This window comes from Nuphar pumila, chromosome 11, assembly GCF_984573655.1.
Source record: "Nuphar pumila chromosome 11, dmNupPumi1.hap1.1, whole genome shotgun sequence".
Lineage (NCBI taxonomy): Eukaryota > Viridiplantae > Streptophyta > Magnoliopsida > Nymphaeales > Nymphaeaceae > Nuphar > Nuphar pumila.
Genome location: NC_143259.1, coordinates 12332161 through 12404249, shown reverse-complemented (window position 1 = coordinate 12404249; position 72089 = coordinate 12332161). Strand labels below are relative to the sequence as shown.

General features: G+C 38.4%; 2 protein-coding genes and 2 pseudogenes across 4 annotated transcripts; 2 read left to right on the top strand and 2 right to left on the bottom strand.

Moving 5' to 3' along the window:
- The first annotated feature begins 3909 nt into the window (after window positions 1-3909).
- LOC149821988 (NAC domain-containing protein 71-like) lies at window positions 3910-5658 on the top strand. Its single transcript, XM_089981184.1, has 3 exons — window positions 3910-4180; window positions 5171-5448; window positions 5533-5658. The coding sequence occupies exons 1-3, from the start codon at window positions 4024-4026 to the stop codon at window positions 5587-5589; spliced, it is 492 nt and encodes a 163-aa protein (XP_089837310.1). The 5' UTR covers window positions 3910-4023; the 3' UTR covers window positions 5590-5658.
- A 33379-nt stretch (window positions 5659-39037) lies between these two features.
- LOC149821987 (DAR GTPase 2, mitochondrial-like) lies at window positions 39038-49390 on the top strand. Of its 2 annotated transcripts, XM_089981065.1 has the most exons (8): window positions 39038-39349; window positions 42465-42569; window positions 43283-43360; window positions 43632-43779; window positions 46496-46566; window positions 48289-48385; window positions 48499-48686; window positions 49102-49390. In XM_089981065.1, the coding sequence occupies exons 1-8, from the start codon at window positions 39188-39190 to the stop codon at window positions 49369-49371; spliced, it is 1119 nt and encodes a 372-aa protein (XP_089837191.1). In that variant the 5' UTR covers window positions 39038-39187; the 3' UTR covers window positions 49372-49390. The 2 variants fall into 2 exon arrangements, with proteins under 2 accessions (XP_089837191.1, XP_089837192.1); XM_089981066.1 differs by lacking the exon at window positions 42465-42569.
- A 77-nt stretch (window positions 49391-49467) lies between these two features.
- On the bottom strand, window positions 49468-58635 carry LOC149821986 (uncharacterized; annotated as a pseudogene).
- Window positions 58636-67870: 9235 nt separating this feature from the next.
- LOC149821985 (MND1-interacting protein 1 pseudogene) lies at window positions 67871-70581 on the bottom strand (annotated as a pseudogene). The gene is made up of 2 exons (XR_016425770.1): window positions 68836-70581; window positions 67871-68518 (listed from the first exon to the last, which is right to left on the bottom strand). The product of XR_016425770.1 is annotated as an MND1-interacting protein 1 pseudogene (transcript).
- Between the last annotated feature and the right edge of the window lie 1508 nt (window positions 70582-72089).

Sequence of the window (72089 nt, the reverse complement as noted above, 5' to 3'; positions counted from 1 at the left end):
CGCCGGCCACGAGGCCGAACCCTGCTGATTATATTTTATAAACATGCTTTATTTAAAGGGCCGTTTTTATATTTTCAGTTGCTTAAGTGAAGTACGAATCTAGCAGTGCCAAACTTTTATACGTAGATGGCATAAAAATACTGGACGACAGCTACGTTTTGGCATCTTGTGAATTACAAGTAAGCTTCATGAACCCCCCCCATAGTTTCAACGAGTATCATAAGGATGCGTTTGCCATCACACTGAACGTGACCAAGTTCATGAACTCAAGAGCACACTAGCACTAAATTTCACAAACTTGGTCACGGTTTTGCTCTAATGTCCAATTTAGAGGCGAGGACCTCAGCAGTATTCCATATAAGCTCTTGGAATAAGGGTCAGTAAAGCAGGGTCCATTTAGAAAAATTTAAAGGATTCTAATGGCGTGTAAAGAGTAAAGAAATATCTACAACTTATTCCTGTGTTCCTTCCAGCAAGCTGGTCATTATAAAATTATTAGGAGGGGCCCAACTTGTTTTATAATAAGAAAGTTAGTTACTTAGTCATGGTCTTAACTTCTAAATTATTCCCTAAAGATATTCTTGGAGAATTATAGTTGACATAAACTCATATTTTGCTACCTCTCTATTTATAAATTCCAGTAACATCTAAAATATTCCCTAAAAAAAAACTTCGAGAATTATGGTTTGACATAAACCCATACTTTTCTACCTCCATACTTAGAAATTCCAATAATGCTTTTGCTGAAATTAAGATATGTTGCCATGATATTCCTGCAGCTTGGAAAATGAAGTAGCAAAACTTTCTTGCACTATTAGAGAACTGAAATTACTTTTTCGCTCGCGCCCACAAGGGCTCCGCTCATCTGGTAGGGGTGACTTGTAAATGTCTCCGAGTTGATGGGACATCACAAGTTCGAAACCCCCGAGTGTCGTCCCTTGCCACTATGTCAAACTGGGTGTACTCCCAGATAGGCAGGAGGACCTCAAGTGTTTTACCAACATGAGACTATGTTACTAGTATTGGTAAATATTATGACAAAGCTGACCAATAAATGGAGAGCAGTGGCTAGACCGTGTTGGTCCAAAGAAATATTGCAGGCTAGAGAGCCCTTTATTTATTTATTCGTTTGTTTATTTGTGAAAGCTTAAACAAGGGTTGGGTTGGAAGCAGTCCCACTGCCCAGAGTTTGGTGAACTCCAATTTTATTTAAAAGAAAGTATTAAAAGTTATGAACTTGGTCAAACTCCATGTAATGCCAAGATAGCCTTCATTCTTCACCAATATGAATTAATGGAAATTTTGACCAGTAACAAATACACCGTGTGATTGGTAATGAGGACGAAAAAAAACAACAAAAAAATCGATTAAATTGCATTATATTTCTCATATCTCCATGTTGATGTGCTACCTACTACCATATCTCAAGGCTTGAGAGCCTCATTTCTCTTAGCAAAAACAAGAACAAGAAAAAGAGTGTCTTCCAACTCACAAGTGACCACCAGAACAAGAAAAAGAGTGTCATCCAACTCACAAATGAGCAGTCGCTTTACAAGGAACTAGAAAACAATGAACATGATGAAGTAATGCCGGAAGAGGGAGAAAAGAACAAATTCAATATGAGAGAAAATGGTTCATTTTTTTATTTCATGGAATTTTATTGATCGTCCACGGTACATCACAATGAATGAAGTGGGGCTAAAAAAGAGCCGAAAGTGTTCCAACATGGCTAACTTTATTTATTTTAAATAATATTGTAAAAAACTACTCTTTTCATTAATTGGTTTCATACATTTCTTTTGGCTCATTCTCTTCAATTCAATGCTTCAAGATATCAAAAGTCCTACAATCCTACTCATCATGGCCATTATCAATCAGACACTATGACCAATTACTTTTTTACTAGCACACGACCTACAAATTAATGGTAGTATTCTATTAGAAGACTAATGAATATTTAGCACACTATAAAAATAAACTACCTAAAACTTGTTATATAGAAAGAAAAAAAAACATGAAATAATAAAGCAGGTGGAGAAGAGACCAGAAAATGTACGGCCAAAAAGAAAGGAACAATAACGGTCAAACCATTCGTGAGTAAGGACTCACTAAACATCAGCTATCTAAATATTATGAGATAATGCACTCGCAATAAATTTCCAAAACATAATAGATGAATATATTTGCTGTTGAGAGGTCTACCACTTTGATGCTTGTAACTCTTAACTGGACAAAGAGGCCAAATGAAGCCAAATGAAATATGGAGTTTAGTTCCTTTCCTTTATCAGGGTTTACTTTTGAGCAGTACCAAATCTCTCTGCAGATATGAGAAATTTGAATCAGCAAGGTACAGCCTCTTTACTTGGCTTAAATTGGTCTAGGCTGCAGCTCGCAGGGGCTTTGGTAGGGGCACCTTGTGAACATCACCAAGCTGAAGAAACGTCACGAGTTCAAAACCCATGGGTGTGTGTCCTTTGCCGCGAGGCCAAAGCTGTGTCCTACCTAGTGGGCAAGGAGGACCTAGGATTTTTACACCAATGAGCTTGCTAGTGGGTGGGGTGGTTTTCCTCGATTATCATCCCTCCCCAACAAAAGAAAAAAAAAAGGAAAATTGTTTTAGTTTGCATGAATTATCTGACTTGCTAGTGACTGGTGAGATCAAGGTGGATACAAGTTGGAACTCTAGGCTTAAAAATTTGGCTTGGTTACTGATCGAGCGGAGTTTGTTGATGGGACATCGATGTGAACCATCGATCTTGAACATCTGATGGTCCAGGTATGTCATTCATCACATAAATGTAGGTCCCACTGTGTGTCTAAGCTGAAGATTTTCATGGTCGTCATTTTAAGATAATAAGCTTATCAAAGCTACATGAAGGTACATGAGCATGTACCATATCCCAACACTCCCCATTAACAAATTGAAAGTGCAAGAAAAGAGGAGCATAATGCCACTGTCATCACCACCAACCACTATCTCAGTCAATCTTAGTCTAATCCAATGATCAGGGGCATGTTGGTAATTTTGTAGTGGAAAAGTTGAGCCGTTGGTCAAGTTCACCACCTTTGCTGATGCATGCAAAACCGTTTGGAACATGCAAAATTTGGACTTTGGCAGAAGACTCTTCAAAACTAGTGAAAAAGAAAAAGCGTGACAAATTATGAAACTATCGGAGGCTTTGAGGCTTAGCACACAAGAATGTATTGGCCAGTGGGAAACTAAGATTTAAAGGCTAGCAGCCTAGGAAACGTCATGAACATGGAGTGTCAAAAAGGTTCCAGTTTTGGACATTAATAATTGGCAACTTACTCTCCATCTTAACCTGATTCATGGTGTGAATATGGTTATGGGTCCACATCTTGTGGAATTTGTGATCGCTTAAGACAATCAACTTCAACTTTCGGTTGTTCATATTGGATCCATCCTTATATAAATGATCAATAGCTTCTCTTGTTAGTCATAACTCTCCCTCTTCGTCCATCTAAGCCATTTGGCTTCCCTCAAACTTCCTTTTTTTAGTTGGAAATTTGAGTTTCTTTTCCCTACCCTGCTCGCCCAACTACCCAAATTTAGAAGTTTAATCTGATTTGGGTGTAGTCTAGGAGCTTTAGTCGGTTAGTTTTTTATGTTATTGTACACCAACTTGGTTGAAGCCATCTAGGTAGCTCAAATTTTCATTTTTCTGTTGAAATTTGAGTTGTTTTTTGGTGTAAGCAAGTTAGGAAACATACCCAAGTCGCAGTTTTTGTTGGATTTTGGGGTCCTACTTTGTTGCCGAAAACTGCCCACATTGTGAAAAAAACTTGGTTGGTTTTGATATGATTTAGTTCTGCAAGAAGTTCTTTTTTTTGGTGCTGCTTGTTTGGTGTGCACTGCACTAAATGGCCCTCATTAGAGAAGGCTTGATTCTCGATAATTTGAGTTGAGAAATTCCCATCTTTGAAAATTTGAAGAAGGGGCTTTCTTCAGTGATACTTCTGCGGATTGGGCACTGAGAAGAGTATATTTCCAGAGAACTGAAAATGGGCCCAATGGCATTGCCACCTGGTTTTAGGTTCCATCCAACTGATGAAGAGTTGGTGGGATACTACTTGAAGAGGAAAGTGGATGGTCTGAAGATAGAGCTTGAAGTTATTCCAGAGATTGAACTATACAAATTTGATCCATGGCAGTTACCAGGTATATATGTCATTAGGTTCTTGGTCCTCCTATGATAATTCAGTTTTATCTTCCTCTCTTTCCATCGTAAACATATCCACATCCCATTTTCAAATCATAAAATGCTGCTTGTTTTTGCATATGAATCTTACCTGTGTTTCATGCTTTAAAGAACTCACTGAATGTTTGATTTTATACATAGGACATTAAGACTTGACAATACTTAAAATTATGAACTTTTATTTAATCACCAAATTGCTGATGCTTCTGCTTATGAATCTATAGGAGTTCATGTCTTTTATACCATGTATATTCGACAACAAAAATTTCTGAGTTTCAGACCCTGTTCACTTGGGCATCTTTTTCATTTTTTCATTGACCTTGACATAAAGTAGTGTGTATTTTTCCTCATACTTTGAACTCATGAAATGGAAGCTACTTTTCTGTGAGTTGAGCTAAATTACGTCATTCACAAGATCTTCTTATTGAAATTAAAACTTTAGATCAGATCGTGCATAAGGATAAGCTCTCAAGATTCATCTGCCATTTCTCCTGTTGTGGATGACAGTCTTGAAGGGTTTCTTGAAGCTATGATGTGTTGAATGCATTTGATATAAACTCTCCCTGTTAAAGTGTGCTTTTGAGGTCGTCAATTTGAAGGCCTTCCTTTCATTTGGAAATTACAGATGCGGTATTAGATTTGATAATGCAAACTGCAAAAGTTTATCTATATGTGTAGGATTCAGTTATTCTTTCATAAGTGAAGAGGTTTTTAGAATGATTACTGTTTACATTTCAATCCACTAATATTCTCAAGTCATTGATAGAAGGCAGTCTTTTAACATAGGCAACAGTCTTTGTATGCCAATTTCGTGCTTTGCACTAGTCATGAACAACCATTTCTTCCAGTATTTCTGAAGTTTCAGATTCTCCAACTTTTTTAGGTTGTGTTTTGCACATGGGAGGAACCCCATTACAGACAATCTCACATTTCTTCTTTGTGTGATGCAGACAAGTCTTTCCTTCCAAAAAGAGATCTCGAGTGGTTTTTCTTCTGCCCTCGTGACAGGAAGTATCCGAATGGATCACGTACAAATAGAGCTACCAGATCAGGTTACTGGAAAGCTACAGGAAAAGACCGTCAAATAGTGTGTAGTGGTTCTGTTACAGGCTTGAAGAAAACGCTGGTCTTCTATCTTGGAAGAGCTCCGCTAGGAGATCGTACTGATTGGGTAATGCATGAGTATCGCCTACATGATGGTTCATCTCAAGGGCCTTCTATTGTTGAGGTATATTTTAAAGTTTTTCATCCATACTTGAAAGCCATTCTTATCCTGGATATTTGAGATAACAATGGATTTTTCCTTGTTCAGTATATATATCATGTTGTAAGGACTCAATGCATTGGATTCTCTATGATATACTGTTGAATGATTGAGATTTGTTGTCCACCAGAGCCCTTTTGCCTTGTGTCGCATTGTGAAGAGAAGTGAACAAGGGCAAAAGATTGGTGATCAACCTCCTGATGCCAGAAAGAAGAGGATCATATCTTCCATAATGAATGACGCCAATTCAGTTAGAGTGATATCAGAAGAACCAAGAAGATTCACTTTGGGGAAGACATCTGAGGAAATTCCCTCTGTTGAAGGAATCAGTGGTACAAGCCCCAGAGTTTCAACTCTGTACACATCTGAGTTTTCAGGTCACCTGGAGCAAGTGGGAACACCTAAGACAGACACAGTTTCAAGTGATCTGTCATACAACACTTCAAAGGTGTCAAACTTGTGTCTTCTTTGCTTCACAAACACATATATGTGCACACACACACACACACATACAAGCGCGCACACACACACACACACGCACTCACACAGACCAATGCCTCAAAGTGGGTCTTAAAATAGTCCTTGTAGGTGTTTCAGTTTTTTATAGTCCAATGTCCACTTTCAGGTAGAAGATTCATTAAAGGATCAATGCGTGGAAAGATCATCTCTGTGGCAGCCAACTGATACTATGGGTGTTCCAATCTTTTCACCTGAAACAAACTACATTTTGGAACCTGAATCCAACAAACTTGATTTTGGTACATATTCTAGTCAAATTGGGCTTATGACACCTTGTTCTGGAGAGATTAACAGTCCACAGATGTTCGAACATGATAATTTCCTGTACCAAATTTTTGAGCTTCAAGATCAGCAAAGGAATGCAGCACCTCAGTTTATGGGTATATGTTTTTGTGGTCTATTTCATTCTTGAAACATGTACATGTCTTTGTTGTGATGGAAAACTTATTTTGGTCTATTTCATGCAGGGTTCGAACCAAGAAATACTATAGTAGCTCCATCACTTTGCAGAGAAGCCAGTCTAGATGGGAATTTTGGGGAATCTGGCACTCTGTGGCTGCTAGAAGATAACTCAGTTACTGTAGTATGAAAGATTATGACCATTCAAGAGTCTTGAATGATGGGAGTCTGGTCTATTGCTGTTCAACTAGTCTACCGACCTGTAAAATAAGATCTCCTTACAATACAACCTACTTTTAATGGTTGTTTTGGAGAAGTAGCATCTTAATTGGGCACCCATGACTAGGTAGTATCATGGGAAGAGTCTTAGAATCCATATAGCTAGATGGAAAAATGATGTTTCTACGTACTAGTTTAGTCACATGAGGGAGTCAATATTATGCATATCCCTTGGCGTTGAAAGTTGGAAATGTGTGAAGATACAAGTTATGCTATAAGATATGATTTTCAATATTGCATTGTGCTTATAGTGAGAGGTACTGACTCTTGTTAGCTGGTATGGTTGGAATTCCATTAACTTGTTTTTGGCCCTTCTGAGCCGCAGCCGCTACGCACACACATTCACGTAGTCTAACTCATGTATTACATTGACATAGATGCTTTGAGTACCGGGTCTAACTCAAATTTGGCTTGCCCAATTCCATTTGGTTTTAGACACTCTTATACTCTTGATAACAAGATAAAAAAATTTATATGAAATGCTCTTAATCCAAAAACTAATATGAGATTCCAAAGTTAAGTGAAGTATTATTAACATTTGATGGTCACCCTACGTAAACTTAGATGAATTGGCTAGAACCCTTAGACCCAATAGGACTTCCTTGGTTGTCAGGGTTCAATACTCTCCACTTCAGTTGTAGTCTGCCCAGTGGTAGAGTTGGGGAGAGCCCTGTAAACCTGTAATTCAGTAACAGGATTTTTGCAGTGCATCCACCTACTTTTCTACAACAACTACGCCTTCATCCACAAACAATTGGGGTCGGCGATATGAACCAAAAAAGAAAATCATTCTGGGTTTTCCACATGAATCCTTCTCCTCCAATCATTTCTATCCAATGCCATGTCCTCGGTGAGGTTCAAAGCATTCATATCCTTTCCTATCATCTCCATCCAAGTCTTCTTAGGCCTACCCCGACCTCTTTTAACTAATATATTTTCCTATTTCTCCATCATTCTAACTGGAGCATCATTAGGCCTTCGCCAAATATGTCCAAACCACCGTAAACGATTCTCTCTCATCTTATTTTCAATGGATGCAATGCTTACCTTCTTACGTATCTCCTCGTTTCGAATCTTATCTTTTATTGTATTTTCACACATCCATCAAAGCACACGCATCTCAGCTACACTCATTTTCTGAATATGATGTCTCTTGGCAGCCCAACATTCCGTACCATATAGTAAAGCGGGCCTAATTGTCGTCCTATAAAACTTTTCCTTCAACCGCAATAGCATTCTACGATCGCACAACATTCCAGTTGCACTTTTCTATTTCATCCACTCAACCTTTATCCTATAATTTACATCTCCATCAATTTCTTCATACTTTTGAATGATAGATCCCAAATATTTGAAACAGTCATCTACCGGTATTTCTTGCTCACCAAGCTTCACTACACTCCAATCACTACTTCGTTGCTTACTAAACCGACATTCCATATATTCTGTCTTACTCTTACTCAACTTAAAATCTCTTGCTTCCAATGTCTGTCTCCATAATTCTAACTTAGTATTAACCCCAACTCTAGACACATCAATCAAAACAATATCATCAGCAAACAACATACACTACAACACATTTTCTTGAATTGATCTCGTAAGCTCATCCATCACTATAGCAAATAAGAAAGGGCTTAATGCAAATCCTTGATGTAACCCAACCGTTATAGAAAAATTGGTTGTCACCCCTCCACAAGTGCGGACATTGGTTACTACTCCTTTGTACATATCTTTAATTATACTAATGTACTTGAGAGAAACACCTTTCTTCATCATTGTCCACCAGAGAACATCCCTAGGTACTCTATTGTATGTCTTCTTCAAATCAATAAAAATCATATGTAAATCTTTGTTCTTCTCTCTATATCTCTCAATAAGTTGTCTAAGAAGATGTATAGCTTCCATAGTTGATCTTCCAGGCATAAAACCAAATTGATTATCTGATATCATGACAACCTTCCTCAACCTATACTCAATCACCCTCTCCCAAAGTTTCATAGTATGACTCATGAGTTTTATACCATGATAGTTTGTGCAATTTTGTATATCACCTTTATTCTTATATAGAGGCACCAAAGTACTCTTCCTCCATTCATTAGGTATCTTATTTGTCCGCCAAATCTTGTTAAAAAGATTTGTCAACCATTCTAAACCTTTCTCACCCAACCATTTCCAAGCCTCGATAAGTATATCATATGGGCCAACTGCCCTTCTTAATTTCATTTTCTTTAAAGCCTCTGCAATTTTTTTCTTTTGAATCTTGCGTATGAAGTCACGATTGATCTCATGAAAAGAAATGGAGAAGTCTCCAAGATCCTGAGCATGACTTCCATTAAATAGCTTATCAAAATAATCTTTTCATCTCTCCTTAATCTCCTCATCTTTGACTAAAACCCTTTGTGTTTCATCTTTGATACATCCAACCATACCCAGATCCCTCGATTTTCTATCTCTTATCTTTGCAAGCCTATAAATATCCTTCTCGCCCTCTTTGGTATCCAACTTGTCATAAACCTCCTTATATACCTTATCCCTCGCGTTTCGAACTACTTTTTTAGCTTCCTTCTTTGCTATCATATATTTCTCTAAATTCTCATTATCACGACTCTTACTTAGATTTCTATAACACTCTCTTTTAACCTTAATAGCTAATTTGATATCCTCATTCCACCATGATATATCCTTACCTAGCGGTGCATCGCCTTTAGACTCACCCAATACCTCCTTAGTCACCTTTCTCATGCCACCCGCTATCTTATTCCACATTGATTCTGAATCCTCTTCGAGACACCAATCAACTTACTTAACTACCTGCTTTACAAACATTCTTTGTTTAGCTCCTTTCAATGACCACCACTTAATTCTAAGATCTATCATATGTCTATCCCTTTTGCGGCATTTTCTAATTTTAAGATCTAAAATTAAGACTCTGTTGTGTAGCTACACTTTCTCTCGATATAACCTTACAATCGATGCAACAACCCCTATCTTTCTTTTTAAGTAGAAAAAAATCTATCTGACTCATATTAACCCCACTTTTAAATGTTACTAGGTGAGACTCCCTCTTCCTAAACCAAGTGTTTGCTAAGATCATATCATAGGAAAAACCAAAATCTAAAATCTTTTCTCCAATTTCGTTTCTTTCTCCTATACCATAGCCTCCATGGATACTCTCAAATCCATCCCTACTAATGCTTACATGTCCATTAAGGTCACCGTCGATGAAAAACTTTTCTCCATAAGATATCCCTTGTACTACTCCACTTACTTTTCTGTCAACAGAAAAAAATGAACATAAACCCATGATAGAATAGCCCCAATGTTTCCTCTGATTGGACTCCGTTGTAGATGAAACTCAGGCCAATTGGTTATATATGTATATACAAAGAGAGAGAGAGAGAGAGAGAGAGAGAGAGAGAGAGAGAGATGGGGATAACTCTAGATTGTTGTAATGAAAAAACATGATGCTTTCTTCTTGAAGTTTTATTTACCAATATACATTTATATTTAAATACAAGCATCATGAAAAGCTAATGAACTACTAAAGCGGTCTGACAGAAGAATACTCAAAGCAAACTTCAATGAATACTTGAAACCACATCTGTTGGTTCATTTGAAATTCATACCATAATTTTGTTAGGGATGTCTGAACAACACATCTTTTACCTCATTCTATATGAGTCAAACTTTCAGTTTTAGTTCAGCTGGAGATTTGACATTTATCATCTTATCATAGAGTTTTCTCCTTACAAAGGACTATTTTTTCAAGTTAATCAAAGAACAAAGTGCTCAATGGATATTAGACATATATTGAGTTACTCTAATATGTAACAGGAGTAGGAGAAACACTCAAGGAAGAATGATGCATGATTAAGGCCATAATAAGCTTTTGTCTCACGTGTTTGTGTGCGTCCGCGTACGTGTATAGTGTGCACATGAAGCCATCTATGGCAAGAAGCAGTACATTATGGAAGTCTTGATAAGATGGCAGGCAGAACGAATCGGGAGGGTATTGTGTGTTCTCCCCCCAAGATGCACGGTTTTCTACAGTGCGTGTTCGGGGGTCTGAATGAGCGCCACGTATATAAGCACGTGAGGTTTGTATTCCCGTGTGTATCGACATCACTTAGCATCAGAGTCTGGTGCAATTGCAAAGACTTAAGTACCATTTTCTCGTCATTCTTGCCATGAAACGATGGTTCAAGAAAAGGATAAAAATGTCCTCTATCTAGAAAAAGGAGTTTTGGTCTTAACTCTTCAAAAAGTCCAAACATTCCATTTTTGCCCTAAGCAATAAACTCCTATGCTGCCAGCAGATCACCCTTTGATGATGCACCATCTGCTATAACAGGAGCTCCCTTTGACGACGCACCCTTTACCATCGTATGTTGCCGTTAGAGCACCCTTTGTCGTCGTCTGTTGCCGTCAGAGCACCCTTTGCAGTCGTCCTGAGTTCAGGTTCCTGCCTTGGTTTTTAGATTGTGTTAGAACACATTGTTGCCTTCTCGTTCATGCCTTGTGTTACAAAACATTCTCGGGTTCGTTTCTATCTCGTGGAGATAACTGTAAATCGATCGACTGGTTCAATCATTGGTGGTCGTCATAGGGGCATTTGTCAGCCATCTCTTTTTACAGTCTTTGCTTCTTCTTCGTTTTAATTAGGCAGTATGGAAAGAAACAATGACACATAAACATTCTAAAAAGTATCATTAAGGCATCATGAGTACCTTTCCATGTCATCATGCTATTGTTGAAGAACGTATGTCGTCGTGAGTGCCATTAAGGTGTTGTTTTGTTATTGCAGGTGAATGTATTTTCGACGGTTGGAAAATCAAAGATATTTGTAAGACGTTGGGACCTGTTGACAAGAATGCTTGTTTACAGATGCGAGGAAGGGCTTCTACCCCATCCGGTATCGTCCATTCACTTAGTATATGCAATGTAACACAAATCACGGTTATAGTAACATAATACTGATTTGTGAGATATTGTATTATTTATTAATATCGATTTGTAAGATATTATGCTGAATTTTCATATTGATTTATAATATATTATGAAATATGTATATCGATTTGTAAGATATTATGTGTTTTGTAGTTTCGATTTGTAAGCCATTATATTGAATCATCGTATCGATTTGTAATATATTATGCAATATGTATATCAATTTGTAAGATATTATGTCTTTTCTAGTATCAATTTATAAGATATTTGTAGTATGATTTAAAAATGTGTGCGTGCAAAAATACATTGTTATGCGCCTGTGGTGGCGATTTGCGTATTCAAATCGCTGCTAATTTTAGCAATTTCTATTGAAATCGCTTCACAGTTCGTACATATAATTAAATCGCTCTCACGTGAATCGCTATCGTCAACACATATACATTAAATCATTTCTTTTATTGGCATGGTAAATAACAACTTGATGCATAATATAAGCAAATACAATGATTCATTCAATCGTTTCTTTGACTTGCTTAACTAATATGTATTTACTGTTATATGCATCTTGAGTAAATCGTAGTAAACATATGTGTTGGCTAACACAAATTGATATCTTGCTTATAACAGTGGTGAGTTTATCATTTGGTTGCAGTGAAGATGATGCATCTTAATCAGTGGAAAGTTATGGAGAAGTGAACATTTGTACTAATGACGCATCTGAAGAAGTGAACATGTGCACTAATAATGCACATGATAAGAAGAGTGCAAGCATTGGATTGACTCTTGACTTGAATCTTCCAGTAGAAAGAATGCAATTCGATAATGAGGTAGACGATCATGACAGTACACTTAATAAAGATGTAGGTACTAGGAATGTACATGATAGTACCCTTGACTTTGTTCCCGTAGAAGGAATGCAGTTTAATAATGAGGAAGATGCATATAAATTTTACAATGATTATGCCTTAAAACTTGGCTTCAGTGTTAGAAGGTATTCTTGGTAAAAAAATGCACAGGATGTCATGGTGAAAAAGACATGTTTGTTCTAAGGAAGGTTGAAAGAAGTCAAGTGGAAATCCAACAAGGAGCAAGCCAGATTCGAGATGTGGTTGTCTAGCGAGAATGGTGTTAAGAAGGCTTTTGAATGAGAAATATGTAGTTTGTACTTTAATCAGTGATTATAACCATGAATTAGCATATTCACATATGAGTCCTATGTTAAGGTCATATCGTAAAGTAACTGATGTACATGCTGTAATTGCTGAAATAGCTGATAGAGTCAACATTGCACCAAGGAAGACATACAATTTATGTGCACACATAGATGGTGCTCGCGATAATGTTTCATTCACACCTATAGATCTAAGAATACACTTGAGAAGGAAGATGACAGATAACATGAAGAAAGGAGAAATATGTTCTTTGGTTGATTACTTACAGAAGAAATCAAGCAATGACCCAAGTTTCTTTAGTGCAATGCAACTGGATGAAGATGGATATGATGTGAATATGTTTTGGGCAGATTCAAAGTCAAGAGTAGATTATGAATGCTTCAATGACGTGTTTGGTTTTTATATGACAATGGAGATTAATACTGAACAATGGCCATTTGCGCAGTTTGTCGGAGTGAACCATCACTCACAGAGTTGCATATTAAGCGAAGCTTTTTTGTATGACCAAACCAAGAAAAGCTTTGAGTGGTTGTTCAAAGTATTTACACAGGCAATGCATGGGAAGCACCCTAGAGTTGTACTTATAGATGATGATCACGCAATTACAGCTGCAATGTCTCATGTATGGCCAGATGCGCATCATCGCCTCTGTTTGTGGCATATCTTTCAAAATGCAGCAAAGAACATAAGACACATATTTAATCAGAAGACATGGTTTGATCAAAAGTTTACAAGGTGTGTACTTGAGAGTGTAGACTAGATCGCTTTTATGTCTGATTGGGAGGAAATGATTCAGATGTACGACCTTGAAGATTGTATGTGGTTAGAAAATTTATATGCAGACAAAGAGAAGTGGGCATTGACATATGAAAGATAATACTTTTGTGTAGGTATGATAAGCACACAAAGAGCTGAATCTATGCATGCCACACTGAAGAAAACCTTGTATTCATGTTTAACAGTGTTTCGCTTCATGGAACAATATAAATTATTTGTAGATGGTCTTAGACAGAATAAGCTTGAAAAAGATGTTAAATGCTTCAACACACGCCATGTAACTTTGGGTATGAAAATATTGATGCAACCTGTAAATCTGTATACACTAACCGTATTTGAATGGATTAGGAAGGAAATTATACAGGTTATAAACTGCAACATAGAAGAACGCATGCAAACTGACAATATGCACAAATATCATATTGTATGGGAGGGCAAAGAGCATCTGAAGAGGCAAGAAGCACATGTTATGTATAATGTTGACAACAGAACAATTGAATATACGTGCAAAATGTATGAATTCAAAGGTATTTTATGTCATCATGCATTAAAGGCACTTAATCAAGAGAAGATATAAGAAATACATGAGTCATATTTAATACGAAGATGGAAAAAACAAGCAAAGATTGAACTGCTGGATAAAGATAATGTCAGTTCATCTGATATTGATGAGAAGTGTCACATAGACTCCCGTTACAACAACTGTGTAGGGCACTTATGCATGTTGCAGATTTGGCATCGAAAAGTGAAGAAGCCTACGTATGCATGAGAAAAGTGTCAAGGGTCTTACTTAAAAATGTGCAATTAATTCACCATCAATCCATTGCAGCTCATGAAGAGCATTCTAAGAAAATAGGATCAAACAACGAAGGTGAAAATCATGCTTCCCCTGACCTGCATGAGAAGTTGCACCAAATCGTAAACATCATCTTCAACAAAGTAGGAGTCAATGTTGTAGATTATGATGAAAATATTCCCCTAGCGAAGGGTATTAAAAGAAGACATGTCTCTGATTGCAGTTGTCAAAGGATAAAGGGTGCACTAGAATTGGTTGGCAAAAAATTGTCAAAGAAACAACCAACTCCTAAGCAAAAACAACCAAGCCCTTCACATAAACATATATGTAATACATTATTATATTGCTTTCCAAGTATTTTGCATTACGTGCAACTTATCAATATCTGACTTATGTAATTTCCAACATGCAGCAATACCCTACAGACGTGCACTCCAACGTTGTGATCTTCAATCCTCCCGACCAGTTTCAGTGGAACGAAAGCATCAGTTTTACAAGTCTTTTGGTATGTAATCAATGTTGGGAGGATGTTTGCATTTCTTGTTAAACTCAATATAGTGTCTTATATTGTTTTGTTTCATGACAGACTTAGTTCAATTCAAATGCGAGCAATGCAACACAGGAATCACGTATGAATTCTTCAGCTACATAATTGTATTTGATTGTCTTTCCTGCATGTTCGATCATTGTAATATGTATCGTTCACATGTATAAATCGTAAAAGCAAATCCCGATAGGAAAAAAACTGTTATTCTATAAAACTTAAAGAATTTTGGTTGTAAGTCGATTTATAGTTGCAAACTGGAATTTTTATTTATGAAGTTACCTAGATTTGTAGTTTATCAATAAACATCATGTCGATTTATTTTTTCTTCCTCTTTTTCATCTTTTATCAGTCATTGTGTAAATCGCGATACAAATCTTTTTTGCTTTATGTCCATGGTTGTACAAATCGTTACAGTGAAATCGATTTGCAACTGTTACTTAAATTGGTATCAAGTTGTAAATCAATTTGTAGTTTATCGATAAACATCATGTCGATTTGTTTTTCCTTCCTCTTTTTTATCTTTTACCAGTCATTGTGTAAATCTCTATATAATATATCGTTGACATAGACAAACCCCGTAAAAGCAAATCACAATAAGACAAATCTTTTTTTCTTTATGTCCATGGTTGTACAAATCGTTACAGTGAAATCGATTTGCAACTGTTACTTAAATTGGTATCAAGTTGTAAATCAATTTGTAGTTTATCGATAAACATCATGTCGATTTGTTTTTCCTTCCTCTTTTTTATCTTTTACCAGTCATTGTGTAAATCTCTATATAATATATCGTTGACATAGACAAACCCCGTAAAAGCAAATCGCAATAAGACAAATCTTTTCTGCTTTATATTCGTGGTTGTACAAATTGTTGCAGTGAAATCAATTTGCAACTGTTACTTAAACCGATATCAAGTTATAAATCGATTTGTAGTTTACCAATAAATATCATGTCGATTTATTTTTCCTTCCTCTTTTTTGTCTTTTATCAGTCATTGTGTAAATTGCTATATAACATATCGTTAACATAGACAAAGCCCGTAAAAGAAAATCGCGATAGGACAAATCTTTTCCGCTTTATGTTCATGGTTGTACAAATCGTTACAGTGAAATCGATTTGCAACTCTTAAACCGGTATCAAGTTGTAAATCGATTTGTAGTTTACCAAAAAACATCATGTCAATTTATTTTTCCTTCCACTTTTCTTCTTTTATCAGTCATTGTGTAAATTGCTATATAACATATCGTTGATATAGACAAAGCCCGTAAAAGCAAATCGTGATAGGATAAATCTTTTTTGCTTTATGTTCGTGGTTGTACAAATCGTTACAGTGAAATCGATTTGCAATTGTTACTTAAACCGATATCAAGTTGTAAATCGATTTGTAGTTTACCAATTAACATCGTATCAATTTGTTTTTACTTCCTCTTTTTCTTCTTTTATTAGTCATTGCGTAAATCACTATTTAACATATCATTGACATAGCCAAAACCCGTAAAAGCAAATCGCGATAGAACAAATCAATTTGTTTTTACTTCCTCTTTTTTGTCTTTTATCAGTCATTATGTAAATCGTGATACAAATCTTTTCTGCTTTATGTACACGTGCATAAAACCTTGTAAAATGTAAAACCCTAATATAGATCTATATATAAAACCCTATCTGACCCGACCCGTTGTCCAAGTCTAAAACCCTAATCTATTTAACCTCTCTTCCTCTTTCTTTTCTGCGACAGCGCAACTTCTTCTTCTTTTTTCTCCTCTGCCTTCATCTTCTTATTCTTCTTCTTCTTCTCTTTCTTCTTCTTCTTCCTTGTATTTTTAATTATTCTTTGTTCTTCTGTGTTCCTTCTATCTGTGCTTGATAGATGGGGTTCAATGTTGATAACATAGTCATTTCACGCCATGAGGAAAGATTTGTATAATCTTCGATGATGATTATGGTGGTTATCTGCATGATAGACAGGGGGTGATGTTGATGTCCATCTATTTGATATATTTCTACTGTCGTACCCTTCATTGTTTGCAAACCATACTTTATAGTTAGAAAAATATCTGCCTAATCTTCGATATACTTCATGACAAATATGTAAAAGCGATTTATCATGTAGCCCCTTGGCTCCTTCAAGGGGAGAGTGCCTGAGCTTAAGTTGTGAAATATATTGTCAAGAGTGCACCAAGGCTAGAGTCTCTAAGAATCAACCTCAATCCAAGAAAAATGGTATAGTGGACTGCCATTATTAATGAGCTTGTTTTCTTGGATATGATGTATCCTAAGCTGCATATAGAATCACTTTGCAACAGGAAATAGACTCGACGATGAACGATATGGATGTTTTGGTGATCTCTTCTGTAAAAATGAGAGTCTCTAAAAGATAGATATGTGTTTGTCGAAAATGTCCTCCCATAGATATTGTAACTAAATACTAATATTTTTTGTATATGAATGTGGTTGTAAATCATGTGGATTTGTAGTTACGAAGTTACGGTGAGACCGATATGTCTTTGTTTGTCTTTATGAACAAAATCGATTTGTAATTAAGAAGTTAACTCATTTTGTATCGTTGAAGTAAAACCTAAAATCCTTAAACCCTCAACCCTAATCGCCCGTAAAAGCGATTAGGAAATATCGTTGACATAGACATAGCCCATAAAAGTAAATTATGATAGCACGTAGCCTTCATACGTCATTGTGTAAATCTCAAGGATATTTCCTAGATGTCAACCACAACTGGATGAAAATTGCACTGTGCATGAGTACAAATCGTGGTTAAAGTGCACGGTCAATGTTTGTGCAAATCGTTTCAGTCGTTTATCAATGCTTGTGCAAATCGTTTCAGCCTTATATAAACACTTGTTCGATTTTAATTTACGAAGTCTGATCATTACAATGATTTGTTCAGTGACATTTGTGTGCTACCAATAAACATCATGTCGATTCATTTTTTCTTCCTCTTTTTCTTCTTTTATCAGTCATTGTGTAAATCGCTATATAACATATCATTGACATAGAAAAATCTTATAAAAGCAAATCACGCTAGGACAAAAGTGTTTTAGTATTTTATCAATGTTTGTTAAAATTGTTTTAGCCTTTTATCAGTCATTGTGTAAATCATGATGATACAAATCGTTTCATACATAAGAAGAATAAAGAAGTAGGAGAAGAAGAAAAAACGACATAAGAAAAAGTAAAAGAAGAGATACACATGCGTAAAACCCTAATATAGATCTGTGTAAAATCTTGTTCTATGTAAAGCCCTACCTGACCCGACCCGACCCATTTTCCAGGTCTAAAACCCTAATCTATTTAACCTCTCTTGCTCTTTTCTGTGGCAGCGCAACTTCTTCTTCTTCAATCCATTTTTTCTCCTCCGCCTTTGTCTTTTTCTTCTTCTTCTCCTTCTTCTCTCTTGTATTTTTCTTTATTTTTTATTCTTCTATGTTCCTTTTACCTGTGTTGATATTCTAGTTGTTTCATATCGTGAGGATGATTATGGTGGTTATCTTCTTTGTATATATCCTTCGTAGTTGAAAAAACATTTACCTAATCGTCGATATACTTCATGACAAATATGCTACGTGCATGTTGATTCATCTTCTCTGCCTATTGGCATCCATACCTTATGCAGCTTTGTCAGTTCTGCCTCCATACTTCTCTCTAAAGTAGTGCACAAGAGTGGTGAAGAAAATGGTGCAATGGGCTGCAATTACTAATGAGCTCGTTTGCTTACAAAGAATGTATCCCCAGCTGCATATAGAATCGCTTTGCAGCAGGAAATAAACTCGACGATGAACGTGGGTTTCATGCTGGTGATGAACGTGGGCTGCAATACTAAGATTTTTTGTAAATGAATGTGGTTGTAAATCATGTGAATTTGTGGTTATAAAGTTACCGCGATAACAATATGGCTTTGTTTGTGTTTGTGAACGAAATCGATTTTACAATGATTTGTTAACAATACACAACGCTAATCACTTTTATGATTTTCATTTACAAAGGGCGAACATTACACCAATTTGTTCACCGTACACAACGTTAATCCCTTTTACGATTTTCATTTATGAAGGGAGAACATTACAATGATTTGTTCACATAGACAAAGTTCGCAAAAGCAAATTACGATAGGTACTATTTGTAAAATGACGTCTATGTTACAGACAACGATTTGCCTTTGCTACAAATAAGAGTCCAACTTATTCGTGTGTTTAGGAAAATTAAAATTTTATTTCAACCCAGAGAGATTTACATAATTTGTATACAGTCTTACAAAATTTGTATACATAGTCTATAAAATCTGTTAGAAATCTCTGTACATCATATTACTCCTGTGGGGGTCGCATCGTTCGTTGCCTTGTAAGTATTTTTGCCGAATGAGTTTTTTTCTCTTTCACAATTAGAAACTCTGTCAATTTTTGGCACAGTTCTGTGCGGAATCCAGGTATATCATTCTGCAACAAAAAGGTAATGTCACACCAATATATAAATTGAGTCCTCAATAATAAAGAATAATAAAACATTTTTAAGTGTAGAGCATACATCGACAAAATTGAGTTTTTGTCCATTGTATATTGCTTCAATATACTTCATTATAAATATGTCATAATCGATGCCATTATTTTGTAAAGGAGCATGGTATGCACAACGCAAGCTCCACTCGCCAATGTCGACACTCAAAACGTCTTTGATGAATCCCTTCTGTAGTTAATGCAGAATCAAGTAAATTTTGGGCCACCGTACAAGATACAATACACTTATAGATAGAAACTTATCAAATGCATAATGTTATGTTGTACACCAGTGTGAAAGTCCAATGAGTTGTAGCACCATAGTTGTTTTTCTCATAAATCCATCACATATAAGACCTAATGCTCAGAAGTTTGCCAGAGTGTAGGAATCAATATATGCAAATCGATACAATATCTTACAAATCGATAGTACAAATCGTGTTAAGACTGTTAGGCCTAAACCTTAGACAAGACGTTTCTTCACTTACCTTTTTACTTGACCAAAAGTCTCTACAGTGATCATCGTTGCCCCAACATGGTAGTGCATCTTGAAATCCAATGGAGTATGACTTTTGGCGGACAAAACTCTGTTCAATAAAATAGTGATAATAGTAAGGTTAAAATACGAAGCAACAAGAGTAAATCAAAAAAGAAAATAAACAAATAAGAGAACTGATATACTATGAAATAATGGGTGATGATGCATTTAATATTGCTTGTTGTGTTGTTTTTAATATACATGACAAAATCAGCTATAGTCTGTTTGCAACAAATATGAACTTGTTAACATATATACCCATGGCATACATAAATATTTAACTGATAGTGGGTTCATATATACAAAATTCATCTTGCAGTCGATTGATGTTCTCTTTGAGCTCTTTGTAGAGTTTTCGGATACCTTTTTTTGTGGATGTTCTACTAACATGAGCAGAATATTGAATAAACGACATTGAAATTCCTTTCTACAGTACACAACACAAATCGAATATACGCCATAAAAGAGGCAAATGTTGAAGAAACTCGTCACAAGGTTTAGACATTATACGCCTAAATCGCCATTGTTGGTCGTGTAGTTGTCGTCGTCTCTTTTGTCATCATAGTTGATCGTGTAGCCATCGTCGTCTCATTCATCGTCATCACTGGTCATGTAGTTGTCGTTGTTTTCTTCCTCGACATCGATACCCCCTTTGCGATAAAGCATATTATATGTTCGATTTATGAACATATCGTTTATAAAAGAAACATTGGTTCATCTATTCCTTAATCATGAAGTAAAGCAAAGCGACACCCTCCTGAACTTGTGCGACATGTCATTCATATATAAAGAAAACATTGTTTCACCTACCGCCTGTTTTTAAAAATCGTATGCAAATTAATTGCATTGCACATTAATTAAATGAAAAAACATTGTTTCATCTGCCTTTTACAAAACTCGATTTTACTTTATCTAGTTTGAACATCATCTCGATTTGTTTATTATTTTTTTTTCACCATTTATGAATCAGTCATTGTGTAAATCGCAATAGGACATATCGTTCACATGAATCAGTCATTGTGTAAATCAATTTGTATTTATTAAGTTACCTAGATTTGTACTTTACCAATAAACATCATGGCGATTTGTAAATTGATTTGTCTTTATGAAGTTACCTCAATTTTTACTTTAGCTAGTCTAAACAACGTCTCGATTTGTGTTTAGGGTTTAGGTGCGAGAGTGATTCAATTGGGTTGTTTTTGAGACCCATTTAGTTGTTATGAAATCCAAGCCCAATTTACATCCTAAACCCTAAAACTCTAAACCCTAAACCCTATAACATAAAACCCTAAATCCCAAACCCTAAAACCCTAAACTCTGAAACCTACATCCTAAACCCTAAAACTCTAAATCCTAAACCCTACAACATAAAACCCTAAATCCTAAACCCTAAAACCCTAAACTCTGAAACCTGCATCTGAAACCCTAAACCCTAAACCATAAACCATAAATCCTACAACATAAAACCCTAAACCCTAAACCCTAAACCCTAAAACCTTAAACCCTACAACATAAAACCCTAAAACCTAAACCCTAAACCCTACAATATAAAACCCTAAAACCCTAAACCCTAAACCCTAAACCTTACAACATAAAACCCTAAACACTAAAACCCTAAACCCTAAACCCTACAACATAAAACCCTAAACCTAAACCCTAAAACCCTAAACTATAAACCATAAACCATAAACCCTAAACTCTGAAACCTACATCCTAAAACCCTAAACTCTAAACTCTAAACCCTAAACCCTAAACCCTAAAACCCTAAATCACAAACCATAAACCCTACAACATAAAACCTTAAAACCGTAAAACCTAAACCCTAAACTTCGAAACCTACATCCTAAACCCTAAACCCTATAACATAAAACCCTAAACACTAAAACCCTAAACAATAAAATCCTAAACTCTAAACCCTATAACATAAAACCCTAAAACCCTAAACCCTAAACCAACATCCTAAAACATAAACATCAAGCAAATCACATTAGTATGTAGTCTTTATACGTACAAATCATTTCTGTCTTTTATCAATGTTTGTGTAAATCGTGATAGGAAGATTGTTAAAGCAAATATCGCAATTTACGCAATGACGTCTATGTCCACCACAACGATTTGCCTTCGTTACTATAATATTGTTAAATCGATGTTCTATGTAAAACCCTACCCGACCCAACTTGTTCTCTAGGTCTAAAACCCTAATCTATTTAACCTCTCATGCTCTTTTCTGCGGCAGCGCAACTTCTTCTTCTTCAATCCCTTTTTTTCCTCCGTTTTTATCTTCTTCTTCTTCTTCTTCTTCTTCTCTTGTATTTTTCTTTCTTCTTTGTTCTTTTGTGTTCATTCTACCTGTGCTGATATCTTAGTTGTTTTATGCCGTGAGGAAAGATCTGGATAATCTTCGATGATGATTATAATGGTTATCTTCTGTGTATACATCAATATATTCATGACACATACATTTGTGGCATATTTGTCGTGAAGTATATCAAAGTTTACGGAGAATATAACAACCATAATCATCCTCAATCGTTGCCGCCATACTGGATCAACTACAAATATTTTGCATGATATACCAGGGTAGATGCTGATGACCATCTATTTGATCTATTCCTACTACTGGACCCTCCATCGTTCACAACCCATCATTTGCAGTTGAAAAAATATTTGCCTAATCTTCGATATACTTCATGACAAATATGTTGATGATGATGTTTGTTTTCTTTAATGATGATGATCATGTATTGTATCTAAGTCAAACCATTGCTCATGATGTATTCTAAACTAATACTCAATTTTTTTAAATGAATGTTGTTGTAAATAATGTCTACATGTATCGTTAATGTTAACTCGATTTGTACTTTACTAAGTCTAAACATCGTGTTGATTTATTTATTTTTATTTTCACCATTTTTTAATGGCATTATGTAAATCACGATGAAACATATTGTTTGCTAGGACAAAGCTCGTAAAGGAAAATCACAATAAGATATTCAAACAGATTTGGTTCGATTATTTGATGGGTTTAGGTGGGATGATTGTACAGATCGTGACAAAACACCTTCTATAAAAAAATAAATTACAATCTCGTATACAACCGGTTGCAAGCCAATCGCGATCTCTTATAAAAAATAAATCACGATCACTTTTATTTATGAAGGCCAAACATTATAACGATCTGTTCAGTGACACTTGTGTGATATACTTATTAAAAAAAGAATTAAACAATTAAAGAATGTCACGTTATAAAAAAGAATTATACAATTACAACAAAGAATTATAGAATTACAATAAATAATTATCAGGATAAAAAGAATCACTATTGTTTATTCAGTGGCACTTGACGACTCAGATGGACTATGATATACAAATTGTCTCTTTCTTTTTTTTTGGTGGACTCTCTATCCCCGGTGGGCTCTTGGTTTTCTCGATCTTATTATGAACATTGGTCATCATCTCTACCAGTTTATCATATTATGACCACATTTGACTCTCTAAATTTCTCACCTTCTTCTGTAAGTCCTTATTCTCGCTCTCCAACATCTATAACCTTGTGGCGGAAACTACCTTCTCTTTTATGAGCTGTGTTGGCTCCTCATAGTGTACTGCAACTGAGGTAATCGTTGTTGTAGCTGGAGGGATACGATGGACGTATTTTCTATGCTGAGAGACAACATGATGGGGGACAGGAGGAAGGCATGGGTTCCCAATATTCTCAATCTCCAGATTTCGATACATAGGTTCCCAATATTTTTAAAAATAGTTGGGATCATATTGTCGTTCTTTATAATCATACGCTATGGCACAAACACCTCCTTTGTTCCAGCTATTCAATTGTTTCCTGTAGCGTTCGTGTCAATTCACGTTCTTGGCCCCACCACTATTCATCTTCCTTCTCACTTCCACAGGCTTCTTTGGGGTACACTATCCTAAGCCAAATTGTAAAAGAACTCGACTACTATGCTGCAACTCGTCTTCATAATTACTAAATAGTCAAATATCACAGTCATATAGTCTCACACACTACAAGAAATCTGTGGATTAGCGATGACTTGAATCCATCGCCAATCTGTCGCTAAAATGTTAGCGACAAATTAGCATCGATTTAGCGATGGATACCTTCCATCACAAAATTATAGTTGCTAATTAGTGATAAAAATTATTTGTCGCACATTCTGTCACTAATTTATGATGAATTAGTGAATGCCATGATTCAACGCAAGGCCATCGTTAATATACAAAGATTTTGGTTTTGCAACGGATTAAAATTCGTCGCTAATTTCATCGCTATTGTAGCGATGGACTTAGCGATGAATTAAAATCCATCGCAAAAACATTGGCCGATTTATATTTATGACAGATTAATATTCGTCCCTAATCCATAGACGCCGCTAGTAAATAGCGACGAAAAATATCTGTCGCTAATCCATCGCAAACAAGAAAAAAAAATTTAAAAAAATTGTTTAAAACATAAATATCGAGAAAAAATTCTTGTGATACAATTTATAATTCCTGTGTATAAAAAATAAAGTACACATAAAAAATACATATAAAAAGCAACTAAAACAATTTATCGATCCACTATAATTTTCGCCAAGTTCTAATTATTTATAAGTGAACATTTACATTTTTGAAACAATAAGGTAAAACAAATTCAACACATGAATCTAATCATCGCCAAGATTCTGTGCGTCATCTTCTTCATTGTCTTGATTTGCCCCTTCAGCTCCTCTATGCTGATTATCTCCAGCAACCTACAAGAGAAAAGAAAGGTTAGTAGTGATAAACAAAATATAATGAAATAAATTATATGCAATGTACCTAAGTTAAGGCAATCAAAGTAACATGAAATCTAATGACATGCAATACATCACATGAAACTTTCATACCTGAGAGGCACCTGCAGACGTAGTTCCTCTGTCTCAAAAAAAAATTGCACAACTCATTACGGACAATATCAGAATTTGCTTCATATAAATAGTCACGCATTGTGTCCTTAACGAGTTGGCGCACACCATCCCAAGAATTAGGTGGGTTAGTTGGATGCTTGGAGATGATGCTGATGGGAGAACTCTGTGAGTCGTGACTGGAGGAAGCAACGACTGGTGAGGTGTTCATATTACTCCCAAACTTGAACACATGACCCTTTTTGGGTTCACATGTTGCAGTCATCCATGCTGCAGGATCAAAAGGTGGATGCTGAGTGGAGTCATCGTCATATCGCTCTACCATCTGTTGCTCATATGACTCCTACAAAGTAATGATTACAATATGAATTAATAATTAATAATTATAATGTTTATGATAACTTGTATATTATAATGTTTATTAATACAATAAATACATACCATTGTCGTTCTCACATTCTCTGATACGAACTCTTCTGTGGTCTTACGTTTATGTGTTTTAACAAACACATCCTTGTATGACACAATGCCTCCTTTTTCTGCTTCCTGTAAAGTTAAATGATAAAAGAATTATTTAACAAGTTTGCAACAATACTTATAAAATTAACAATATATAGATTGATGAATTACCATTTTCTTCAGGTGGCTCCCAAAAGTCCTAGATCTACCTGTGTGTAGATGGGCATCGGGCATTTTCGCTCGATTTTGTGCAGCCTTCGCTGAGCGGTTTCAAAATTTATGCCCCGCCCACTTGTCGCACATTGCATCCCAAACATCTGACCTGATAGTAGGAGGTCCATGGCCCTTCCACTACAGTGGATCATCTATCCCACTATATGTTTTTCTTTCTGCAGTCTTCATATTGTGCAGCATATCTGCAAATTGATTGGTAGCTACCTTTTGCCACACCTTCCTCGCATCCTGCTCCTCCATCTTAGTCGTGAAGCGATTTGAAGCCTATAAATATTTTCAAAAAGTTAGTAGACATGATTATAACAAAAAATTAAATATGAAACACATTAACTATGAGAAACGATTGTATATCATGAATGAGGGCCACAATTTGTCCAACACCTCATTCGGGTACTCTTTTCATTGAGCAATCGGTCCTAGTAGATGTTGAACTAGTGAATTCCTAATCTCTCATATTACTTCTTGTGGCTCGAACCTCGCACTGCATATGAATTAGTACACATTAACTATTAATATATAATATTTATAAGATAAGTATAGGACAAGTGAAAATGAAATACTTACGATCGATTATTGATATACACTATTTGAATGAGTCTTCTTGTGTCAGACTGAGAAGTCCCTGCATCCAGCGTTGTCTCGTGACTTGTATAAACAGCTGGTGTAGGTGGGTCATGTGCAGGCGAAACATCATTTGTAGAAAAATGAGTTAGAAATTCACACAATGCACATTTAAACTAATCAAGTACGTAATTAGTTAAATGATATACCTATCGAAGCAGCCCGTGAAGATGAAGGTTGAGACTGGTTATCACTGGGTGATCTACCACTGTAACCTCCACGAACCATATTCTAACAAATAAAAAATATCATGCAATACATTCAAACATTGCAATACCTTCAAATTATTAAAGTCATTGCAATACATTTCAATACATTCAAATAATTCAAATCATTCACATCAAATATTGTAATACATTTAAATCATTCAAACACGTTACAATACATTCAAATCATAACTCTATGCATATCGAAGATACATAAACAAAGAATAAAAAATGTCATACAATACATTCAAACATTGCAATACCTTCAAATCATTGCAATATATTAATACATTCAAATCATTTACATCAAATATTGCAATATATTCAAATCATTCAAACACATTACAATACATTCAAATCATAACTCTATATGTATCGAAGATACATTCTAACAAATAAAAAATGTTGTGCAATACATTCAAACATTGCAATATCTTCAAATCATTGCAATACATTTCAATATATTCAAATAATTCAAATCATTTATATCAAATATTGCAATACTTTCAAATCATTCAAACATGTTACAATACATTCAAATCATAACTCTATACATATCATAGATACATAATCAAAGAATAAAAAATGTTATGCAATACATTCAAACATTACAATACCTTCAAATCATTCAAATCATTGCAATATGTTTCAATACATTCAAATAATTCATATCATTCACATCAAATAGAGGTTTGTATTACAAGATTTATTTTACTAGCTCGAGAATTCTTCCTCATTGCTTGTTTGACTTTCATATTCTTCTTCTTTCTCCTTTTTTTCACCTTCTTCTTCTTCTTTGTCCGCCCATCCACTTGGTATATCATTTGGATCACATTCTTCATGAATGTTTCATCGACCAATGAAGATATGACATGCATACCATACACGATATTGTGACCATAAGAAAAGTCATACATATCATCTGATTGCTAGTAATCATTATCTTTAGTTAACTTGTCTTCTTGTAACTTATCATACTGGGGGTATAATTTATACTTCACCATGCAAACTGCCCACCATTTATTTCTATCTGACTTCTTTGTACTCGAATATGAAGTATAGTAAACTTGTTGAGCTTACGAGGCTAATATGAATAGTTCATATGTTCCAAACCTTGATTTATGATTCACCTCCACAATGCCTGAGGCTTTGTCAACTCTTGTTGCAGTGGGATCAAACCAATGGCACTTGAATAAAGTTACACTATTATTTATGCCTAAGTCAACTCCATTATTTATTCTATAACATCGTAGTAATCATGTTCATTTTCACTGTAGCTGCTACCCATGGCACACACGTCACTATTCATCATTGATTTGTTTACACCATAGTCTTTTGTATGAAATCGATAACCATTTACAATGTACCCATTGTAACATTGCACAACTTTGGTTGAACCATTTTGTAAATCACATATTCCTTGATCTTTAACATCACCACGACAGATCTATAAACATAAACAATGATTGTGATCACGACCAATTAAGTAAGTTATTGTTGTTTACATGAAGACAATTTATGTCATCGTCCTTACCAACTCTTTCAACCATGTCACAAACTTAGTTTCATGTTCTTTTTGTACTTCTGCATCAGTGAGATGTGAAACTTCTCTTCGCAACTCCAGATCAAATCGTCTGCAAACCACAAATACTTATATTACCGAACCATATATGCACATATAAAACATAAAAGGATATAGATTTGTGTTGTGTCTACATATACTTACTCGATGTATGGGTCGATCGCTGAGCAATTAAAAAGGATATAGATTTGTGTTGCGTCTTGCTATCGATCTTCCAAGAGTCTTGACCGGCAACTACCAAAGGCATGCCCAAGTGGTTGAAATATTGACAATTTGTCAGCTACAGTAAATTATTATCCATCATCGTTACGAGGTGGGCATGTGTAACGTGTTGGAATGTGACGTTCAAAGTATATAGCTGAGAAATTTGAAATCTCTTCTAAAGTGTACGCCTCACAAATAGAGCCCTCTACTCTTGCTTTATTACAGACCTTTTTTTTTAGGTCAAACATGCATCTGTCAAAAATATATATCTTGGATTACAATAAATTTTTCAATAGCATTGAAGAGAAAACTATAAGAAAACATATACCTTTCAAATGGGTACATCCACCGATATTGCATAGGACCACCAACCCTTAGTTCATATGGCAAATGTATGATCAAATGTCTCATAACATTGAAAAATGCTGACCGAAGTATCTTCTCTAGCTGACAAATAGTAGTGACGACAGAATCCTCCAGATTCTTTACCTTAGACACTACGACTTTCGATGCGCACAATGTTTTAAAAAATCTACTCAACTCAGATAATACCCCCCATATAGGTTTGTCTAATATGTCATGGAATGCTAGGGGTATCAATCATTGCATAAAGATATGACAATCATGACTCTTTAACCCATATAATTGTCCCTCGTCTATCTTCACAACCTGAGCAATGTTAGAGATGTATCCATCTGAAAATCTCAACTGTCTCAACCATTGACATGCCTGCTTTATTTGATCTAGTCTAAGCACGTACCTTACCTTTAGTTTCAGTACTTTGCCATTGTACTCTTTGAGTTCCAATTCTGGTCTTTTACATATTACTTTTAAATCCATATGAGCCTTCGGATTATCTTTCATTTTCCCTTTCACATTCATTACTGTATTGAACACATTATCAAACACATTTTTCTCCACATGCATCACATCCAAATTATGTTGTATCAATAAGGTCGGCCAATATGGTAGTTCCCAAAATATAGATTTCTTTGTCCAATTGTGATCCTTCCCAAATCCAAGGAAGGACATCGGGCTACGGGCATCTGTCAGTCCATGTAGAAAGTATTGTAATCTTCTTAAAATCTCTATGTCAGACAATCTTGTGGTTGAACCTTTCATTTCAGTTGTGCCTGCTCAAAACACATTCCTTTATCGTTGGAACGGATGGTCGCTGGGTAGAAATCGACAATGACACTCAAATGAGCAGGACTTCCTTTCATGCATCAATCTAAATGATTTTGTATCCTCCATGCAGTACAGACATGTCAACCTCACATGCGTGCTCCAATAAGATAGCATACCATATGCAGGGAAGTCACTGATTGTCCATAGAACAACCTTCATATTGAAATTTTATTTTTTGTAGGCATCGTACGTGAGAATACCGTCATCCCACAATATTTTTAGTTCATCAATCAATGACCTTAAATATACATCAAGATTTTGGCCTGGCGAGGTCAGACCAGGGATCAATAGAGACAACAAAAGTTTTCGATGCTTCATACACAAGCTTTGAGGAAGGTTGTATGGAGTTACAAATACTGGCCAACACGAGTATGGAGTTTATCTACCCCCAAATGGATTAAATTCATCTGTACATAGACCGAGTCTAACATTTTTCACTTCCATTGCAAAGTTTTGATGAGTACAATTAAAGTGCTTCCAAGCTTCCGCATCAACAGGATGCGTGATCTTGTCTTCATCATATCAAACTTTATTTGCATGTCATCTCATATGTTTAGCTATCCTTGAAGACATATACAATTGTTGTAATCTACGGGTGAGAGGAAAATAGTGGAGCGACTTGTATGACACTTCTTTTGACCTCGTGCTACCATTGCCTCTTGTCTTTGGCTTGAATCAAGGATGCTTACATGACGAGCATGATCTGCTATTTTTTTGATCTTTGAAATATAACATGCAGTGATTTGGACAAGCATCTATCTTTTGATACCCCATACCTAGAGCGTTGACCATAACCTTCGCACGATAGAAATTTTGTGGCAATTTCTCATCTTTGAGAAATATACTCTTCACAATAGAGCACAAACGATCAAAACATGATTGACTTAAATTAAACTCGGACTTCAAATTCAGTAGTTGAAGAACTGCAGACAAGATAATATGACTCTAACAACCATTCTAAAGTAGCTCATCAACATCTCTAAGTAAATCATAAAATCTGCTAGCTGCATCGTTTGACACTTCTTCCTCTACCCTAGTTGTTACATTATTAGGACCCATAGCAGAACCCAGTTCTAGTCCTACGACATCAAATATCAAATTCATATAAGGATTATCGTGCACCACATTCACCCGTGCATCAAAATTGTGCATAAATTATTTACCATAAAACGTCCAATTCTGATAATCACTCATAAAACACTTCCTGTATAGGTGATGTCTAACGCCATAAGGTTCTACAAATCGATTATTCTTACAAATCTTGCAGAGACACCTAATCCAGCCTGTGAGATCCACTGTACTAACACTTGCCATTGCAAATTCAATAAAACTTTCAACACTATTCATATATTCAAGTGATACCTCATTGTCAACTATCCTACGGTACATCCATTCACGGTTTGCAGTCATTTTGTCGTATGATGTTATCAATAGTATCCTAACCAGTTAAAAGAGAATCATCAAAATGCTATGATGAAGAAAATATCAAATTTATCATGCATTCATGGTAGATGTAATGATTTGATATATATCACACACACATATATATATATATATATATATATATATATATATATATATATATATATATATATAATGTCATACAATTACAAGAACTATGATGCATGCATTGAGAACTTAATATTTTCATGTGCAAACTATTCATAACATGATACATTCATTTGAAGTATATTTTCATGATACAATTTCACATGGAAGTCATAATCAAATTGAAAGTAACTTCATGCAAGCATGGATACAATCACATCAAACATTGTAATGCATTCAAATCATTCATATCAAAACAATGTCAAACATGTACCTGCTGCAAACACACTTCAATATCCCATTAACTACTACTATGAAATCCGAACTCCAAAAATAAGAACACTTCTATTCTCATATATTAAAATCATGCTCAGCATAATCTCCGAACTCCATCAAAGCAGTCTCAGATATCCACAACTAAGTGAGTGTGTGAATAGAAAAGTGTTGCATCCAAGAAATTAAATAATCTGTGATGCACATGCATCACTTACTCACCACGGGTATTTACCCGATTTGCATTGCATTTGTCAATTACTTACCACAGGTGGCGGGGCACAAGCAGGATCCATTGAGAAATCTGCAAGAGACACTGTATTAAAATGAAGTTTATTACCCGATAACAAGGAGGGTGACGCCCCCTGTCGGAAACGAGCCCGGATAGGGAGACAACCCTCTGGTGAAAGCGAGACAGACAGGGGCGCTGCCCCTATCGACAATAAGGTCAAGGCAGAGAGGTCTCGCCCCCTCTCGTGTCAATCATGAGGCAGGGGGTCTTGCTCCCTGCCGGGCAAAATGGCAGGAGGATTCACCCCCTGTCAGGCAAAACAAACAAGGGGCAAAGAGGCTTCACCCCCTTGCCGAAATTATCGAGGAGAGGGGGTGAACCATACTCTGCCAGGGAAAATAAAAGTGCAGAGGGCTTCTCCCCCTGCCGATCATTCTTCGACAACGGACAAGGGGGGAGCCTTGTCGGCAAAGTCAAGAGGACAAAGGCCCCCCTGTCGGCAAAGTCAAGACAACAGGGAGGGGGGGGGGGCTGTCGGCATTCAAAAGGACAGGGGCAAAGCCCCCTTGTCATGCTAGAGAAAAAGAGGCGATCAGGACCTCTGCCAGCCCCCCGTCGACTACATAGGGGTGGGGAGGGCCCAACAGAGGTTGTCGGGCCTCTGCTGGCCCTCCGACAGCTATAGGGGGAAGGGGGCAGCTACACCATACGGGAAAGAGGAATGTTTACCTGCGTTCGGAGCTCACCAGATGGGTCTCGTCAGAAAATCTAGAGGGGGAGCAATGGGAGAGAGAACGGGAAGGGGCAAGAGAGGTTGATGGGCGTCAGTCGGGTGAGCGAGCAAATGGAAGTCGACGAGCACCGATCGGGCGAGTGATGGGAGGTCAGCGGTAGGGCGGGCGACGGGAGGAAGATGGGTGGGCGGGCCAACGAAAGTCGCTGGGCGTCGGTCGAGCGGGCGACAGGAGGTCGCCAGTCGGGTGGGAGTTGGGAGGTTGCCTGGCAGCGGGCAGGACGACGGGTGGCGGCAGGACGACGGGCGACGGCTTGGTAATGGGAGGCAGCCAGGTGAAGGTTGGGCGATTGATGAAACAGAAAGAGAAAAGGGGCTAGTATTAGGGATTTACAGAAAATTTAGCAACGGATTAACGATGGCAAAATTTCATCGCAAATGTGCGATGGAGTAGCGACAGAAAATTTTTGATGCTGAGTCATTGCGAAGTTGTGACGAAATTTGAGATGGAATTTTGTCGTCGCTAATTCGCGATAGATTCCCGATTGAATTTTTTTCGTCGCTAAGACCGCAAATAAATTGAATGTTATCGACAAATAGTTTTCTCTAGCTAATTCATCGTAAGTTGGTGATGGATTTTTTCGTCGCCAATTTCTGTCGCTAATTACAGTTTTTCTTGTAGTGGCAGCTTGAGCAATAACCTCTTGGCCCTCGTCCTCCCTATCTTCATACAATCTCCACACAACCTATACATTGAAGATTATGGTTTAAGTATAGACAATTATTCATGCTACTGAATGATAAATATTAAAATGATTTATAATAATGAGTGCTAAATATATTACAACAACTGTTACTAAGAATGCTAATGATTTACATTACTGAAAGTTAAATGCTAAAGTGATAACGATTTGTACTAACGAAGATAAAATCCTGCAACGATGATTACTTAAGAATGCTAAACATTTCAACGATTTATACTAATGAATGATAAATGCTAAAACAATTATAAACATTTTAAAACCATTTACCTCATTTAATTGCAGACCATCTAAAATGAACTTAGCATTATCCTCCTTGATATTTATTCTAGCCCACCGACCGATCTTTAGAAAACTACAAATCGCAGGGCTACACTGAGGATGCAACACGACAATATGCTCCCACACCCAGGCCTATAAAATCAATATATTAGTAAGACTATAACCTTTAACGATCTTAGTCTACAACTACCAAATATATAATAAACAATTACCTGGACAAATGGCCAAAACCCTGCGATAATTTTTGTACCTTTACTCGCACGATAAAGTTGATTATACAAGTGTGCGAGTATAGCAGCACCCCATGCATAGTTGTCGACTTCATCTAAGTCTTTCAAAAACTGCAGTTACAGGTAACTTAACCTCGAACCAGACAAATCCGAAAATAAAGTAAGTCCAAAAAAATAAAGAAGGAAGCTGCACAACTCTTGGTCAACTCTTTTAGATGCACATATAGCAGACCAACCTTCCCATTTATTATAGAAAGAAGAAACTTTCATCGATGTAGAATTGCTTCTACCAGAAAACACATTGACCCCAGTCCTCCATCGATATTTCTAGAAGGGTCGTGCACTTGTCCCTTGCATTATAGTTTGAATCCTGTAATAGGACAACACTTCCATGGCACTTAAAACCCGTAATTTATGCCACATCTGCTAGGGTCATGGTGATCTCAAAAGAATCAAACTGGAATATATTCTTCTTATGATTCGACTTATTTACTAGGTAGGTCATAGTGTTCCAGCATATTTCAAAATAATGTTGGTGCAGAAGGTCGTCAAAGTGCATATTTCGTAATCGATTCTTCTGATATTCACTCAGCTATCCATACCACAACAGAACTACAGGCCACTGACACTGCCCTCTGAGCTTTTCACCTGGTGCTCTACTTCTCTTCCGACCTCCCTGTAATACAAAATAGCATATTATTCGTATCAATTGTAAATTAATTTCATTTGTACTTCAACACTTCATTGTACACAGTAATCACTACAAATAATAATCGTTGCACACATGCTATTACAATAATCGCTATACATAGTAATTATTATCACAATAATCGTTATACATAGTAATTACTATAACAATAATCAGTATACAGAATCATACCTATAACAGTAAATCGCTATACATAGTAATCACTATCACAGTAATCGTTATACATAGTGATCACTATCACTATAATCGCTATACATAATAATACCTATCACAGTAAATCATTTACAGTAATCGCTATCATAATAATCACTATCACATTAATCGCTATTACATTAATCGCTATACATAATAATACATATTATAATAAATTATTCACAGTAATCGCTATCACATTAATCATTGTACATAGTAATCACTATCACAGTAATACCTATCACAGTAAATCATGACAGACATGATCAATTTACGTACCTTGGTCACACTTTTCTCCTCTTCATCCCCTCCCTCCATCCTCTGTCTTTCTTGTTGCTCCATCGCCTCCCTCTACTTTTCTACTTCTTCCTTCTTTCGCTCATTCGCCTCCCTCCTCTGCTTTTCAATTTCTTCCTTTCTTTCCATTTCCTTTTCTTCCTCCTCCTACTTTTTCCTTTCCCTTTACTTCTCTTCCTCCTCTTGCTTCTTCCTTTCCCTTTACTTCTCTTCCTCCTCTTGCTTTTTCCTTTCCCTTTCATTCTTTTCCCCCTCCTGATTCTTTCTTTCTCTTTCTTTATCTTCATCGTCCTCCTTCTCCCTCCTTTGTCTTTCCTTCTCTTCCTCGTCCTTTTCCTTCCTTTGTATTTCCTTCTCTTCCTCATCCTGATGCTTCTTCCTTTGCCTTTCCTCTTCCATCTTCATCATTTGCCTTTCCTTCTCTTCCTCCTCCTTCTTCTTCTTCAATTGCATTTCTTTCTCCTTATTCTTTTTTTGCCTTTCCATCTCCTCCTCATCCTTCATTTGCCTTTTCTTCCTTTGCTTTTTAAAATATTCTTGCTTCATCATTTGTCTTTCCCTCTTCAACTCCTCCTTCTTCTTCAATTGCCTTTCCCTCTTCTCCTCTTCCTTCTCATTCTTTTTTTGCCTTTCCCTCTCCTCCTCCTCCTTCTTTATTTGCCTTTTCTTCCTTTGCTTTTCATTCTCCTCTTCCTTCTTCCTTTGCCTTTCCATCTCCTCCGCCTTCTTCCTTTGTCTTTTCCTCTCCTCCTCCTCTTCTTTTTTTATTTACCTTTGCTTTTCATTTTCCTCCTCCTTCTTCCTTTGCTTTTCCTTCTCTTTACAATCCTTCTTCTTCTTCTTTATCTTTAGTTTTTCCTCATTCTTCATTTGCTCTTCAGCCTCAATATCTGATGGATAATCCTTCACATAATACAATTCCCATGCTTTGTCCCTGTCTTTATCATTCTCAATCTTCATTATATTTTGGTACCTTTCATAACGCTTATATAGATGGGACTAGCGGATAACTTCTCTAATAGTCATCCCATAGAACGACGGAGGATTTCTTGTCTGACGAGCTTTAGACATTGCTAACCTGCACAACACATAAATTTAACAGCATCATTATATGTTACAACTGCCTTCCCAAGTATATAATAATACAAATTATCCAATTCGTTAAACAATCACCAACATTATAAATCGTTGTTGCTTCAAACTTACAAATCGTTGTAGCAATCACAACCTTCATAAGTAAGTACATATCGTTGTAATGTTTAGGCTTCATGCGTAAACATTGTTGTATGATTTATCAAACTTAAGTATAAATCGTGGTAATTTTATTAAATCGTTACTGCTTCAAACGTATAAATCGTTGCTGATTCATAAGAACAAATTGTGCTAACTATTTTTCGATGCCCAGAAGGTGGATAGGTATAAATCGATTTGTTTTAGTATGAAAATAGGTGTTATTTAACATGAATAGCAAAACTAGTTGTAAGATTTAACATTCATATTTATAAATTAATTTGTTTGCATAACAAAACCTTACACGAAACTTACTGAAACAATACGAGTTTTGGTAATTCGACAATAGAGGAGAAACACCCAAAAGGTAGACGCAGCCGATGGTGGCAACGATGCTGCCACTACGCAGACGACAACAAAGGATGCTCTAACGACAACAGATGAAGGCAAAGGTTGCTCCAGTGGTAGCAGACGAAGGCAAAATGTACTATGGCGGTAACAGACGATGACAAAGGATGCTCTAGTGGAAGTAGACGATGGCAAAGGAAGGTCTGGTGGGAGTAGACGACGACAAAGGAAGCTTCTGTTACAGCAGATGGTGCAAAAGTTTACTGCTTAGGGCGAAAATGGAACGTTTGGACTTTGAAGAATTAACATTATTCCCAAACCGGCGATTCACTTTTCTAGATGGAGGATCTCGAACCATCGTTTTCCTTTTTGGAATGGAGGATATTTTTGTCATTTTCTTGAACCATCATTTCATGGTGGGAAAGGGTACTTAAGTCTTTGCAACCGCACCGGATTCTGATGCTAATTGATGCCAACACACACGAGGATACGAGCCCCACAAGCTTTTATACGTGGTGCTCATTTGGACCCCCAAACATGCACCGTAGCTAATGGTCGTCTTTGGGGGGGGGGGGGAGACATATAACCTGCTTAGGAAGGAATCATAAGAATCATGTTTCTTTTGCCACTGTTACCTTTCTGACAAGATAATAAATCCACCCCTTTCATTTGCAGAATTTGGGTAAAGTAGTTCTGTTCACATGGCCTACAAGGCACTATTTAAGGGAATGCATTCCAAAAGCTACCTTTTCTGCAATCATATATTCTCTATATAGATTCTCACCAGGATTTACTCAAGAAATCACATACCTTAGACATTGAACACTAAAAGGAAAATATAATGACAATTAGCCCCAAACAAGTAAGCAAAGAGTGCAGATTACTTTGATGTTCTATGCATTTAATACATTCAAAACGGACAGAAACAGAACTAATTCCTTGTGAAGGTTGTTCACTTTTTTTTTTTGCTGATAACTAGAACAGAGAATGACTAGTAATCCACAATCTTCTGTATTTGCCACCATTATATGCACTGAGAAGCATCTCTGTTTTACTGCACCATGGTTCAGATTTGTATCCAATTCTCCTCAGCGCCTTCACTATTCTTCTTTCATCAGTGTCACCTCTTATTACCACTTTTTTACTTCTTAACTCGACTTCCACCATCTTCACCCCTGCAACATACTCCATTACTTTCAGGATAGCATTAACTACTTGATAACATAGCGTGCATGTGTGTGTATGCTTGTGGGCCCGTGCTTGAGTGCACCCAGTGATTCAAGCCAGGTTAGATGCAGCTGAATTTGCTCAACAATGCCTCTCATGTGTCAGCTGGATCAACACAAGTAGATGGCAACCCAAATCATTGAGATAAATTTCTTGAAACTTGAACTGAACAATTGCCAAGACTCACATTCAAGTGTTTGGACGAATAAAACACAATTGCAAATTCTTTTTCCTATGTTCTACAGACTTCTTGGACAACAGTTGCCAAGTTTCAGATACGAGTTCCTGGATGAATGTAACATAGTTGCAAACTTTCTTTCTTTCTAAGTTCCACGGACTTGTCTCAGTTCATAGGTGAATTGGGCAAAAGCAGAGAGAGAGAGAGAGAGAGAGAGAGAGAGAGAGAGAGAGAGAGAGAGAGAGTTATGTAATGCAAGAGTACCTCTGAATTTGGACAGACATCTTCTTATACGGTTCTCGCTGTGAATGCCATACATCTCTACCTTGAGCTCCACAGTCTGCAGCAGAAAGAAACTGTTACAATCCTTCCAAGATAGCAGAGCGAATCATGTAGATAACCGAATAGTTGCAATGAGCACATAGTTTTACCTCCATAGGAAGCTGGAAATTGAAGAGGGAGTGTACACGAAGAATAGCTCTGGACTCAACGGTGGTCGAATCGTGTTGTTAACTATGTATACCCATAACAACGTCAGAAACGCCTGTAAATTCTTAATAACCAGCTTACCGTTCCAAATGACAGTAATGGCTGTGCGGATGTATCGCCCACCGTTTTATTTGGAAAATTTTCAGATGTCAAGTTGTCAACCGAAGCCTTTCTTCGTATGCCCAACATAGCTTCCACCTTTTTCAAGTGACCCAACCTTAACTGTCAAGCAAATACCTCCAATTTTATGTCCCACTTGGGTTAACGTTGATTGTGAAGTTAGGATCACCATGTTACCCTATAAAAATGCATCTCAAACATTTTCTCTTTTGTTCAATCTAAATTTACTTTTTCTACCTTTAAAACATGCCAAATATACATTGTTAAAAGGTTGAAGCTAAAATGGGCTTTAGTTATTTTTGTGAAGGTAAATTAATTATTTGGATACATTATTCAAAAATAAGAGTCTGGCGGTCATTTGAAGTCATCTTTGCCTTTTCTCATTTTTTCTGTCAAAAAGATATCATTTCATGCAAAAGTCGGTATCGGCCTTGAATCGTTTGGTGGAAGACTCAGGTTAATTGGTTGATACCGATTCTCAAGTGAATCGTCTGAATCAGCTAAAAAACATTTAAAAAATATTTCATGTCAATCAGAACATGACACGTGTTAAAATCATTAAAAAATATTAAAAAAATTTAAGCATTTTTATATTTATTAAAAAATAGCCGATTATCGTATCGATTTTCTGCCGATACTATACAGGCCGATTCAGGCCGATACTGACAACATTGAACCAACCTCAATAACAAAAGGCAAACTCCTATAATACTGATAAAGTGAATGATACCATGATCAGAAAAAATACAAGAATGAAAAAAGGGAAGGCACTAAGTAATTTCCAACACTAGCCAGAAAATGAATTATTCTTACGTTTTCAAGTTGATGCTCTGCGACGCCATAAAAGGGTGTCCGTCCTCTGCGGAGAAACTTCCCAGCAGCAAAAAGGGCAGCGCGGGGCTCCATCCTGTAATATTTTGAACTGCCCATTTTCGAAAAACAGGATTCTCTGACGGTTGGTGGTACCACCATTCGGATGCCAGCGTCTATATTCTCCATGAGAGTGGGCAACCTCGTTAAGGATGCAGGAAGAAGAAGGGAGAAAGGATGGTTCACCCCCCACATGGAAGCAGCATCACGGGCCATCCTCGACCGTATACCTTTGGTGGATTGCGTGGTAGAGGTCAGAGACTCAAGGGTATGTCAGAAAACCTCTCTGTATTTCTTTATCCAACTGACCACCCTCTTCCTTTATCGTCCACAATCGATTAGGAGATGTTGGTTTGCTTTCTTTCTGGATTCCAACAGTTGGGTTCTCTTTTATTTGGTTCTCTTGCTTTTTTTTTCAACATATGGTTCTTTCCAGCAATGCTTTGCAGTAGATGGAGGAGATTTGTTGTCTTTTGGGTGTGTTCAATGAGAGGGTTTATGGCTTGAATATGGGAATCGATTAGATAGTGACATCTCTATCCATTCTTGTGCTATCATCAATGCTACATCCACTTTACTACTGGAGGACGGCCCTTTCCTCTATCTCCCTCAAACCCATCCGTCGATCCCTGTGCCTCCTCTCAAAAGATTTGCTTTATCTCTCCCTCTACTTCTAACTCAAAGCTCTCATCACAACACCAATATCGCTGCTTATGTATTCCTCTTTGACCTCCTCTGCTGTTGCTCCATTCACCTCCTTTTCGATTTCCACATCCTCATCTACTCACCTGTCATGCCTCCTCTTCCTTTTCCTCTATGGAATCACCTCCACTTTGGTCTTCCTCCACTTCCTCAAAGCTAGAAAACTCAATTCATCGATGACCCAAAGGGCAAATTGTGACTTTTGCCCTTTTGACATGCCTCGCACACTCCAGGCCCAAACTCTTTTTCAAACGACAACCAAAAGTGTTGATAATCTTACGAACAATACTTAAAGAGGGGTGTCCCAAACGCTGATGCCATTAACCAACTGTTACCTTTTCTCCTACGTGGACCTCCTTAGAACCTCCAAATCTAGCTTGTATAGCCTTCTTTCACTTGTTCCTTGCAGCAAGACCTTTCCTGTGACTCAATCCTTCACAAAACAACACTGAGGATGAAACTCAAATACTACATCATTATCTTTAGCAAATCTCTGAACATAAAGAAGATTTCTTGTAATATTAGGAACATGCAAAATATCATCCAATAAATACTTATGACCAAGAATAGAAGAACCAATATGTGATATAGGCAAACCTGATCCGTCCCCAGTCCTTACTGAATCTTGTCCCGAGTAATCTGAATGCACTGATAAATTGTTCATATCATTGGTGACATGATGAGTGGCTCCTCTATCGAGATACCAATTATCATCACCAATACTAGGAGCAGTCACGGGTTCAGTTGAAACTTGATATGCTCGAGGAGCCGCAGAATTTTGGGCGAAGCTGGACAATTGATAACATTGCTTTGCACTATGTCCAAGTTTCTCGCATAACTAACAAGTTACCTTGGGTCGTCCTCCTTGATAGTTATTATTAAATCTTCCTCTTGCATTATTCTGACCATGGCCCCTTCCTCTATTGTTCCTTCCTCTGTTTTGATTCTCATTGGGTTCCATCAAAGAAACATTAGCACTTGGACTTATGTGATCATAATCACGAGAGTCCAAGTCATTGATTTGAGCCTCTTGAATAAGGAGAAGGCCATGCAGTTCATTGAGGGAAATCAGATCCTTACAGTCTCCATGGTTGTCCTAAACACATTGTATTCATGGGCAAACCTCTAAGGAGTTGCAACACCAGGTCATCTTCTTCAACTGGTTTAGATGCAACAGCCAGTTGATGGGCTATAAACTTAGCCCTTTGAACATACTCATCTTGACTTGCTTCCTTTCTTTAGATCCTGCAGTTGCAATTTCAACTGCAATATACGAGATCTAGAATGGACTGCAAAAGATAACTTACAAGCAGACCAAACTTCATAAGAGGTGGCTAAGCCAACAACTTGACTATGCACAGATTTTGTCAATGAACACAGAATCCAGCTTGCAGCAACTGATCATATTTCCTCCACTCGACATAACTTGGATTCAGTTCGGTAGAGGAACCATCTTTATAAATCGGTGGAGCAGGTTTGCTTCCATCAACATACCCCGTGAGGTCATATGTGAGGAGCACATTCTTGAATTGTGACTCCCACAAGAGTTGATTCTCACCAGAAAGCTTGATAGCAAGAAAATGCTGAATATTATTGGGTACTTGGGGTGAAGACATGCTTGGCGTCAAGCTGAACGTCTGATTTGAATTCGTGCTGTCCATGGATCACACACACAAGAAGAAGAGTTGCTAAAAGAATGAAAAAACCAGAGAGCAGCTTTGGCTCTGATACCATAAATGATTTTCAGAGTCAAGCACTCACACAAGAACAAGTTCAAACAATTTACATTGTTCGGTCTTTGAGAGCTACGTCCACGGCTGAACTCTCTCTCTTGATTTTCTTGAGAGAGAATAGGATGATAAATATATTGCTTTAGGTAACCTCATTACACAAATTTAGTATCCCACGATTTGTGGGTTTTCCAATTTCTCTCTCAATTACAAGCTTATCTCCCAATATTTTACAGTTACGAACAAGCTTGCAGACTAGGAAGCGAAAGCAGAAGCAAAAGCAGGAAACGATACAGGAAGCAGAAGTGAGAAGCGATGCATTTTAAAATGTATAGGAAGCGGGAAGCGAGGAATTAAAAAAAAAACAATATAAGAATTGAATGGGAATCAAAATGTAACACAAATAAAAAGTAAAATAAAAGTGACTATTCTTAAATTTCATGACCTTTTAGTGTAAGATTAAGTTGTCAGGCACTTCAAAAAACCGGGTGACTACAATGAGTTCTACCTCTACTTCTTTCTTCTATATAAGATCACAAGTATTACCTGATTTCCACCGATAACAAATAATGCCTTGGCTTGACATGGGTTACGACCATATTATTAGGCATTTCGTTTTCTTGCTTTGACTTGTGATCGTCCGTGAGTAATGGGAAAAGGTATATCATGTCATTCAACCTACAACAAAGCTCCAAATGGAGAACATGTTGCAACGTTGCTTACCAGTGCTTAGCTTGACTTTGGTCAGTAGCTTGTCCAAGCCATTGTCAACTTATCTTATGAAACATCCATCTTTTTCTTTTCACTTAATTATGTCAGAAAGAATGCTGACTTCCAAATCTGTAGTTTTTTTCTTGTCTCTCATTTTTTTCTTGCCAACAGCAAAATTGGTTTTCTGAAGGTTGAAAGTCTATTGAATTGTTGGAACTCAATTTTCCTCTTTGTCTGCAGATACCATTATCATCAGCTTATCCACAAATGCGGCATGTTCCATTCACCTCTAAGCATTTGATAGTTTTGAACAAGATGGACCTATCAGATCACCTTCAGACACAAGTAGAGTAAATTGTTGGATCCTGACATTTACTTTTATTAGCTAGTTCTCATTAGTGAAGTTCTTACTCCCCTAACACTGTTGTGTTGGTTAATGTTCTAGCTTAGATGCTTAACAGCTTAACCAGAGTGAGAGAAAGACGGTTTGATCTGTTATGTTATTGATTTAAACATTATAGTTTGGTTTTGTTGTGCCCTTCCTTAACAGTTTCATGCAAACATTGTCATAATACTGGCATGCATGTGTTTGAACAATATATTTCTATAAACATGGGCTCTTATCATTGAGGGGGATGACACTTGAGTTGTTGGTTTTATGTCCTTTGGAAAGCACTCTAACATGTGCAACAAATGTAAACTTTCAGAAATTAGTTGAGTGGCTGATCTCTTTCCATGTTGTGAGTACTCATTCTTATCCTGGTGAGATGGTTCTCCATAGGAGTGTACACTATTAAGTAATAAAAAATTAGCATCTTAGCTGACCATCAAACTGTATCATATTTAAAAACTTGAATCAAGTGGCAGATTTTTTTTTTATTTTAGAATTCTCTTTTCACCCCTTGATGGCTTTGTCAATTCTATATTATTTAAGATATTCATATTCCTTAATGCTCTAGCTCTACAACATCATAAATTCATGTAGTACTTGAAGCATCATTTTGCATCTTCTTTTTCAGTTTGAGTGTTGTTATTTGACACAATGAATTTAATTGCAGGAGTGGGTAAAATATTTTGAGGAGCAGCATTGTCCTTGTTATACCATCAATGCCCACAACAAGGAACACATTAAGAAGGCATGTCACCGTCATATAGCTTTTGGTTTTATGTTTGTTATTCTTGCCACTTTCTCACTTTTCTTTTTCTTTCCTTCCCCCTCCCCCCCCTCTATTAGCGTTTCTTGCTGTCCATTTTTAGCATGAGGTGCTGTTGGTTCGGTTAAAATATAAATATGCTAAATGTAACTTGGTTCACATGCTGTGATGGTGGATTTGGTTTAGGAACCTTCACATTCTTTCCAATAATGCTTGTCTACAAGAATATCTGACTGGTGTTTACTTCATACAGTTTCTACAACTAGTGCGAGCACGGGTCAAAGAGTTGAAGGTTGATCATCCAGATTCCACTTCAACTGTCATGCTAATCGGTATTCCAAATGTTGGGAAGTCAGCCTTAACTAACTCCTTGCACCAAATTGGTCGAGTCAGTGCTTTAGGTATTCATAAACTTATAGGAAGTAAAAACTAGCTTATCACTTTGACATGTTTGATATTTGAGAAGTTTATGCAATTATTGAGCATGGGTAGCCTTAGATTACATTCATTACATAAATGAGATTGCGATTTCCATAACAGCAATCAAGAAGGCAAACTTAATCTTTCTGACAAAGATCAATTATAATATCCTTACATTTCAAAGAAAAGGCTGAATTGAAGACACCGATATATCACATGGAGGCTAAATTAGTAACTTTCTATTTTGTAGATGTGAATCCTTTTATCCAATATGTGCATGTCGATTTAAGTCCAACCAATAATGGTCCAGAAAAAGATAGGAAGTTTTTCCACCATATACTGGGCGATAGTATTGAATGATGTAGAAGCCAAGATGACTCCAAGCAACTGCCAGATTTAAGTGTTTTTTATTGAGTTTCCGTGGTACTTACTACATTTGAAAAGTGGAGATATTGTAGGACAATGCGGCAGTTTCACACAAAAGAGAAGCTGTGAGGGTACTGATTGGCAGTAACCAACACATTGGAAATTTTGTTGCCCATATCACAGAGTTGTGAGTTTGGTGAAAAAAAACATCAAAGAGAAAATGTAGAATGGAATTGTTCTGAAAATCGAAGAGAATATGCTAGATATAAAAAAAAGTGCCTCAGATTCTTGCTTTAATTTTATGAGATGGAAAGCGAGAAGTCTGTATACCTTTTATGAAGGCTTTTGTTTCATTTTGGTTTAACATGTTACTAATCTCCTTCAAAAGCATTTACAAGAGCCATTCTAGGATATAGTCTGGTGATGCATGATAGGTTTACCTAGTTTATGACCAGGAATTTACAGAAAGGGGCCCAGACGGTGTCATCCCCTTTTTCTTCCAGCTTTATTGGAAGTTGAAACTTGAAACACATCAATCAGCATACTGAACAGCCTCATGTAAAAGGAAACAAAAGTTTGAGGAATAGTCACTGTACAAGATCGGCAAAAATCAGCAGTTTCATAGAGAACAAGGCTAGTTGGGCCTTTCACCCATCTATTATCCTGCAAGGGATTGAATGAATTACAAAGAAGTGAAAAGGTAGTAATACATTTATCGAAATGCAAGTAATTTTCTTGCTTTTCTGTATAAATATGATTTCAAGTAACTTAGAAACGTCTTTCTGCATTGAATATCCTATTAATTATTGTACTATTCTTGCTTTGAAATTCAACAAGATCAGTATTTTAAGCTTTGTTGACCAGTTATCAAGATGAACTAAACTAAAACGGAGACTTAAGATAATCACAAAGGGTCACCATCATCATTGATATATATATATATATATATATATATATACATATATATATATATATATATATATATATATATATATATATATATATATATATATATATAGGGAAGGGGGACCATCCAACCAAAGGAAGGTACAAACCATCCAAACCACTTTTGACAATCGATTTTAAAATTGTTTTTTGGCAAATATGACCGTATGGATGCGATCTCCATGGTCAAAAACTTAGAACTGGCTCTTGTAGCAAATTTTTTTGATGTGTACGTAGAATTTTATAATGTGCTAAAAATCAACAGTTTGAAATTTTTGAAGTTTTGTAGATCATAAAAATCCAATCTATGCATCAAAAAAGTTTGCAATAAGAGTCCGTTACCCTATGTCACATGGGTGCGGGTGTGGCGCAATTTTAAAATTTTTGGACACGGGGACTCGGCTATATATATATATTTATAAAATATATATATATATATATATATATATATATATATATATATATCCAGTGTGTGCATATATGTGGATATTGTCCTCTAAAGTTTGGCACCAACATGAGTGTTTTTACAAACTTTGCAAATTGTACTTTTGCTCTTGCAGAAAGGGGGTTCTGGGGGCTCCCCCCGACGCGGGTCCCGTTGCGCGGTCAGCGGGCGGGGTCCAGGGGGGCCGTAGGGGGGCCCCCGGATTTTTTTCTTCTAGGGCTTATGTTTGAGACTCATGCTATATATGTATTTTTTGAAAAAATATATAAAAAAATCATTTTTTTTTGTTTTTTGCCCTAAAAATGGACATTTTTGGACTCAGTCAACGTTGACCAAGTCTAAAACAAGGATGGACTCGGCCTCGACTCGTTGACCGAGTCCGACTCGACGTTGACGGAGTCCGGGCCGTGTCCGAAGCCGCGCCCGTGTCGAGGCGTGTCGACTCGGGTGCGGCGCCTCCCTAGCCGAGTCCATGTGACATAGCAGTTACCATGAAGATCACATCCTTGTGCTTGGATTTGCCAAAAAATGCTTTTAAATATGATTTTTTTAAATGGTTTGGACAGTTTGTACCTTCCTTTGGTTGGACAGTATATATATATATATATATATATATATATATATATATATATATATATATATATATATATATATATAGAGAGAGAGAGAGAGAGAGAGAGAGAGAGAGAGAGAGAGAGAGAGAGAGAGAGAGAGGCTATATTCTTTCTACTCATAATTCATGTTGTTCTTTGACTTCCTAATTTGATCAGGGATCAGTTTACGTTTACTGGTTGTATTTGGTCCATCTGATATTCATTTTGTTAAGCAGTGTGATTATAGCACTTAAAGTAATACCTGGTGGCTTTGTGTCATCACAAATTGATGTCGCTATCTTCTTCTTGCTTATTTCATCGCATATCGCCTTATTTATTCTTTTGTAGAGAAGGGAAAGCTGAAGCATGCAACTGTGAGTTCATCCCCTGGGGACACAAAGGATATCAGCAGTTTTAAAGTATAAACATCTCTCTCTCTTTCTCTTTTGTATGTATGCTTTTGGTGATGGTGATACCTTCATTGATTGATTAATATTTTTGTATTCCTTGAAGTAGAGTTCCTGTGAAGGAACAATAGATGTGATCTTTGATCAAGTAGAGGACAAGCACCTTCTGCTATAAAGTATTCAATGTAGCACTTAAACTAGCTTAAGAACTTGTCAGTTTGTTTTGGTATGGAATTCTTGAATTATCTCAAAGGTGTTGGCACTGATCATTGAAAACAGTCTACCAAATTTCATTTTTGTGTCATCTCTGTGATTCTGTAGCGTGAAATATGTGGAATCTAATTCCCTACAATACAATTCTGGGGAAGGGGTAATTATGTCAACTACACTAGTTTCTAGATACCACTCCAACCTTATCCCCTGTTGTTAATCTTAGAAAAATATGCCACAAGAACTGGTCTGCAGTCATTGCCTGGTGGAACAGTGCACATAAACAAATTTCTTGTTCTACAGTCAGCCATCAATGTGCTAGCTATTAAAATATGTAATCTCATATGCATGTAATCTTTTCTTTTCTTTTTCCTTAGTTATCTTTAGTTAGTCTTAGCTAGAACTTAACTAGAAATTAGGTTTAGTTTTTACTTTTTGGACTGTTATAGCCATTTCCTTTTTGACTAGTCAAAAAGGTGCTTTTTGACTAAAGTCAAAAAGCAAATTTCAAGAGAGTCGTTGGACTCCCAACGGCTCTAAATAGAGCTGGCTCCTCTTCCTTCTCTATAAATATGGGGTACTATTCTCCTTGTATTGTATTCGGTTGTATGGGATTTTCTCCCAAGTTAATGAGATTCATTTTTTGTATACCCTTTTTCGGGTATTGTGTATGTTCTTGTGCTTGAGCTCTCTTTGTGAGTATTTGTTGAGAGTTACTTTGGTTGTGGGTTTCATTTTCTTACACTAACCTCCAAAGAAGCTATCTGAATGTTTCGATATTCCTAGGACTTAAACTAGCTCTTAACCGTGTATCTTAAAGTGCAATTTCACTTTAGTTCAATTATAGCTGTATATGATCATAATCATTGAGATTGAAAACTTTTTAAATATTTTATAATACTTGATGATTTTCCTTTTTGTGCTTATGTGTGCACCAATGTCACATGGATACACAATGTGGATATGCTAGTACAATACAATAATTTTCAAAAATTAGGATGCAGGGACATGACTGTACACACAGTTTGTATGTGTGTGTGTGTATAAAACAACAATTTTAAATCATTACATTTAGGAACATCAAATAATGAAACCAAGTTGAAATTGAAATATAGTGTAATTGATGACAAACTTTAAAAGAAAAATGAACTATGAAATAAGTAAATATGATCATAAAAGAAAATAAATAAAGTTAATGACACAATGTTGACTGTGCATGAAACTGGTTTGCCTATGACGTTGAAGTCTTATATATTGTCCGTGAAGTGTCTGAGTGTCGTATCGTGTCAATACGGGATACACGTGGTAAATGAAGTGTCCGTGTGACATAGGTTTGCACAGGCATGTACACGTGCCCTGCACACTGTCATAGAAAGGGATAGTGATTCTATCACTATGTCTTTGCTACTCGACAGGAAAGCACAGGCTGCAAGAGATAAAGAAACTGCTAGTCTTTTCTTGAGTTGCCTGTTAATTGCAGTTTTCTTGGTTTTATTGTTGTAAAAAAGAAGATCTTCTCTGCAGATTGCAAGTCATCCAAGTGTCTACATTCTGGAAACTCCTGGTGTTTTAGCTCCTGAAATTCTTGATTTTGAGATAGGCTCAAAGCTGGCTATAACAGGTTATATGCTTTCACCCTGGAACATCTTCTAATATCTGGTACCTCTTTTCTCAATAAGCAATATCTAATGCTCCTTACTATTGTAGTTTTATTTTCTCTTTGATGAAATTCAGGAGCTATCAAGGACCATTTAGTTGGGGAATATGAGCTTGCTCTGTATCTCCTGGCCATTTTTAACACATCTGATGCATATAAGGTTTGGGAGACAAGTAACAAACCATCTCATTACCAGAACGAGGAGAGTTCAGGAACACGAGATCCAGAAAAGAGAAAGAAACAGTTCCCAACAGATCATACACAGGTGCAATCTCTAGCCACTATTCATGTATTCAGATGAACTCCCAGTTGGACGTTGCTATCCTGCTTAATACACCATTAAACTAGTTTCCAGATGCACTTTCATGGACAGTCAAACCAGTGTTGGGACTTGCACAATTCTCTCTCTCTCTCTCTCTCTCTCTCTATATATATATATATATATATATATATATATATATATATATATATATATATATAGTAACATGTGTCGTCAAACTCCTAAATAGTCCGATGCTAAATCAGACGCAACATGCGATGCTGGTCACATGCATGATCAGCGGCACGTTACAGACACGGATCCGAAGTTATGGGTTTTCAATATATGTATGTGTGTGTGAGACATGCAGTGTATTTCTTCTAATTTCATCATGTCTTCTAATTTCATCATGTGGGTGCAGGATTTCATTGTGAAGGATGTCCGCCACACGCTTGTTGATCAAATTTCATCATTCAATGGGAACTTGCAAAATGAAGATGATATGTTTGGTCTGATCAAAAGTCAGCTCAGAGCTTTGCATGAAGCTTTTAGAGTGCCACTGGATTCTGGTAAAGGATTGAACAGGGTTGCTACAAAATTGCTAAATTTGTATCGTACGGGTAGGCTCGGCCATTTTACATTAGATTCTCCTCCAAAGAAATCCAATGATGGAGAAATAATGCAAAGCTAGACAAATAAATTCTTGTCAAGGTATCTGTTTATCTGTGATGTCTCAACCATAGAAGATCCTACCTTTATACTCAGAGTCCAACCACCATATTGCAACTCAATTACTCTTTCGTTTATCTGCATTGATTCCCCGAAGTTGTGCTCGTTGGGCAATGTCAAACAGTGAGACACTTTGGGTAGTTAAAACTGATAATTTATCATGACACGGAACATAGTACTTTGCAATTTGAAGGCTGCAAAAGACTTGTACTTCAAGAGTTGCCTTAGATTCATCTCCAAACAGCGACTCCTTTCCATCCTCCCTTTTATCCTACAACAATCCAAGTCTAGACTTTGCCTGCAGGAGATCGCCTATTCCAGAAATGGCATCTGGCCCTGTGAAGACTCCCATGACTGGTGCTAGTGGAGGACCAATCAGGAGCCCATCTGGGCCAAACTGGGGTCCTCTTGCATAATCAAGTAGTTCAGCCCCACGTGCCCCAACTTTTGGGAGTACAACTGGTTCAGTATTCCCTTCACCCTTCCAGTAGAAAAGAAATGCATCAAATGTGTCATAGTAATTTTCAATGCTTGTATACCCTTCAGGATTGAATGCACCAAACTTGAAGTAGTTGGTGGTACAGTCTATAATCAAACAGACCCAAAAATTTTCCCAATGGTTTAAGGTGGGCAGTGCCCACCCTGATCCTGTGAAAGGTTGGGTTAGGGTGGTCCCCACCCGGACCCAATGCTTTTAAGCATGGGCCATCCCGACCCCAACTCTCCCCCCCCCCCCCCTCTCTGAGGTTGAATCTTAGTCATTTGTTTATGATGTGTGTGTTTTTTTCTCAAATAGAGTTGTTTTGAAGATCTTCGAGGAGGAATTTTCTGTGCCTCCTATGAATATAATTCATGTTTTTTTTTGTTTAATCGGATTTTGGGTTGTAGGTAACTAGCAGTTTGAGTTTTGCCTCCTTTTTAGTTATTGACCTACTGATAGAGAGATATTAAAGATAGATTTTTTTGAAAGTTTATAATTTGAGAAGTGTTCTTATGTGATCATTCACTTGATTTATGTAAATTGGTATCGTTGAAATAGGCAAATCTCAATGTGCATATGAATATTATAGTGATGTCAGACAATATACTCACCTGTTCTTTTTACTGTATGTCTGTGCCTACCCTAGTTTAGATTAGTGGCTCCGCCCAGGGCCCTTTCAAATCAGAGTTTTTATGAAAGGAGGTTGCACTGAACCCATCAACAGATGCCTTGTAGCAGCACTTGAGCTCTCTACCTGTAAGTAACACGAATGAGAACATAGTAACAAATAAGAGTCTTAAATCTTATGGCCATGAAACTTACATGCTCACATTAGAAAATCACCCCAAGGTTCAGGTCGACCTGGATATTATTTGGGTCCGTGTTTTTGCTGCCATACCTGGGAATTCAGGTTTGGGTTTGGGTCTGGTACCCGATACAAATCCAACCCATTGACAACCCTAGCCAAGTTCTTGGGTTGGGTTTGAGCTAACTTTTTCGTTCACAGCTGATACTGTTCTTAACCAAACCCAATCTGTTGTAACATTTTTTCTGGTGGGCTTGGAGTATTGGACAATCCTGTTAGAATTAGGGATGTGTACCGGTTCAATCTGGCTCTTGTCTGGCTCAATCCAATACTCGATCCGAATTTTGAAGAATGGTCCAGTTCCAGATCTGGATTGACTTAGATCTCACTAGAGTTCCAGGCTCGGTAAAGAAGTGAGACTCTATGGCACTGGATCCATAAAAAACAAGTCAATCGCTTGATTCTCAAGTGGAAAAGGATAAACAAGTCAGGTTAGACCTGAACCTCACTATATACTGTTATCCAATTTTGACCTGGATCTGGATGGAGCTGAGATATCTATTCTGGATTTGACTCATATTCAGATACATACCATTCAGACCCAGCGGCATTGGTTGAATCAGGCGGGTCATGAACCAAGGTTGATTCTCAAAATCTGATAACCTGAATATCCAGGTTGAATTTTACATAACCATGGTTGGTTCTATCTGGTTCCAGGCCCAAATCAGGTTCGTAAATATTGTCGGATCTGATACAGAATCAGAACCCTCTTTACATTTTCACATGAAAATCAACAGAATTTACCATTTTCAGTGGATAAAGCACTAGGACTCAATTCACAACCGGACCATGGGGTTCTATTGTCAGATCTAGATTAAAAAACCAGATCTACTCTTAAAATTTCTTGGTTGAAGCATGATCCAACCTGTTTTCATCCTTACCCATATCCATGTCACAGGGACACACCATTTTGATCAGGTGTCCCGTGGCCTGGTCATACGCACAGACATGCTATGACACTGACACGTATGGATATTATTTTAATATTTTAAATCATTTTTATTGATTTGATTAAAAATAGATTTTTGTTGATTAAAAAATTAAAAGAATTCCACATTCTCATGTCACGTCGTGTGTCGGTTGTACCCGTATCTTTGTGACATAGACAATGGTAAAGCTAGGCATATAGTGTCAAATGTGTCTTACCCAATCTTGTCAGTATCGGCCTGAATCGTCCGATACATATTGTACCGGCTGAAAATCGAATACGTGACAGACCTGAGTCGGTTAATTTACAAAAAAAAATAAATCTAAAAATGATCAAAACTAGTTGTTTCATAATTTTAATATTTTTTTAATCTTTTTTGACACTTGTCTTTCTGTGATTAAAAGTTAGGCGATTCAAAACGATTCTGCCCTGAATTGGAATCGCCCGAATCCCAGGTCAGAGAAGATTCTTTTAACATTGGTCTTAAGAGTGATCAGATGAGATGGAAAGAAGACCTGCCCGGCCTTTCATGGCTCAATGGACTCAGCCAAGCTCAAGCCTTTTGACCAGAGACTCCCCCAAGCAAAGATCATACCCAGTTCCTTTTTTATGTTTTTGAAAGGCAAGCTGGGGTTAGGCTGACCTCTCTCTCTCTCTCTCTCTCTCTCTCTCTTTTGGGGCCGGTTTGTATTAGGCGCAGCAAGAGGTGGAGGTTCATCTGGCGGACGTGGTTGCTTACTTCTTGGTGGTTTATTTGGATGGCGCGAAACGATGCTCATTTTCGTCATATTCCAGTTAACATTCAAAACATGGTGCATAAAATCTTGGTAGATGTTTATGCGATCTTGCGTATGCATCTTAGTGATCTTCCTCTCCCTCCTGCTGATGCTACCTATCCTTTGTCGCAATCGGGGCAAGCGGCTTCGGCCTGAGCCCATTTTATCTGTCTGATGTTATTTTCTCTTGTGCTTTCTTTTTTTGTTTTGGCTTTTGTTCTTGTTCAGTTCATGGGTTCAACATTTTGTTGATCTTCATGAGTGGTAATGTTGAATTACTTTCGGCTCTCTCTCTCTTTCTCTCTCTCTCTCTTTCTCTCTCTCTCTCTCCGACGAAGTCGATCTGCTCCTCCTCCTGCAATTTAGCAGTTAACCATTGAGATGCCCAGGAAGGTTGATCACCAAATAACTGACCCTGATCCGATCAATCTAGGATCCAGCCAGCTTGGTTATATACAGCCTTCAATTTAATTGCAACTCCAGACGTGGCAGAATCGGGTCACCAAATTACTGATGCAAATGACAATTATACATGTAATTAAACCTGTTCCCTTGCGACTTACAGTGTACAGTTGCGCTAGAGTCTGTTTTGCTTTTGTTGAGTCTGATGTAAGCTGCCCGGTTCAGGTGAATTAATACCCCGAAGGGGCAGCCCGTATACTTGAACTGTAATAGCCTGCGGGCAAAATTGTGAATGAATTAAATGCGTTGAGCTTTCTTTTGTTCACCCTCGTTGTGATTGCTTCTTGTGATTGCAACTTCTCTCCCTCTATTCTCTCTTGCTCTCTTGCACTCTGATCATAAGCTTCCGCGACCGGCAAGCGAGCTGACGAGTAGGCTTGCGGCGGTAAGGAAGGACCGTCGCGCCGCGCTGGCCCATTGAAGGAAATAGGCCCGTGACAAGTAGTACCAGAGCCCGTTCTCGTGCTGGGGAAGGGACTCCGGAGTCGGTGTCGACAGACACGCCGACAGGCTGCGATTTGTGAGCAAGACATCGTGGCGCCTTATCAACACTTGCGCAACACCAGAGGCAAGGCAGTTGCCGAAGCTGAGGAGATGGGTTCACCTCGGGGCCAAGAAGAGTTGGCTGCAACTGTTAACAAGTTGGTGGAAGATGTGACTTCGCATGATGAAGCGATTTCACGCGCATGTGAATCATTCAATGGATTGAATGATGTGGTGGCGAGCCTGCAAGAGCAGGTGAACTTACTAATGGGGCAGGTCACTTCGTTGACGACTACAGTGACCGATCTTGAGTTGAGGAACCGTACGTTGCAGCGGACGGTGACCCTGAATGGCGGAAATGGTGAGAGACCATCAAGGATTGATGTACCTAGACCCGCAAAATTCAATGGTTCTCGCGACAGCAAGGCCATTGAGAACTTCTTGTTCCAAGTAGAAGACTACTTGGATATCCAAAATGTGACCCTTGAAGATCTGAGAATCAAGGCTGCAGCGGCCTTACTTGATGGTGATGCTATCGCTTGGTGGAGGCGGAAGCGCAATGACATGGAGAGGGGTCAATGTGTGATAGACACCTTCGACGACTTCAAAGTAGAGTTGCGCAACTACTTCATGCCAAGAAATGCGCAGAGACAGGCTTACCGAATGGTTCGTGAACTCAAACATACTGGTTCGTTGCAGGACTATGTCCGAACGTTCCAGAAGCTTATGCTGGAGATACCTAACATGCCAGAAGACGACATGCTCAACTGGTTCATTGTGGGACTTCAACCATGGGCACAGTCCGAAGTGGAAAGGAGCAACCCCCGTATTTTGGAAGATGCATACGTGGCGGCTGAGCGCTTAGTTGATACTCAGCGCAAACCTTTTACCCCATCAACCAAAGTTGGGAAGAAGCCTGACCACGGAGGCAAGAAGGATGAGCAGCGCAACGATAAAGGTGAGGCGTCGACACGCCATCAATCCGAAAAGAAACAGAACTACACAAAGCATAACAACAGCAACAAGGGTGCGGTTGTGACATGTTGGTTCTGTGGTGATAGACATATCGCCCGGCAATGCCCAAAGCGCCTTGTAAAGGACGATGGGCAAGCCAATGCTGCACAGGAAGAATGCAGCGATACTGAAGGCAGTGACACTGAGACCATGCAACCGAGGATGGGCGCCATGCGATCGATTAACGCAGCTAGAAGTTGCGCAGCTAAGAACATGCAGGTCAGTAAGGAACTTATGTACGTAGAAGTCATTATGAATGAAAAGTCTACTTCGGCAATGGTAGACTCCGGGGCCACACACAACTTTGTCTCGCGGGAAGAGGCAGAGCGGTTGGGCTTGAAAACAGGGCCAAAGCAGAGGACTATCAAAACAGTAAACTCTGAGGCCAAGCCCATTCTTGGTGAAGCAAGAGATGTGGCTACTCAAGTGGGGAGTTGGGTCGGCAAAGCCAACTTCTCTGTGGTGCCCCTGGACGATTTCAAGGTGATTCTGGGTATGGAGTTTCTGCGAAGCCAGAATGTGATGATGCTGCCAAAGTTTAACACGTTGACGATCATGGGATCAGACCTGTCCCACACAGTGCAGTGCCTTACGCAGAAAGGCAAGTCTTCAGTGTTATCAGCAATGCAACTGAAGAAGGGTTTCAAGCATGGGGAGCAGACATTCTTAGTTGCAGTGCATGCAGATGAAGGAAAGGTAGAAACAGCAGTGCCGCCGACCCTAGCCCCTCTATTGGAGGAGTTTCGGGGGGTGATGCCTCCGGAATTGCCAAAGCGTCTTCCGCCAAGACGCGAGGTCGACCACAAGATTGAGTTGACCCCGGGAGCAAAGTCTCTCGCAATGGTTCCATACCGTATGGGGCCAGCAGAGTTGAAGGAGCTGCGCAGGCAGCTAGACGAGATGTTGGACGCAGGCATTGTTCGTCCATCAAAAGCCCCATTTGGTGCCCCGGTCCTTTTTCAGATGAAACATGATGGCTCTAAACGGTTATGTGTGGATTACCGGGCCTTGAACAAGGTCACGGTGAAGAACAAGTACCCATTGCCATTGATAGCAGACTTGTTCGATCAGCTAGGCAGTGCCCGTATCTTTTCCAAGCTAGATCTGCGATCGGGTTACTGGCAGGTGAGGATTGCCGAAGGTGATGATCCGAAAACAACTTGTGTCACCCGCTATGGTGCTTACGAATTTCTAGTAATGCCATTCGGGTTGACAAATGCTCCAGCCACGTTCACGACTTTAATGAACCAGATTTTCTACCCTTACTTAGACAAGTTTGTGGTAGTCTATCTGGATGATATCATGATCTACAGCAGTAACATGGAGGAACATGTCGGGCACTTGCGAACAATGTTTCAGGTGCTGAAGGAGAATGACCTCTGTGTTAAACGAGAGAAGTGTCTCTTCGGACAGGAGGAGATCAGCTTCCTTGGCGACGTTGTGGGGCGTGGTGTGCTGCGTATGGATGGGCAGAAGATAAGGGCCATCCAGGAATGGGTTCCGCCAAGCAAAGTGCCAGAATTGCGGTCATTCCTCGGCTTGGCAAATTATTATCGGCGTTTCATCGAAGGTTATTCCCTCATTGCTGCGCCCCTCACAGATTTGTTGAAGAAGAATCGGGTATGGCTCTGGACAGGAGCGTGCCAAGATGCCTTCGAGGGCTTGAAGAAAGCCTTAGTGAGAGAGTCAGTGCTGCGACTGCCTGATCATTCGAGACCCTTCGAAGTCCACACTGATGCCTCAGACTTTGCCATTGGCGGGGTTATTATGCAAGACGGGCATCCGATCGCATATGAGAGTCGTAAGCTGAAGGATGCAGAGAGGCGGTACACAGTGCACGAACGTGAGATGACCGCCATTGTGTATTGCCTCAGGACCTGGCGGCACTACCTTTTGGGTGCCGAGTTCGTCGTCAAGACGGACAATGTGGCCACGAGCTATTTTCAGACGCAAAAGAAGTTGACGCCCAAGCAAGCTCGATGGCAGATGTTTTTGGCTGAGTTCGACTTTGCCTTAGAGTACAAGGTTGGAAAAACCAATGTTGTGGCGGATGCTTTGAGCCGTAGGGCTGAATTAGCTGCTGCGCGCGCAGAGCCTTCTGAAGTGCATTTGGAGGGTGCATTGCTGATTCGCATCCGCGAGGGTACACAGCAGGATCCGACCGCACAACACCTTGTTTCTCTGGCGCAGGCAGGGAAGACTCGACGATTTTGGCTACAGGATGGCATCCTGGTAACAAAAGGGGGACGCATCTTTGTACCACGGTGGGGAAGCCTTCGCCGAGAGCTACTCAAGGAGTGCCATGATACACTATGGGCCGGCCATCCTGGTCAGGAGCGGACCTTAGCACTCCTTGAGCGCGGCTACTATTGGCCGCAGATGAGAGACGATGTTGAGGGGTATGTGCGGACATGCCTCATCTGCCAGCAAGATAAGGGGACAAACCAGAAGGCTGCCGGTCTCCTTGAGCCTCTACCAATTCCAGAACGTCCTTGGGAAAGCATCTCCATGGACTTCATCGTTAGTCTGCCAAAGGTAGAGGGCCTCAGTTCTATTTTAGTCGTGGTGGATCGTTTCTCAAAGTATGCCACCTTCATCTCAGCTTCCAAGGAGTGCCCTGCAGAGAAGACTGCAGAGTTGTTCGTAAAGCATGTGGTGAAGCACTGGGGCATACCAAAAAGCATTGTGAGCGATCGCGATGCTCGCTTCACGGGCAAGTTCTGGCGTGAAGTATTTCGGTTACTTGGCTCTGATTTGCTGTTTTCAACAAGCTTCCATCCGCAGACAGATGGGCAGACAGAGCGCATCAACGGGATACTGGAGCAGTACCTTAGGCACTTTGTTAGTGCCAATCAGAAAAATTGGGTGAAGCTCCTTGATGTGGCACAGTTTTGTTATAATCTGCAGAAGAGCGAATCTTCAGGCCACAGCCCGTTTGAGATAACCACGGGGCAGCAGCCACTGACCCCGCACACTCTTGCCGCACAAGAAAAAGGAAGGCCATCCTTCGCCTATCAGTTTGTTCGCGACTGGCACGAGCAGAATGAGTTGGCGAAGGCATTCTTACACAAAGCGGCGAAGAGAATGAAGAAGTGGGCGGACAAACACCGTCGGCCCGCAGGGTTCCAAGTTGGGGACCAAGTGTTGGTGAAGTTATATCCTGGTCGCACAGGCATCTTCCGCGGGCGGCACCGCGGACTACTCAGAAAGTATGAGGGACCCTTCACCATCACAAAGAAGGTGGGCAAGCTGGCATATAAGCTGGAGTTGCCCCCAGACTTCAAGGTGCACCCGGTGTTCCACGTGTGCAACCTCAAGCAGTTCCATCCAGATGATGGAGACCCGGAACGCAATGTGCCGCAACGCGCTCCCATCATGCAGAGGGCCCCGGCAGCACAACGGGCTGAGAAGCACCTCAGTCAGATCCTTCGCCACAAGGTCAACTACTTGGGACAAGCGAAGAAATACTTGGTGCAGTGGGAGGAAACAGCGGAACCAACGTGGGAGCCTGCATTTCGAATGAACAACCGCTACCCGGCTGAAGTCAGGGCTTACCATGAAACAGATGGCGCCGAGGACGGCGCATGATTTGAAGGGGGGAGCATGTTCCCTTGCGACTTACAGTGTACAGTTGCGCTAGAGTCTGTTTTGCTTTTGTTGAGTCTGATGTAAGCTGCCCGGTTCAGGTGAATTAATACCCCGAAGGGGCAGCCCGTATACTTGAACTGTAATAGCCTGCGGGCAAAATTGTGAATGAATTAAATGCGTTGAGCTTTCTTTTGTTCACCCTCGTTGTGATTGCTTCTTGTGATTGCAACTTCTCTCCCTCTATTCTCTCTTGCTCTCTTGCACTCTGATCATAAGCTTCCGCGACCGGCAAGCGAGCTGACGAGTAGGCTTGCGGCGGTAAGGAAGGACCGTCGCGCCGCGCTGGCCCATTGAAGGAAATAGGCCCGTGACAAAACCTCACCTGCATTGAATTCCAGCACCACAACCACAGTAATGGCTGCCCAAACAGCATTTGCACCAACTCCCTTGAACAAAGGCTCCAACAAATACAAGAAGGAAACAAGTGTGATCTCCAGACCAACTTTGAATGGATGAACAACCATTCTCTGCCAACTTATAATAACACCTCCCCATTTCCTCAACCTCTGACTCATTCCTTGTGATTTCATGGCCAATGCTTCCCAGCTGAAAACCTTGTCTCCAGCCATAACTAAGGCCTTACCTTGATGGCTTGAAAGCAATTCTATTGAAAAAACCCTTTTCTTTTGCTCTAATATAAGTATTGTTGGAGCGTGGAGCCTGTTTCCTACCTGAATATAAATCTTAAATTTTTGCGGATTCAATTTTGCAGTAAGTTGGTTGGGGTTGCAGGGGTGAGCCTCCTGCCAGTAAGGTGGGGGTTCGGAGCCCCCTAAACTCCTTGTTATATTCAGCAACACTGGTAGACTTGCTTTCTAACTTTGTAGGCTCCTATTTAAGGAGGCATCCGTCCTTTGTATTGGGCATCTCAATCAATACAACAACAACAACAACTACGCCTTCATCCCAAAACAATTGGGGTCGGCGATATGAACCAACAAAGAAAATCATTTTGGGTCTTCCACATGAATCCTTCTCCTCCATTCATTTCTATCCAATGCCATGTCCTCTCAAAGCATTCATATCCTTTCCTATCACCTCCATCCATGTCTTCCTAGGCCTACCCTGACCTCTTTTAACTAATATATTTTCCCATTTCTCCATCCTTCTAACTGGAGCATCATTAAGCCTTCGTCGAATATGTCCAAACCACCGTAAACGATTCTCTCTCATCTTATTTTCAATGGGTACAACGCCTACCTTCTTACGTATCTCCTCGTTCCGAATCTTATCTTTTATTGTATTTCCACACATCCATCTTAGCATACACATCTCAACTACACTCATTTTTTGAATATGATGTCTCTTGGCAGCCCAACATTTCGTACTATATAGTAAAGCGGGCCTAATAGTTGTCCTATAAAACTTTCCCTTCAACCGCAATGACATTCTATGATCGCACAACACTCCAGTTGCACTCTTCCATTTCATCCACCCAACCTTTATTCTATGATTTACATCTCCATCAATTTCTCCATACTTTTGAATGATAGATCCCAAATATTTGAAAGAATCATCCACCGGTATTTCTTGCTCACCAAGCTTCACTACACTCTCATCACTACTTCGTTGCTTACTAAATCGACATCCCATGTATTCTGTTTTACTCTTACTCAACTTAAAACCTCTTGCTTCCAATGTCTGTCTCCATAATTCTAACTTAGCATTAACCCCAGCTCTAGACTCATCAATCAAAACAATATCATCAGCAAACAACATGCACCACGACACATTTTCTTGAATTGATCTCGTAAGCTCATCCATCACTATAGCAAATAGGAAAGGGCTTAAAGTAGATCCTTGATGTAACCCAACCGTTATAGGAAAATTGGTTGTCACCCCTCCACAAGTGCGGACATTGGTTACTACTCCTTCATACATATCTTTAATTATACTAATGTACTTGAGAGAAACACCTTTCTTCATCATTGTCCACTAGAGAACGTCCCTAGGTACTCTATCGTAAGCCTTCTCCAAATCAATAAAAACCATATACAAATCTTTGTTCCTCTCTCTATTTCTCTCAATAAGTTGTCTAAGAAGATGTATAGCTTTCATAGTTGATCTTCAAGGCATAAAACCAAATTGATTCTCCGATATCATGACAACCTTCCTCAACCTAGACTCAATCACCCTCTCCCAAAGTTTCATAGTATGACTAATGAGTTTCATACTACGATAGTTTATGCAATCTTATATATCACCCTTATTCTTATATAGAGGCACCAAAGTACTCTTCCTCCACTCATTAGGCATCTTATTTGTCCGCCAAATCTTGTTAAAAAGATTTGTCAACCATTCTAAACTTTTCTCTCTCAAGCATTTCCAAGCCTCGATAGGTATACCATCTGGGCCAACTGCCATTCTTGATTTCATTTTCTTCAAAGACTCTGCAATTTCTTTCTTTTGAATCTTGCGCATGAAGTCATTATTCATCTCATGAAAAGGAATGGAAAAGTCTCCAAGATCTTGAGCATGACTTTCATTAAATAGCTTATCAAAACAATCTTTTCATTTCTCCTTAATCTCCTCATCTTTGACTAAAACCCTTTGCGTTTCATCTTTGATACATCTAACCATACCCAGATCCCTCGATTTCCTATCTCTCATCTTTGCAAGCCTATAAATATCCTTCTCGCCCTCTTTGGTATCCAACTTGTCATAAACCTCCTTATATATCTTATCCCTCGCGTTCCAAACTACTTTTTTAGCTTCCTTCTTTGCTATCATATACTTCTCCAAATTCTCATTATCACGACTTTTACTTAGATTTCTATAACACTCTCTTTTAACCTTAATAGCTAATTTGACATCCTCGTTCCACCACGATGTATCCTTACCTAGCGGTGCACCGCCTTTAGACTCACCCAATACCTCCTTAGCCACCTTTCTCATGCCACCCGCTATCTTATTCCACATAGATTCTGAATCCTCCTCGAGACACCAATCGACTTCCTTAACTACTCGCTCTACAAACATTCCTTGTTTAGCTCTTTTCAGTGCCCACCACTTAATTCTAGGATCTATCCTATGTCTATCCCTTTTGCGGCATTGTCTAATTCTAAGATCTAAAATTAAGACTCTATGTTGTGTAGCTACACTTTCTCCCGGTATAACCTTACAATCGATGCAACAACCCCTATCTCTCTTTCTAAGTAGGAAAAAATCTATCTGACTCGTATTAACCCCACTTTTAAATGTTACTAGGTGAGACTCCCTCTTCCTAAACCAAGTGTTTGTTAAGATCATATCATAGGACAAACCAAAATCTAAAATCCTTTCTCCACTTTCGTTTCTTTCTCCTATACCATAGCCTCCATGGATACTCTCAAATCCATCCCTATTAATGCCTACATGCCCATTAAGGTCACCGCCGATGAAAAGTCTTTCTCCATAAGATATCCCTTGTACTATTCCATCTAAATCTTCCCAAAATTGACGCTTAATGGAATCATCTAAACCTACTTGAGGTGCATAAACACTAATAATATTAATAATATCCGTACCTAATACTAATTTAATAAGTAAAATCCTATCATCCTTCCTACGGACCTCAACTACATTATCTATAAACTCCCGACTCATAACAATCCCTACTCCATTCATATTCTTATTTATTCTTGTATACCAAATCTTATATCCCCAATGTTCTATCACTTTTGCTTTCTCACCTAGCCATTTGGTCTCTTGTAGACATAAAATATCAATCTTTCTCTTACACATAACATCTACTAACTCTACCAACTTACTAATTAAAGATCCTATGTTCCAAGTGGCTAACCATAATTTTATGGTCTTGGACTAACTTCTTTACCCCCACCCGTCCAACAAAGTGAGGGAACCCTTGCCTATTTGACACCACACCCGGGCGCCAGTGTGACGCGTCGTTTCCGGGCGACGACCTAGCAACCCTTGCCCATTTATCACTTCCTCCGGGCCTATAAAGTACAACGCGTCGCTCAGTAAGAAACACCTTAACGAAATTCTCATATTGGTTCATATTCATAGGGTATGACTAAGTTTTTATGTTGGCTGTCACAAGCTTACCGCAACCCTCTTCCTTTATCCGGGCTTGGGACCGGCAGTGTATAACTAAACAGTTATACACAGCCGCATCTCAATCAATAAAAAAAAAATTCTGTGTGTGATCATTGACTTAGGTAGTTTTCGTTGAACCATGTAAAATCCTTGTTTTAGTGTATGATTGTTTTCTCTTTTTGCTTTTTCTTTGCTTTTTCTGTGCTTATTTCTTTGATTCATTGGTATGTACAATGGTCGTTCCCTATAACATGTATGAAAGAGACCATCCAACCATGCACTGGCCTATTGAATAAAAATTTGTGGTTCTTTACTCATGCATACACCACATTCACATGCATGTTTATATATGTACAAGTACATGAAAACAACTTATACATTCAAAAACTTAGGAACTGAGACGGCTCTTATGAATCAAGAGTAATGTACTTAAAATCAATTACTAGGTAGAATACTGAACATATACATAAAATAAGGGCCCTTATAGAACATTATAGAATAGAACCATGCACGGATCAACTGAGATCTTACTGATTCAAGTTGTTTTGATCAAATCTGATACTTTAGATGGATTCAGAATAATTGATTTAATAAGAATCGAGATGGTTGCTAGTCATAAAAAAAAACATCTTAATTTTTTGTATTTTGTCAGCTGTTGATTTTTGAATTACCAAAAAATCTCTGGTGATTCAAATGTACATTGATGTTGGCTAAATGGACAATGTAGATCACATCTATGAAGTCCGTTTTGAAATTATAACAACTTGAATCAATGAAATCCCAAAGAGGGTTATGAAGATAGGGATGACTGATGAGTGAAACCAGAGAGGCGGCCATGACAGTCGGATCTAGGGATGTCAATAGGTCGGGTTTGATGGCGTACCAAACCCTATAGGGTCAGGGTTCAAAAAATATTCATTTCCGTAGAACCGTTAAACCACGGCAGGTTCCGTTCGGTCCTCTTTCCCATGGGTATATGAACGCTCTCACTGGTGATAAATAAGAAGGTCCGACTACAATCTGGGTCGGACCTGAATGGTCCGATTAATATATGGAGCCAGGTATGGTTTGTAAAATTTCATACAAGACCCGGGCCAGACCCGAGTTCCAACTAAGATCCACAATTTTGCAACGTAAAAAGGATAAAAAGTACTATTTTATGAGGTATGTCTGGTTCATGTAATTCATATAGAATTTGGGATACGATTTCTCTTATAGTGGTCTGATTGAACCCAGGTCTGAACCGAGTATCAACATCTCAAATCAAGTCTGGGCCTGGTTTCACCTAGATCCAAACCAAACCCTACCGGTTGACACCCCTAGTCTCAACTCAATATATCATGTTTGGAATCCAAGGGTCATCACATTCATGGCTACTATACATACATGCATGATGATGACCAGCCAAAAAAAAAATTATCTAGGGCAGGGTACCTTAATTCCTCATGAATAAAGGATGTGGCCCTTCTTGGTCACACGTGTGACAGGTAGAGATTATTGGTAGGTGTTACACCTACATTTTTTATTTGAGAAAAAGAACCTTAATCAAGCAAGAAAGAACACTGATCCGATCATTTGAATGTATGATGGGATCCGTGTTCATCAAGGGAACCATAGTGACAAATATCGCGAGTTTTATGAAAATCTTGCTATAATATCAGGAGAAATTGCCCAAAAGTTTAAAATGGCAATTTCTTTCGAGATTTTCAAAATATCGTGAGTTTTATGAAAAAATCATAAATACCATGATTTAAATGCCATATTTACGTTTTATACGGCTATTTATCGAAAAAAAATTGTGTATTTGTATTTTTAAATAATTTGTATTAATATTTTCTTATAAAAAATAAATTTTATATTTCTTAATTTATTTTTTTATTGCCGAGATTTGCCAAAAAAAAAGCAAGATTTATGGAATTTTTTCAATTTCTCATGAGTTTTTGAAAAACGAGAAAATGCCGTTTGTCACTATGTTGGGAACACAAGAAACCCTAAGTATATTTTGGATCCCAAATAGATCCATTACATAAAAAAAAATCCAAATGCATTCTATGCACTGTATTTTATAAGAATCGACTCTTGTATCATCAGCTTTTGACGCACAAGTTTTTATAAGGTTTGAAAATCATCAATGTAAATTTTTTATAAATATTTTAATATTTAAGGCTTACAAAATCATGGTTTTTATAAAAAAAAAAACACGATCCAAGTGTTTTTTTTTCAGCAAATAAACCATCTAGATTTACCAAAAACAACCTGAAAACTAGGGGTGGCAATTTCTGACACGACCCGCCAACCCGCCTCTTAGGCGGGTTCGGGTTGGGCTTAAGCCAACCCGTTTAATAAACGGGTCGACCCGCGTAACCCGTTTATTAAACAGGTTGGGTTCGGGTTGGGGGTATGCCAACCCGGCTGACCCGTTTAATAAACAGGTTAGGCGGGTGGGTCAACCCGCCAACCCGACCCGTCAACCTGACCCGCCAACCTGCCTACCTGCCAACCCGATCCGTCAACCTGAAAACCCGTTTACCCGACCCAACCCATTTATTAAATGGGTTGGCGGGTCGTGTCGGGTTACCCGTTTATTAAACGGGTCGGGTTAGTGTTTGCCACAGCCGACCCGTTTAATAAACGGGTCGGGTTCGGGTTGAGGTATGCTGACCCGCCAACCCGACCCGATTGCCACCCCTACTGAAAACCCTCTGTTCGCTTGCAGTAGACAAGAAAACAGCTACCCTATATATATATATATATATATATATAGAGAGAGAGAGAGAGAGAGAGACACTTGACCAACCATTTGTTCGATATCCCAAAAACAACCCTAAATGATGGCGAAAAACATTTCAGGACCAATCTTTTCAACAAAATCGTCAAAAAGATACTTCAGTTCAGTCTGATGTGAAACGTGAGTTCTGTATAATACATTACTAAATTACTCTAAGTAAAACACAAGTATATATTTTAATCATGAAATTAACTTCAGGACTACATTAGTGGCAGGGGTGGCAATAGGTTCGGGTTGGCGGGTCAGCATACCTCAACCCGAACCCAACCCGTTTATTAAACAGGTCGGCTGTGGCAAACACGAACCCGGCCCGTTTAATAAACGGGTAACCCAACACGACCTGCCAACCCATTTAATAAATGGGTTGGGTCGGGTAAACGGGTTCTCAGGTTGGCGGGTTGACCCACCCACCTAACCCATTTATTAAACGGGTCAGGCGGGTAGGCATACCCTTAACACGAACCCGACCCGTTTAATAAACGGGTTAGGCGGGTCGACCCGTTTATTAAACGAGTTCATTTTTTCCAAACCCGAACCCGCCTAAGAGGCGGGTTGGCGGGTCGTGTCAGGTTTTGCCACCCCTAATTAGTGGCTTACATTTTCGTTTAATATCACCAAAACAGTTCCAATTCATTCCAAGGCGACTTTTTAGATAATACTAGAAAAACCACCTAAGTTCATCGGCATAAAGCCCCATGACCTCCTTGGCCACCAGAAAAATCTACCCAGCTTCGACTCTGGTAAAAGATATGCACCCGAGTTTCAAACTAGTGACATCCTGTCAACTTAGTGACATTAATGAGTTGCCTTTACCACATGAGCAAAGCCCTGGCTTGGGGCATGGGGGTAAAGCCTACTCACCACAGTTCGGTAGCCCTTAATTATTACAAAGGCCAACTCTTAAGCATCTGAGATGAGAAAAATGACACCAACATTCAAGTGGTGGTGAAGAAAACTTTACTGGAGAGCTACAAATGACAGCATAGTGAAGAGGCCATCCAAGGCCGAGTTTTTCTAAAAGTGAAAAGCTTTTCTCTGTGCATGACAAGGAGAAAATGCTGAACAGAATTGAAGAGGCACTGGTTGGATCTCTCAGATCTCCATAATATGAAATGATTCACCAAAAGTGCAAGGGTACCTTCAAACACAGAAGTGTCTTTCCAGTTTCCACATCTTTTGAATTAGGACAAGTAAGCTTCCCAAGAAGCCACATTCCAAGCTTTTGTAGCAGAAGGGCAGAAGACTCATGATGTCACCAAAGTGTCTGCAGAAAGCAGGCAGCTGTCTAACAGCATTATGAAGAGAGGAAGGAATCAATGCTTCAGGACCAAATGATGAAAAATGTTCCTGGTCCACCACCTCTTTTTACTTGGTGGATAGATCATTAACTAAGCCCATTGAGGATGATATTTGAAATCAGAGTTAAAAATGCCTCATCATATGTGTGACAACACGTCCAACCCCTCTTCAACGGGAATTTAGGCATCAAGAATCGACTGTATAGGCATCAGTAATAATTTTTGGGCCGATTTTCCAGTTTTTATGGAATGAGGTCCAAGCTTCAAACACTGGCTGCTGCAAAATGGGGCAGAATAATTGAGGATATTTCTTACATTTAAGTTTTAACTTCAGTACTTCAAACAAATCCAGTTTTTGGTTTTGTTCTGCAAAATGCCAAGTCAGGTCAAGTGATTCATAGTGCTAGTATAAATCAAGGAAGCTGAGGCATGATTACTTGGTTGGTACAAGAATTGTAAAGCTTCACAGCCAAAAGAACAGGCACCATAAGGGCAGAGAAAAAGAATCATTTTGGCCAGAGATGAAAACCATGAAGAGGATCCATAAGGACAGGTACCAAATCAACCTCATGAGACAAGGTCTACAAGGAATCTCAGGTCAAAAAATTATTGTTCGAACAATTGGACAGCAAAAAGGTTATGTTGCCTACGGATGGGTGCAGCTGCTCTATGTGATTCATCTGAGGGAGGGAGGTTCAAACTTCAGATACATCTCAGGAATAGAAGATCAGGTAAGATGATGACAAACAACCCCCCCCCCCCCCCCCCCCCCCCAAAAAAAAAAAAAAAAGAAAATTTTCCGGGAGCCAAGTTAAATAGATTATAATTTGACATAATACCGTGGCATTTTTTTATTGCATTGTTTCACCTGTTTTTAACTTCTTATCGATGCTTTGAAATCTCTAACAAGCTGCCAAAATTTTGTTGAAGACTCCAAAGCTCAAATTCTGGCAAAGACACAGTAGAAGTTGAGAGGGGACACATAAGCAGAAAGAGAACTAGGCAAGCCAGTTGCAAAACCTCTACATGTAAAAGTGCTGTGTTTCATTATTTGCAAAGAAGACACTGAAACTCAAGTACCAACTTAAACATATGCCAAAGAAGTAAATTTGAGTAATATGAAGATATGGTTCTCAATGACACAGATAAGAAGCCAATGTCGAATGTTTGATCTAAGGAAACTAAATAACTACTATGAAAATCAACAAAACCAAAGACTAGAGCATAATGAGCAAGGATATGGCATTAAACAAATGTAACTGCATTATAACTTAATGGGCAGCCAAACCAACATGCAAAAACGATAACCGATGGAAATATTAGTCCATTTTATATAGAAGTTGATAGATAATATTAGCTAATTTTATTTTGATCTACTCATTTAACCTTGATTTGCATATAGAAGATTGGAAAATTACAGCATATTTTACAGGCGACATTTCCATTTAAATATATAACTTTGACCACTTAATTCAAACAAAGTTTTCTTCTCATAACCATGATATAGTACTGTCTATAATGTATACTGATTTTCAAAATGATACATTATGAGACACGACTAACAACATCCAAATTTTTTATGGTAAGGGGAATCAAAGATAATCAAATGGAACTTTTGAACAAGCTGCTGATCCATAAGCATTACAAGATCCACACACACACACACACACACAAGATTAAAAATGTAAACATCCAGATTCGATTCAGTTGTCAGCATCATAGTGATATACAAGCAAATGTTTATTTTTTATTGTAACATCCAAATGATGTCTCTTGTACAATACCACAGCCTATTAATGTTTTGTAAATCTAAGAGACAATGCCATAGACACAAATTCTCTGTTCTATCTCACTATCACAAGAAGGGCAATTTTTCTTGGGCTGTTTCTCATGGGCTTCACTGCAACCAACACAAAGAACCTGATGAGCACAAGGTAGAAAGACGACTGAAACCTCTTCCTTCATACAAACCAAGCATCCCCTATCACGCTTGATCTCTTTACAAGATGATTCCTGAACTTTTTCCAGTTGATTGTTGGTCTTTGTATTTGATTCTCTTAATCTCTTTGGCATATCCCCATCGTATGCAGATTGCATGTTTGATAAGCAATTAAGCTGAGAGGATTTTGATGATGCTTTCAGACGTGAAAGTTCGTCTTCAAGCCTTTGGATGTCATCCTTGTGCCTTTGAAAGTCAATTTCAGTCTTGCGGCGCAAGGCCTCCTGCCTCCTTGCAATATTGACTTCAGTTGCTTCCGTTGCTCTCCTTTCCTCCTCTGCCCGTGAGATTGCTAGCTCCTTTGCTTTCATTTCATTCTTCCACTTCATCTGTCACAAAGCAAACATCAGAAGACTCGGGAACAAGCTATTGACTAATCCTGCAACATAGTGCTCCTTGCAATTTCCCAGAAATTATTGAAATGTAGACTACACATCTTTGGACAGTAAGAAGGAAGAGAGTGACAAGCAGCTAATAACTATTAACAGAAGTCCCAAAAATGTTTCCAGATAATTGATAATTCATAAATGTATAGCAATAACACGAAACCCAATTCAATACGCATTGCAGTTGCTGAGACAAATAGAAATGTTAAAACGAGATAAAAAAATGGATCAGATACAGGGAAGTCTCACTTCATACTGACCTCAACTTCTTTCTGCGCCTCCTTGATGAGATGCAACTGTTGCTGCAATTGGTTGTTCTTCTGTTTCTCCTCAGCCACCTGGTCCTGCAACTTAGCATTCTGCCTCTCCCACGCCAGAAGTTTCTTTTGAGACTTCTTCTCTCGCTTCTCGACCTCTAAGCATTCTTTAATTGACTCAGATGCACTTAGTTTTGCAGCAACTGTCTCAGCCCTGATTTCTGCATTCTCAGTTTCAAGTTGTCCTACAACAGCATTGGCATGTTCGGATTGAATATTTACCTTCTTCAAAGCACCTTCCAGATCAAAGAGCTTCTTCATGGCCCCATCATCAAGTGACTGCTTATTCTTCTGGCTTAAAGTTTCCTTCCTTTCCATTCTCAACATCTTCAGTTCATTGAGATCGTTGCTTAGTTTTTTAGCAGCTTGCAACGCTTTCTTTTGAGCCCACTCAATTCTCTCTTGCAATTGCCTCTCCAGCATTTCCATTTGGTGCGTTAATTTCAAAATCATTTCATCTCTTTGGTCGACTGTTCCATCAAGTTTCTCATCAATACACAAGTTCTGCAGGTTACCCATTACGGAACTTACAACATCAGGATTACTGGTGTCCCTGGATCCTTGACAATGTTCAGGTGGAATCTGAGATCCAGAACCAGTTTCAGATGGCAGTTCAGTCCATGCAGCAACATTCATCATGTGAGAAGAATTTGTATTCTCGTACATGATATCTGGTTGGTGTTTGATTAAATTAGAGCATTCTGATATTGACAATACCCCACTTTTTGCATTATGCTGCATGCAATATGAGAGTGAGGGATGAAAGCAACCAAGGGAAGAAGAACTCAGAGGAGCCTGTCCCCCTGCTTTTGAGACTTCTGAAAAACAAGAGAACATAGAAGCCACATTTCTTCTCAACATTGACAATTTCATCGAAGGTGAAATTCCATCAACGGCTCCAGTTGTAGAATTCGAGTTTGTACCAGCTGTGTTGTTCATGAATCCACTGAAATTTAAGCCTTGACCTGCAAATCCCAATCTACCATATATTTCACAAGACTCAGAAACTTCAGTTCCAGACACCAAATATGAAGGAGAAGGACGAATAGGCGTGGGAACCGAAACGCCTCCCTGTGATGGTAGCTGGTTCCCTTCTTCCGAACCATTACCAACTTCTCCACCTTTTTCAGATGAAGGCAGTGGAAATTCCAATGCAGTAGCCCTACCAACATGGAGATCACTCATAAGGAGGCACCACATTGCATCTCCTTTACTCAGTTGGGGCCTAACTTGCTGAAGCAAACACACCATCCCTGCCAAGGAATACCGCTCGAGTTGCTTCAAATCTCCAAAAACAACCCCAGAATCATCTAAACCCTTATTAATACCATGATTCAAGCATGCCAACGAATTGTGAATAATATTAGATAGCACATCCCCACTCCCATAACAATGTCCGTTCCTCAACACCGCCTTTAGCGCGACTTCCTCGTTGTATCCCAACGAAACAATTTTAGATATAGCCTCAATGTAAAGGAATTCCAAGTTCTTCAACAACAATTCCTCCAATTGTTGTTCACTACAGATTCCCCACTCGCTTACATCCATCTCATGGGGCTCTGATGAATACTTCCTGCAATCACCTACATCCGAAAACTCGACGGTACCCGAGCACGATTGCTCAGGAAGGTTACCATCATTCACATTCATCAGACCCACATTAGGACCAATCTTCCTACCATTTGTCATGGTTTTCGCCCTACCTGTACCCATTTCAGAATCAGAATCAAGATTTCCTAATTCTGATACAATTTTTGGATTACCAATTAAGAAGAATTCAACAAACCATCAAAACAAAAGCCAAAAGAAAGGGGGAAAAGACGACAGATGATAATTACTGAACGAATTTCAAATTTCGATCGAAATTCAGTTATGAATAGCAAAAAAAAAAAAAACATCAAAATCCACAATAAGAGAAATAAGCGAACCCACAAATCGAAAACAAAAAGTAATTCTGAATATAAAGAAACTTGCCGGCGTTGGTAGAGATCCAAAACTCTCCCTCTCTTTCTCTCTCTCTCTCTGTTGAAAGATTCCAACAGAGTACCGAGAAGAGATGCTAGCAATTATAGAATTATAGAAAGAAGGAAAAGAAATCTGAGACTTACCCAAAATCAGAAAAGGAAAAGCAAAAGCAAAAAGAGAAAAAAAAAAACATCCTGAAAAAACGGTGGCAATGTTCCGAGAATTTCGAAAATGTTAAACTGTACACTTATGACACAGACGCAGACACGAGGACACGGAATGGGGGGGGGGGGGGTTTACTCAGGATTTCGATTTTTTTCAAAATGGACACCTGGACACGAAACATTAATTTAAAAATAATATTCAACAAATTTTTCTATTTTAATATTTAAAAATTATTATTAAAAATACAAAAAGTTATTTATAATAACCCTTACAAATTCGTGTTTGAATCAGCATGTCTTGTCGTGTTTTATATTGGACACGTTGGCCGAACGGCGTGTCCCTGTGACATACCCCTAGACAAGCAGAAAATGGATGTATAAAGGTCGAATCCAAACCGATCCAAATCAGGATTCGAATGTTGTGCAGTCCATCTGAATTCAAGCCCCAATCCAACGAAGATCCAATGATGTGGAATTGAACATGGATCTGAAATATATAAGATGATATTGAATCCGGTAAAAGAAGGCTGTAAAAATGCAAGGGGATTATATTAGTTCCAAATCGGAACATATCAAGATTTCAATGCAAAATTCTAGACTAAATCTAATCCAAATATGCATACACTATATGGCTGCATGCCCAAATATTTTCAAGGATTGGTATATGACGAGTAATGGGTCGGTGCTAAACCGTATGTTGAATGGGTTTTTTAGGCTTTTTTTCATTTTATTTTTAAATTCTGACTGTACAGATGTGATCTATGTACTTGATTTTATAGGCATCAGCTCTTGAAGAATATGATTCCAACACCTGGGTGGGTTTTTATAGAGTTCGAAAAATCAACGGTCTAAAATATTTATAATTTTTTGAGGCTCTAAACATCATTAAAACACTTAAAATTATGATTTTTGAAAGATTCTAATAGCGGCCTAACTAAAATGGTGGCAGGATAATCTCCATCCTGTTTAAAATATATATCTTTACTTAATGCATATGCATTGTGAATACGGGTTGGGTTGGGTTGGGTCAGGTCAGGTCAGATCTATATCACATAAAAATCAGAGCTC

What these genes read in the sequence shown, in the direction of transcription:
- LOC149821988 (XM_089981184.1), top strand. Translation starts at nt 4,024, where the DNA reads ATGGGCCCAATGGCATTGCCACCTGGTTTTAGGTTCCATCCAACTGAT. An exon ending in TGATCCATGGCAGTTACCAG is followed by an intron (nt 4,181 to 5,170) that starts GTATATATGTCA and finishes TGTGTGATGCAG; the next exon opens with ACAAGTCTTTCCTTCCAAAA. An exon ending in AAGGGCCTTCTATTGTTGAG is followed by an intron (nt 5,449 to 5,532) that starts GTATATTTTAAA and finishes TTCCTTGTTCAG; the next exon opens with TATATATATCATGTTGTAAG.
- LOC149821987 (XM_089981065.1), top strand. Translation starts at nt 39,188, where the DNA reads ATGCCAGCGTCTATATTCTCCATGAGAGTGGGCAACCTCGTTAAGGAT. An exon ending in TAGAGGTCAGAGACTCAAGG is followed by an intron (nt 39,350 to 42,464) that starts GTATGTCAGAAA and finishes CTTTGTCTGCAG; the next exon opens with ATACCATTATCATCAGCTTA. An exon ending in TGGTCGAGTCAGTGCTTTAG is followed by an intron (nt 43,780 to 46,495) that starts GTATTCATAAAC and finishes ATTCTTTTGTAG; the next exon opens with AGAAGGGAAAGCTGAAGCAT.